The sequence below is a fragment of the Ascaphus truei genome, chromosome 6 (assembly GCF_040206685.1).
Source record: "Ascaphus truei isolate aAscTru1 chromosome 6, aAscTru1.hap1, whole genome shotgun sequence".
NCBI classification, from domain to species: domain Eukaryota; kingdom Metazoa; phylum Chordata; class Amphibia; order Anura; family Ascaphidae; genus Ascaphus; species Ascaphus truei.
Window position 1 is genome coordinate 93,828,804 of NC_134488.1, and position 72,089 is coordinate 93,900,892.

Here is a 72,089-nt window from a genome sequence, read left to right on the forward strand (position 1 = left end):
TGTGACGCAATAGACCAAGCGGAAGTGACGTATCGGAGGAAGCAAGGCGGGACCATCGATCGGTGAGAGAGCTGGAGTCTGAGTCCTCTGCAGCACCTGCATGCACCCAGCTAAGGTAGCAGATTAGCCCACTGAAGAGGGCATTTTTGATGGGACGAGACCAGCGAGACAGCGAACACCAGCGGAGGTGAAAGGTCACTAAGAGCGGTGGTCCATACACAGTCACACCGGAGGAGGCGGGTGAGCCTGGAGCTAACCATTTTCTCTCCTCAATCACTATCAATGTGATACATGCCTTAACCAATTGTTTTTATTGTAAGTGTTTATTTTTACCCTATAAAGTCGAGTTTTTTATTGTTACTGGTCTGCACTATGGTACTATTTCTTTTACATATACACTGTTGCTGAGCTGAGAGTTGGAGATCCCTACACCTGGTTAAGAAATCTTCCTAGCAGAGACCATTGTGTGTCAAAACCGCTCGTTTTTGACTTACATCTTGTAAGTAGGCAACACATAAGAGCCGAGACAACACAAATGTATACACCCCTTCAAAAAACTGTCTGCACTTAGATTGTTTTTTTGTTTTTTGTTCTATTTCCCTTTATGCTCCCCCTGGATTGCAGTTGGAAAGTCTTTTTTGTACCCATGTAATATTGTTTATGATAATTTATTTCAAATGAGACCATGTTATGATTACGGTTTCCCAAATGTTCCTGGACTTCAATATTTGTTATTATTACTTCTATATTGTTTAAGCAATAATCCCTGAAGAGCAGGGCATTTATGTCAGCCAGGGCATTATTGGCCAGTAATGCCCTGTTCTGAAGGGATTATTACTATTATAGGCTAAATGTAGGCTTAAAAAAAAAAAAAAAAAATAGATACTTTTGTATAGTTATATAGATTTTTTTTAATTAAAATAAAATTGTAAATACAACACACACACTTGGGTCTGGTATGTGTGTATGGGATGAGTATCCTTTGTCCTGTATTAGCAGTTGTTTCAGTTCAGTCAAGGTCCTTTGCAAAGATAATAGCTCAATAGAATATGTGCAGCTGTTTTGGGTAATTGCTCCCCCATCCTGTCTCTTGTAGCCTTGGAATATTAACCCATCCCTTGCTGGTTCAAATACTAAATAAACCTGCAATAAGAGCTCCGCCTATTAATAAAACAAGTAGTGTACTAATTACCTCTACATAAAATAACAATAGTGCACAAAAATGAATAATAATAAATGTGACTTTGTGAAAATTAAAGGATCACTAACGATCAATATAAAGTGAGAGTGATATAAATCCCAAACAAGTGAGTGAATTATAGGATGGCAGCCTTAGGACAATTTAATTAGTCTATCCAATGACTTGTAATAAAAGGTAAAAACAACAAGAGAACATAAAGTCCTTGGTGCAGTTAATCATAGAGAATACTTGTCCTTGATTGCAAAAGTCCTTGACCACAATATTGATGCCAGTCTTTTACTTCAAAACGCTGGTCTCACATTGGCTCCTCAGAATTGAATGATTCTGTAAACATAGAAGGGAGACAGACAAACCATTGCGCAGAAACTTCTAAAGATTGAACTCGTTCACTCCACAATTAGCTACTTACAGCAAGTGAGGAGCAAAAGGCATTGAAGGGTATCTTTGTCTTTAAACTGCAGAGTTGAATCACTGGTTACCACGGGTTCCCCAAATCCCTGACTTCTATGATCTCTCCAAATCACAGTGCCCAAGGGATGCATAAAATAGACATAGTACGGTACCAATAGAAAATGTGTTATAAAAAACGCAGGAGCACAAGAAATGCACTCACGTTAAGTGGTCTTGGCGTGTGAATTACAACGTGCCGTCCGCTGCATGTGTACTCTGAGCTCAGCGCCAACAGCTAGGGTCGGTTCCACACCTCCCTACTCCTCGCGGCCGCGACTCCGAGTTGGGATCCTCCCCCGATGACATCACCGCCACGCTGTCAGCTCCTTTCCACTGCTGATGGACTCACGTGAAAATAAGCTCCACCCTATGCGTTTCGCGACCGCAATCGTCACTTCGTCAGGGGTGTGGAGCTTGAATCTTCAGATGAACTATTTAAAGCTTCTAAAATGAACCCTATCACTCCAGTTACATATTAATACATGGAGATTAGGGTGGCTAAAACAAGCAACTTGCACTGAGACACCACAAGTGATAATCACGGATGAGACTAATATCCCAGATGTAGAGAAACACCTTGGTGCCTGAGCGCCATACGTTACAAAAAATATATTAAACAAATATATAATTAGAACAACTTATAATAATATTTAAAAAAAAACCTTAATAAAGGAGAATCATAAAAATATTAAAATGGCTATGTGGAAAATCAGGGTAATGATTAAACTCAATTGACAAATGGTAATGGTTTTCAGGGTATAAATCCAGAAGCTTTTGCATCTGGATATAAGGTTGACCCCCTCCCCCCCACACCTCCAATTGGGTTTGGGGCAATCAATACCCTTACACTGTAAGCCCTCTGGATTTTGGTTATGTTTGATTTTAAAATGACATAGTGTCTCCAATCCTCTTTTGATGTTGTATACATGTTCAGCAAGTCTCCTTTTGAGGGGTCTACTTGTTCTCCCTACGTATTGGAGCCTGCAGGGGCAAACTAACAAGACAATATAGCTACTTTTACAATTTAAAAATGACTCTATTTGAAATGTTTTTCCAGTAATATTGGATTTAAAGTCCGTACATTTAGAGCTATACCTGCAGCCTATGCATTTCGAACAGGTATAATAACCATTTAATCCTTTCAACCAAGTGATATTTGTATATTTTGCAGAGCTAATAGGACAACTTGGTGCTAACAGTAATTTAAGATTAGAATGAATTCCATTTACCAGGTGTACTCTTATTTTTTTTCTTACTTTTCAATGAAATAAGCTAATTTCAATCATTCTTCTTTACTGATTCCAATGCTTTGGAAATACTAGTATGACTATAATCTCTTTCAATGAATTTTCTTTTGAGATCTGTTGCTTGCTGATCGAACATCTGTACTTGAGAGCAATTTTGTTTTTTTCTAAGAAACCGACCTTGCGGAATGTTCTTGATCCATCTCGGATAATGATGACTTGAAGCCAAAAGGTAAGTATTGTCATCTACCTCTTTATAAAAGGTCTTAGTTTCTATAGCTCCCTGTTCAATAAAAAAGGTTACATCTAAGAAATCTATTGTACCTCTATTACTATTGATAGTAAATGTTAGATTCCAGTCGTTCGTATTAAGATATGTCACGGTTGTGCTTGCCACAAACCTGGGTCGGACCGCGTAGCTGAGGTGGGGTTGTAAAAGCACCGACCTTAGACCGCGCAGGCTGATCCGGATTGCACAGTTCGTATTCGTACGTAGCAGGGTCAGGACTGGAGAAGGCAGGATCGTCAGTGGACAAGCCAGGGTCAGCACTGGAGACATCAGGGTAAACGTTGTTCAAGCAGGCCTTAGGCTGAGTCCATGGCACTGACCCGTGCTGAGGCGTGCTGACGCTTGTCAGTGAGCCCCTGCAGCCACAATGAGAGCGGCTGTAGCAGGGGCTCGCGCACGCTTCCGCAGGCGTGCGGAGGCGTAGCACTTAAAACATTTTTTGTTTCGGCGCTCACGGGAGTGCAGGGCCGGTCACGTGAGCGGTTCGCCCAATGAGGGCGAACCAGCTCCGTGACGTTACTGGCCCGCCCCCCGACACGCCCCCAGACGGCACGCGAACTAAGGCCAGGGAAAGCACCCGCTTTCCCTCAGCCTCAGCGCATCTCCGCCCGGCTGGAGTCTCTATGGACTCAGCCTTAAATTGTAAGAGTCTCATAGCAGGGACCTGTCATTATGTTTTAAGTTTGTATTTTAGGATTTGTTCTTGCATTTAACCCCACATTGTACTGTGCTGCAGAATATGTTGGTGTCATATACATAAAAGATAATAATAATAAAATGTGTTTATCACCGAGATGACGGTGGGTAGGATTGTACACTTACATTTAAAAGACACGTTTTTTGTTTCCCTGTCACTTTTATCTGGAATCCTTCTAGAAATATTGGTGGCCCAATACAGCCAGGTAATAGTTAAAACGTATGCAGTATGGTAAGCAAGAGGTTTATAAAAGGTCTTCTATATTCTTTATTTTTTCCTAGCAATGCAGATATATGTCATAACATGTTGCTGGTTCATGGATTGAGGGTTAGTTAAACAATTAAGGGAATGCACTATCTTTTTTTTTTTCTCTCAGGAACGAAAAAAACCTGGTTATATTAAACTGGAAGTGGTGGGCAGTTTATGACTCTTAATAATTTCAGGAGGTGTCTAAGGGGAAGATGCTTATCTGGAGGGGAGAGCTTCAAAGCAGCATCATTAACATTCCAGCCCAAGTTGACAAAAATGCCACTATGGGGGATATTCTAGTAGCAGCGAGTTGGCTAAATCTGTGCAGAAAAAGCCCTTTTCCGATCAGATTTGCAGGTTTTGCTGTTCTGTAAGCCCTTCCCGCATGTCCAAATGATGCACAAAAGGCTTCTTTTTTTTTTTAAGCGGTTTCATTTCCGGCTGTGCAAATCCATGTGGAATGACCAGAAAGGCTCAAACTCGCTGAATTCTAGTAGCTCCGTTAAAGGCAAAAGGCAAAACCGCTTCTAATAACTTGCCTTTTTTTCCCCTCGCCTTTTTAAAGAAATGGTGATTTGTAATACAGAATATTAATTTTTGTCTGGTTTTGATCCGCTACTTATGACCATGTAAAACTGTGCAGTTTTACAAGGATAAACTTGCAGCTACTAGAATATCCCCCTATATCTGTATCATTAATAATAATAATTTCATGTAGAAATTTTCTCCCAATGGGACTCAAAGTGCTTCAAAATTATATTTTAAAAGATAATTCATGTTCCGTACCACCCTCGGTTGCATCAGATATAAATATGTAACAGGCATAAATATGCGGCCCTGGACATGTAAAATGTGGGAAGATACAGTGTATATAAATATTAAACATGATTTCACACCCATGGGTATAAAGAGGCTGCCATTTGGGATACGTATGCATTCGTCGCAATCTCCTGAATATAAGGATGTGGGGATTTATCTAGTGATTACGGGAATAGAGTATTGTATACTCTCTGCGTAAATTAGAAATGAAATAATTCTAAAGCAGCTGGGATGCACACCGACATGTTGGTCAGTAAGCTGTCTCTCAGGGGAGAGGGTGACAAAATGGAGGATAGGCCACACCCACCAGGCTTGTCCAACATTTGGGTTATATCTCACAGATGCAAGACATGATTTACTATGAGTTGATATCAGAAATGTACAAATCAGATCTGCTTAGGGATGCACAGTCTGCGAGTTGATCTCATATTTTCTCTTCATGAGCCCAACAGGACCTATGACAAGACTTTGGATGGTAATGTATTGTTTTTCTGTTTTACCCCTTTTTTTTATTATAAACTGCCTGATCCTATACTGTATGTACATTTGTACTTTCAGCACTAATTGAACCTAGCACCTTTTGAAGAGCGTGCCCTCATCTCTGGACACATTTTGCAAAACTTCATTTTTGTGTAATTTGTGACTGTTTCTGGTAAAGAAGTCAGCGACCGAGAAACCCTTAGCGTAAGTCCTTAAATGAATCATAGTGGTGGCAGCAGTATACTCAGTATCAGATTTAAACATCCGCCGTCCATACCTTGGGCACACCTCCTCCTCCTTGCCGCCCTCCTTCAGCGTTGTGGCATCAAATGACACAGTGACTAAGAGTGAGATGCAAGGGATAAATACATGCGAGGCGGGAGGGGGGAGAGTTAGTGAGATGGATAGGAAAGGAATACATGGGTAGATTGTGGGAAATAGAGGTGGCTCGTGAGGTGTGAAATGTTGTGACTGACCCCTGTCGAACCTAATATGTGTCAGCCAGATAGGGGTTCCCCGAGATTTTTCAAAATACTTCAAGGGTTCCTCCAAACAAAAAAGGTTGGAAATCACTGATCCAGATACATTGTAGCTGCTGAGTTACACTGACTGAAGGATTGATTGAAAATGAAAGGCAGCCATTCAGTTAGGGATACAATCAGGATTTTTACAGATTTATTACAGGAGCACCACACGATTGCCAGCTTAGGTAAGAATGTTGAATTATACATTGTCACATGATTTACATATACATTTTTTTTTAAAAATAATTGTAGCCGTGTAATTTTGGGGTTACGTGCCTTTCTCCTCCTGTGCAATAATCCCTGTTAAAGGGCAGGTTTGCCAGGAGTAATCATGGGGTTTGCCCTCACCTCATGTGCTGTGTATTATTCAGTGAAGGAAGTGACATCAGGCTCTGTGTCCACTTACAGTGACACAAGGGTGGTGCCTACTGAATCTATATAATATGCAGCACTTCCCCAATTTAGTCAGTGTGCCTCGCCACCTGAGTGAGGTGAGTCTATCCAGCAACCTGTCGGGGCTCTGGCAGTGTTTGTGGCCCTCCCTCTAGGGAGTGGTGTGGAAGACTGTACCTCTTACTTCATTAGGGAGTAAGGGAAGAGCTAGACCTGCTTTCAGGGCCCTCGCCTGGGAGTGTGTGGTCAGGGACTTCCTTTGGGTTGGCAACCTGAGATGAGTAGCTAGACGACCAGCCACTATGATGGGCGGCTGTCCATGTGTGATGACAATAAAGGATGCCAAAGAAAGATATCGCTTCTGTCATGTGTGTGGTGTCACTTGGGAAGGTGTACATAGAGGTTCTCTTTCAGAGACTCCTCCCTACTAAGCTGGGGGTCTGGAAGAGATGGAGGCGCTGTACCATGAGTGAGTATAACTCAGCATTACCTCATAAACCAGTCCTGATGCTATTCCCCATAATATCATCAAGTGGGAGACTCAGGAGTCCTGTAAGCCAGCAGGTGCACCACACTATAGCCATGTGTAACCAGAGTAGTATTTCCCTAGGGGACCCTATCTGCGATTGGGGGGAGGGGGGGAAACCCGTTACATGAATAAAAGGGGGGCAGTAGTACTACTAAAGATGTAGTATTGCTGCTTTTACTTCGTTTATAATGGTTTGAATGATGGTTTAATAAATTGTGTTGGGGCCCTACCACCTTTATGTATGATGTAAATTGTTTCCAATTCAGCTAAGTTTACTTTAAAGGGGAAGCCGCAACATCATCCCTTGTGACTTCCTATTGGCCCACGTGACGTGGGAGCTTTAAACTGTGCATATATAGCGGTATCACGGAAGCAGGGGGTCCCCAAAGCTGAAATGAATGTGGTTCAGCTGCGGGGAACAGTGACGTCATTACGTCAAGGGGGCGGGACCAACGCTCGTGATTGGAGCGCGTCCTGACCCACACTAGCTCCCTTAGTGAGTTAGAAAGAAGCATTTAGCTTGCTACTAGTTCATTAGGGCAGAAATCGTGGTGATATTCGATACACCAAGCATTAGCAGATGTGTGTATAGCTACGTAGCAGCACCACGGTTCCTGTCATTTTTATTCTACCAGCCTCTCATGCTGTTTTTATTGTTTCTGAGTGTAAGTAGACACTACTTGTGTACTACGATTTTTTCTACCTACTGGGGTTGCAGTCATCTGTCTGTCTGTTTAGAGTAGATACACCCCATAGGGTATCTGCGTTAGGGTATAGTTTAGTGAGTGTGTGTGAGTGATCCAACACTGATATGGTGCCTTGATACAGCAGCACCATCCAGGGACCATAGCAGCGACCTGCTTATCTGGATTACCTTATTATTGGTGATTGATGATTGTCCCTGTGAAAATCTACCACAGTGGTTACTTACCTGATATACTTACCTGTATATACCCTATGAACTGGTATATATAACACCACTCACTACTACCTATAACCAAGACATTTGACCGTTAACAGGTGGCTGTACCTGTGACTAGTTACTATCAGACACAAACCCCAGTGGGTGTCTATTACATCTGGCTTTACCCTGCACATATCATCAAGGGTAGTAGCCTACACTCTACACTTGAGATCTGGTATATTTTACTTTCGCTGCGCTTTTTTGGCTCATTTGATTCTCAACTACTCTGGTACTTAACGTCCTATTTATTTTAAATTCAGTTATGACTATAATAAATGGTTTTTAATTAATTCACTCCACTTACTACTGCACATACTTCCTCCCCTGTCTACTGTACATTGTGCATCTGTTTGAGTGCTCTCCATTGGGGTTCTTTCTCTTCACCAGTACTAGTTTATATCCACCCAGATAGTAGCACCACAGACTCTACTTCTTAGCAGTTGCGAGGGTACCTCCCTTCCCTTCCCCTCTCCCCTGCCTTTCCCTAGAGTTCGTTGTCAGCTGCGGAGAACCCCTGCTTCAAACCTATAAAAAACAACAAAAAACAAGGTGTCGCTAGGAGTACTCCTTTAAAACGTTAACGGTTCTAAGCTTGTTGATTCAGTTATCCACACTCTTGGAAATGTTGTTCCCATTTATTTATTTATAAAAATGTTTTACCAGGAAGTAATACATTGAGAGTTACCTCTCGTTTCCAAGTATGTCGTGGGCACAGAGTTATAAAAAAATACATGGTTACATTAAAGAACAGGGGTTATACAGTCAGATCATTGACAGAGTTGGAAAAATGGGTACAAGGGATAAAAGGATTGTGAGTTTTAGATTTAAATATTGAAATTATCCTGCTCTCTTGCCTTGCTTTTCTCTACAACAGTCTCCTCTCACTCAATGCTCTTCTCACCTACCCCTCTTTATAATCCTTGTTCTCATTTCAATCTTCTTGCTTTTCTGAAAGCTGACCTCTCTGTCCCACACATCTCGACTGCTCTGTCCTCCATGAATACTTCCTCTTTGTCCACTCAGTATCTAGACCCATTTTGAAGGCCATCTTAAAAAGTCACCTCTTCACTAAAATGTATTTTGGTAACAAATCTACCTGAAGGGACCATTAGATAGACAGGGAGCAAGTCACATTAGTTTTCAATACCGTTAGCTTAATCAATAGTGGTTTCGATCAATATGGTATTTTTCCCTTAGACTTATGTGAGCTCGTTGAGCCATCTGCCTTACTCACTAATAAATATTGCTGGTATTAGATATGTCACAAAAACACACAAAGCACAAGAACTCCCCTCGGTCGTGATGGGTGATGATCAAACAAGGAATCAGGTTGAGTATGGCAGGAACTCTCAATGTGGTAAGGAAGAGAGAAAAGAGAAAATATAGTGCAACACAATTTATTAAAACAAATACTCGAGCACAGAGCTCATTCCACTCTACCTTCCAGGCTACCCAAATGCCTCGCGGAATACAACCACTGCCGAATCCTGCCTATTTGTTGCCGAGAACAAGCCATGAGACCGCAGTACCTGCTGCATGCCTGCTTATACCATTGCCGATTCCGTGGGCTCAAGGAGAACCAAGCTTGGATTTCCCATTGGTCGAGAGGGTCCGTGACGTCATCCGCCACTCGAACCCGCAAGCAGACACTGTCGGGGAAAACATTGGTCGGTCTGCTTTCTATTACGGGGCGTTCCAGCACTACAGGACCCAGAGTGGTCAAACCGCCTGTTTTCCTCTTTGAGCATGTGAGTGGAATGAGCTCTGTGCTCTAGTATTTATTTTAATTAATTGTGTTGCACTATATTTTCTCTCTTCCATGCCACATTGAGAATTCCTGCCATACTCAACCTGATTCCTTGTTTGATCATCACCACATCACGACCGAGGGGAGTTCTTGCGCTTTGTGTGTTTTTGTGACGTCCTTTGAGGTGTTGTGAAACTCCTTACGCCAGCTGCATCTCCTCTTGGTGAAACTAATTTGTATTTTTTCACTGGTATTTATTCATTTGATTTGGGTTTGCGCTCAAACTTCCTGTATCACCTTGGTATTAGGTGTACATTGCTTAATTTTATACCCCTGGCTAATTTGCCCCAATATTGCTTAGCAATAATTTACCATCAGAAATACTATTTACAATCTATTCCTTTCTAGGTTTTAACTTTTGGTTCACCTTTTTCACTTGGCACTTTCTGTATTACACCCTTAATGTGTAGGTCTTTCTTAAACCTTCTATTTGACCCTATACCCATATTAAAGGTTAAGTATTAACAGCCGTAGGGTGTGCATCGTTAGTGCATTTCTTGCTAAGTAATCTGTGACACTGGTTTAACAGATTCTTGATTTTGTGTTAACAAAGAAAGCTGAAATATTTACAATACATTACATTCTATTATGTCTGGATTTACAGATGCCAATGAGTGTGTGTTGCAGGGTACATGCAACCACACGTGGGTTTCTTGATAAGGCTTTTTATTGAGCCTCCAAATATGGCACACAAAAATAACAAGAGCTTTTCTTCAGCATATATAAAGTAAAGCAGTACAAATCCTGAGCAGGGCTTTGCCCTTTCTGTTCAAAGTCCACAGAAACAGTTCGGTATCAAACAAAATGTCCCAGAAACACACACCTTAAATCAAGCTGTTCTCCCTCCTGAGTTCCAGTGTATCTCCATGGTTCAGACAGCCTGCATGTGTGCAATCTGGGGTTTTAAAGCTCCTTGATGAGGTTGCTGGGATCAGACTAATTAACCAGACCTCCGAGCTGAATGTTAACCACGTCACTGCTGCACTGCAGACCTAACCATAGGTCTGCCAGGTATAGGGCTGGTGACGTTCATTCACCCTATCACAGTGTGGTACATAAAGTAACATGGAAATGCAAAAAAACAAATGTAAATTGGTCAGGAATTAAGGTAAGGGTGAGAGGTGTCTGAGCAGATGGTTAGTGCAACATTTGCTTAATCTTTGCCCATGGAAACTAATACAACTCCCCTGTACACAAACAAGTTATGGTGAGTATGTAGCACTTTTGCTAGAAAGTAGACATCCCTGCATGTCAGCCCTGGTAGTTGCAGGCAGTGTAGGGTTTAAATCCGTGCTGGGCCTCAGTTAGTTAGAACAGTGTCTATAATATTTCTTTTTAAAGGGTAGAGTTAGCTTGCCTTAGTTCTAGAAACTGCCATATAAGTCAAATGTATATGGTGTGACTCTTCTGCAACTATTATATCTACTGTATTCTGCACAGTTACCGGGATAGATTATTGTTCACACCCACTGGGTATAAAAGGTGGAGAACCACCATTTTGTAGACAGACCAGACCCCAGGGAGGATCCCCTAACATCAGGGAATACCCTATTTACCATCAGGAGATCCTGTTACACCCAAAAGGACTTCAGAGAGGTCTCCAGGTTCTTCTAACCTATAAAGGACATCTTTTATTTCTGTTTTAGCATAGGGATAGTATCCCAGCATTAGGGGCTCCAATGAAAAGGAACCAAAGTAATTACACTACATGTAGGATTGCCAGGTGGCTTGTCCAAAAATACTGGACACAATGGTGAAAGCTGCAACGCACGAGAATCGTTGGTGGGGAAGAATGTTATATATAAAGGACCTGACTGTTACATCATTTTTTTCTAAATTTCACTCCAAGTATTCACCAATTTGCACCAATTTATATTCTGTTTCGTAAAAAATCTGGGAAGGAGTCTTGGGAGGGAGCGCCCTTCCGAGGATTTTTTTTAGGAAATAGAATATGAAATCGTGCAAATTAATGCAAATTGGTGCATGCTTGGAGTGAAATTTAGAACAAATGTTATAAATAACTGACCTACAGTCATGCAGTACATGGCGAGCAATACTGATCTTAATGCTCCTCCCACAAATTCCAACATTGTTGCACCCCTCCTCAGGATGAAAGAAGCTGCCCTGCCCCCTAGCAGCAGCCCTGCTCTCTTGCCGCTGGCGATTCCTGGACTATAGGAGTCAGACGCAATTACCAAAACGCCCTCCTACTGTCTCTGTACGTTCTACCTTCCAATTAGATTATAAGCTCTTCGGAGCAGGGACTCCTCTTCCTAAATGCTACTTTTATGTCTGAAGCAGTTATTCCCATGATCTGTTATTTGTATTATTTGTTATTTATATGATTGTCATGTGTATTACTACTGTGAAGCGCTATGTACATTAATGGCGCTATATAAATAAAGACATACATAAATAGTGGTTCTGTGGTGCTAGGAGCTGAATGAACCTTTCTATTGTACTAAAACCTGCCCTATTCTTAAGAGTTAATAAAGCAGTTGAAAAGTTCCTTGTGTCCTCTTTTATTCCATCATACTCCTCATAGAAGCCGGCACAGATCTTCGACATCTACCCTATGTAACCAGGTATTGCTGAGCACCTACACCTTTATCCAGGTAAAAAAAACAGGTTTAAAGTGAGAGAGTCTATTTAATACCCTCCATTTTTACTGTACACCCAGTCCCTCTTGCCCGGGGGTGTTACAAGTAGAAAAAGTGACAAATTCTCTCCATCGTACAGTCATCATAAAAAATGCTTATGAGCATATTACATATAGCAGGCAGGCCCCTAAAACTCCCTTAGGCTGGGGCCATAGAGGGGTGAGGAGTTCGGAGCCGCGCTGAGGCTCGCCTGCTGAAATCTGCGCGATTTCATGCCCATGCAGGCGAGCCAGCGGGCGCGATCGGAGGCGGGGGGAGACTGAGGGAGGTGGGGCAGTGACGTCACTGGGCCAATCGCCCGCGACGCACCGACGTCAACGTCATGGCGCCGTTGCTCCACGCTGATTGGATGTTTTCAGCCGACAGCGCGCTGAAAAACAGCTTGGCTGTCGGCTGAAAAATCCAGCGCCTCCGCACGCCTGCGTGAGCCCCCTCTCAAGGCATCCTCATTGAGGATGCAGGGGCTCAGCGCGGAGCGTCCGCACGGCTCAGCGCGGCCTGTCCTTCTATGGACTCGGCCTTAGGCTGCGGGCAGGGTCAGCGCTTATGTGCTGACCCGCGCTCACGCTTGGCAGTGAGCCCCTGCAGCCGCAATGAGAGCGGCTTTAGCAGGGGCTCGCGCATGCTTCCGCAGGCGTGCAGAAGCGTGCTGACTTTCAGCCGACATTCAGATTTTAGTTTGAGCGCTGAGTCCGCTCACGTGACGCCACAGCAGCCAATGAGAAGACGAGGTGAGTTGAATGCCCTCCGACGCCGTGACGTTGACGTCAGCGCCATATAAGCGCACTGACTCGACGTCAGCGCCGCGTGAGTACCGCCTCTCGCCCGCCTCGCAAGTGCGCTCCGTCTCGCCGGCCAGGCAAAAGCTCCTGCTGACGCTGGGGACGGCATAGCGTGAGCGCGCCTCAGCACGCGAGGCTACAGTATGGACGCAGCCTTAGGCTGAGTCCCCGCTGGCGCTGACCGCGCTCATGCTTGAGCGGTGACGTCACCAACTCTCTAAGCATGGGCGCCGGGTGTCCTGCCTATTTTGCAAGCGCAGACGGGGGGCATTGTGGGCAAGTTGAGCGCGCTTCAAAGTCAGGTTTTTTTGTCTGCTCAAGCGCCAACCTTGTGTGAGCGTGCATGCCCGTGCGCACTGCGTCAGCGGGGACTTCCACATAAAGACTGCAATAAGTAAAAGCGGCAAGCACCAAGTGCACAGCACGGTCAGCGGGGACACAGCCTTATCCCATAATCACACAGCATGCTGTGATTCAGGGATTGTGGGAAATGACATGCAAAATGAACACACATAGTGCATCACTTCTTCCTACTAATCCACTATTCTTCCTACTAATCCACTATGAACATTGATAACTTTATGCTTATTGCTGACACTGACGAAAACTGTAGCCCGGTGTTTGCCTTCACAAGATGAACATCTCTGCCCACAGGCAGCACGTGGCGCCCTAACACCGAGGACGCCGAACACAGAGGGGCAGAGACCACGCCCCCACACATGACGCCAACGCGTTCGGGCCCGCACGCTGTTTTTTCTTTTCTTTAAACATTGCTTGCTGCGCTGTTGAAGGGGGTTGGTGTTTATTACGCGAGACGCCGCAGCTGCGTGGAGTGTCATTAGGGGGAGAGCCAGGCGGTACGCGCGCGCGAGAGTGTGAGAGCTAGAGCGGGGAGCGCGAGGCAGCTAACGGGCGCGAGAACAATAAGAGGCCGTTATCGGAGGCGGGAAAATCAGTCCCCAGCTGGGAAAATGTCCGTGCCCTTGCCCCGCGAGAAACGCAGCAGCAACACCAATAACAGCAGCAGCGGAGACGCCGTAGCCGAGAGCCAGGAGGTGCTGGAAAACTGCGGCGTGTGCAAGAGCCGGTTGGAGGCCGACAGGGAGCCTCAGCTGCTGCCATGCTTGCACTCCGTGTGCCAGGCGTGCCTCATCCCGGAGGCTCCAGCCTTAGAGGCCTCGAAAAGCGTGGATCCTGCTTCAGGTAAGCGGGCAGAATGTATGCGGTCTCCGAGTCCTGGTCGAGGCCCTTGTGTATGCACAGTCCTAGGCGGCGGGAAAATCAACTTGCGTTTGATCTACCCCCATTTGGGGATTTAAATGGCCGATATAGGATATATCTGTACAGGTTTTACCCCGCCCACGACTGTTCAACATGGCTTTGCGGCAACCGAGGGAGGAGGGCTTCCTCTGTGTTTCCGGCCTCTCCTCCACCAGACGGGGCCTACATCCTTGGCCCACGAGGTCCTACTGTAGAACAAAGGGTTGTGTTTGTGCCGGGCTAATCACCTCTCCCCCACACAGGGGGTTCCTGTGAGGCAGTCATGTCAAATGTAAACCAGGACCTCCGGTACTAATGCTGTCTATTATGGCGGCGCCTTCAGTTGGTGAAGCTGCTGATCTGCTTTTACCCTGTCCCATTGGGTGCAGTTTTGTTCCATTTCAGGCGCACAACGTTTGTTACCTGTGGTGTACATGTAAAATCTCTAACATAAGAAATATATCTCAATCCAGAGGGAGGGCTCCTGTCCGCCCCCCCCCCCCCCCCAAAAAAAAAATCCAGGCCCCATTCCTACAGGTATTATAATTGGGTTACATACGTTATACTAGTCCACTGTACTGTGCAGGGGGAAAACTAGTATCATTACTGGAAAGATTCCCAGTGGCTGCTCTTGTCAGAATCGGTGAACTGTAGATATTCAGGTCTTAATTACAAACGGGGTTGTTGAACTGAATTGATCAATCTGCTTACACCGTTTTGCAGCAGGTTATGAAATGTTGATTTAAATATCGATGCAAGAAAGACAATCTCAAAACATGAAAAAATATGAATTGCCCCCCAATACATGATACACAAGCTTACTGGAGTGCATACAAAGAACCTTATGGGGAATACTATTTTAAGTCATTTATCACACCAGACATTTGGATTATAATTTTTAAACTTGATGTTTGTCGTTCCCATGTACTGTTTATTTTTTCATTAAAGTTGGGTTAATGGGGGTTCAGGTGAACCCTTGAAAAATGGTTGTGAAAGGTGCAGTGGCTGCCTTGTTTATTTACTCTTGTTGAATTGTTCACAATTTCACTTTTGCCACTTTCTCAATGGACCTATAAAACATGCGACGTGTGAAGCACTTATGTGTTGGCAAACACAAACCACAAGTACTTAAGTATTAATTTGACTACCATAAACATATAGAAAGTAAAGCTTGATAGTTTCAAACAAAAATGGCAGTTGCTAAAACAAATGATGGGGTAAAGAAATATACAATACTCCAAAAGAAAGCCCTATAATGCCTTCTATTAAGAACTTTTAATGTTGGTCTCCTAGCAGGTATCACAAACAACAACAAACAACTTGGTATTTGATTATCTAGTTCAAATTATAAACAAAGTAATGTAGAAGTGATACCTTTTTGTAATAGCTAACTCATGGTTAAAAATCATGCTAACTTTACCTTTTGCCTGTCCATTCTACGTGTTAACACCTATTTAGGTCAAATCATGATTCTTATTGTCAAAAGAGAAGTAAAACAAAAAACATCAGACAGTGCATGGTTTGTGAATTACACATAAATATAGGCTGAAACGATTTGTTAAAAATAAATAACTCCAGTTTTTCATGTGGGCTTGGAATCATTGTTTAATACGCTGTCAAGAATTGGTAAATATGACCAATGTTAACGCACTAAAGGATTGATTGTTTCCTTATACTTTAAAACTATGCCCCCTGCCCCCCAATAGTTTTATTTTTTTGTGACCTAATGCTATCTGGGGAGGGCAATGGAGCACAACAGTGATGCTCTCAGCATCAGCAAAACTATTTTTTGCCATGTACAAGGTGAGTCCGACAGACGTTTCTCAAAGGGTTAATAGTACAGCTATGCCCCCAGTGATAAGGACATGCATCCCTGGTCTATACAAAGAATCTCTCTAAGCTCCAGTATAAATGCTTGCAAAAAGCATTAACCCTACATCATTCACAACTCATTCTACACATGCGTATTTTCTCAATCTGGCTTTATCTTCTGTGATACATTTCCCCATACATTTTCTTCTGCATTCCTTTGGTATACGTGTAGGGGGGGGGGGGGGGGGGGTTGTTGTTTTTTGTATTCAGTATCTACAGCCAGTACCCAGGTCCATGTATTTGACATGGAATAACAGACAGTTTAGATAAGTTTTGCTTCTCAAGATTTACTTCCATTCAGGTTTTCTTAGGCTAGGTCCCTAGTGTCAGCTGCAGTGTGCGCTGCGCAACAAGATCCGCCACTCAATGGGGCCGGGCCCAGTACCTGCCTGCGCGTGTAGAGTTCTCGATTAGCCACCACATTTTGTAAAGACAAGTATCTTGTCTTTACTAGTGGCGATGGAGCGCTGGCCACACCACGGCCAATGAGGGCGAACCAGTTGTGTGACGACATGGATGCGTCCACACCGCTCCCCTCCCCCTTGTCGCGGTCTTTTCCTCACAGACCACGGTTCGCAGCTTGACAAGGTGCACGTGCCGCTTGGGGCCACTTCCTTAGGCCTTCTTGGCCTCTGTCTGCTTTGGCCTAGCTTCATACTAAACATTAACCTTTTTGTCCAAGAATGCAACCGACCAGGTTATACTCTTGTTATTGGGGTTCCAAAGTTCAACACCAGAGAATTATTTCATTTATTCGGGAAACTATAAATTTTCGCCAGCTCATTTGACGAAGTGATCACAAATATAAAGCTATGCTGTTTATCTTCTAATGATGATGTGGCTTTTTATTGGCCATTGAAGCAAGATTGACCCTGGTGTCATTCTCTCATTCATATTTTTTTTTTTAAACCTCAGGAGCAGTATTGATTGTTTGGCAGATTTTAAATGGCTGTCCAATAGGAATTGACCAGAGACATGGCAGACATTTTGTTTCCTCTGGAGGGAATTTTAAACCTGTTAAGAATACCAGGAACCATAGGGTGTCTGCAGCTGAATAGTGTTTTCTCCTCCCCCTCCAAACCAATGCTGTGAAAGTAAGACAGCTGATTGAACAAATCTAAAATAACAAAGTAGCCATGAGAATTGTTGCAACACTATCTTAAAGCAGCAAATTGTGAAATCTTAGGGGTTTGTTTTTTTTTGTTTAAATTAGTTCTGTTGTATTGGAAAATAGTACTTCTTTTTAAATTAAACTCTTAATGCCATTTTTTTGAGTTTTAAAGCACCCTTTGGTCTCATTAGCAGGTTTTAACCAAGATATTTGCAACACTTTTATATTTGTGATAATCTGTTGCTAATATTCCCACCAGTTTAAGCTGTAAACTGTAACAATAGATAATGTTAGTAATATGAGGATACATTGTAGCTGCTGAGTTACTGACCGCAGCCGTTATGCTAGACACATAATCGGGGTTTATAACAGGAGCACCAAACGATTGTCATCTTGGGTAAGAATGTAGAATTATCAAATGTCATATGCTTTACTTGTAAAAAAAGAAAATAAAAAAAGGGGGGGGCATTGCTGCTGTAATAGGCAGACTGCCTCTGTCTGAGCAACTTGGTGGGTTTCAATTGTTGCATTTTATGTGCACTGGATTAATTCATTAACCAGTCTTTTAGCCCTATATCAGAGCAGGGACAGACTGCAGGAAATTTGTAAGGTGCACAAGCGGTGACTGAGCCCTCGTGGCCGCTGCTGCACGCCATGTCGTAGCGGGAACAAGATCTCGCTCCTCTATGGTGCCGGGGCCTGTAGCTGCCTGCACGTGCATGTAGAGATTGCAAAGCACGACCACATTTTGTAAAATACAAGGATTTTGTCTTTTCTTGTGGCTATGGAGCGCTGGCCACGGCGGTAGTTCAACCAAAGAGGGCAAACCAGCCACGCGATGTGGCCGTACCCATGCCCCCCGGTCGCGATGATCTGCTCTTCTCCTGCAGATCGCGACTTTCACCCGTGCATGCGCCGGGCGCGCGTGCAGCTTGAACATTGGGGCCGTAGCCCTCTATGGGACAGGCCCCAGTCGGCGTGTGTGCGCGACCGCCTTTGCCAAAAGGCAAGATTTTTGGAGCGGCTGCCGAGCATTGGCCAGGTCACTGCAGCGGTTCAGCCAATAAAGGCAAAGCAGCCGCGTGATGCCATAGCTGCGCCCCCACCACGCCTCCCTGTCGCGAGTTGCCTGGAATCAATGAGGTCGCGCTGATGCAGGGAACGAGCGCCGCTAGGCACCCCGTTGTGTGGGAGATGCGCACATGGTGACCGTAGCCCAAAGCAGAGGTGCGTGGTATTTTTATATTTTTTTTTCTGCCGCCCGCTTCCTCTCTCCAGGGGTCAAATGACGCAGTGTCACATCAGTTGATGCGCGTTACCATGTCGACGCATCACGAGTAGATGAAAAACTGGGGCGCTAATTCACGAGAGATACAATTATAATCAATAGAGGTGAAAACAAAATAAATGCACAATACTACCTTCCGGGTGACCCCAACGGTCACTGCCACTTAGGGCAACTCGTGGGGTATCAAAATCATGCTGCTCACCCAGTACGATCTAACCTTGATCCTTAAAGTCAATGTATACAAAGAGGGGAGTGCTGGTAAACCAACAAGGACTGAATAACAACCTATACAAAATATATTAAAAAATCCTTTAAGAAATACTTTAAAATGGCTCAAAATATGATGAATGAATATCAAATGGAACAGAATAACAGTACTCACACGGCCATGTCTTTTGGGTTCAAGGTATATACCCTCCTCAGATTGGACCTTGAACCCAAAAGACAGTGTTGATGTGAAGGAGATCCATCTGTGGCCGTCTCTGTCCCTGGGCCTTTTTTTCAGACTTGGGAGGACACTGGGCTGAGGACCCCAGAAAGAAACCTTTACTATATGTGTGCTCGCACATGGCTGTGTGAGTAGTGTTATTCTGTTCCAGTTGATATTCATTCATCATATTTTGAGCCATTTTAAAGTATTAAAGGATTTTTTAAAATATTTTGTATAGGTTGTTAGTCAGTTCTTGTTGTTTTACCAGCGCTCCCCTCTTTGTATACGACGCATCACATTACCCCGCAGCGTCATTTGCCGTTTCGTTGTCATGGTGATGTGGCCAGAAGCCGGCTGTAAGTTGAGGTTGGAGAGGCCTCACGCGGACCCCAAGGCATTTAATTTAAATGCCTTGGAGAAGAGTGCAGGGCCTCTGCAACTGCCCACGCCCCCCCAGTTTGCGCACCCCTGGCCTAAGGATCTGGCTACTGCACTGCTACTTTTTACTAAATTTCTGAGACTGATGCTCAGTCAGGATATATTATCCTGAAGGAGCAGGCTGCCTTTGTTATCCTGTCTCTTGGATACATGGACCGTATTATTTAATCCGCGTTTCCCAATATAGTGATCCTTGTCGCATGCTTCTTAACCAGTTACCAATTCTTCTGCAACAACATTTCCCCCAGTATTTGTACCCTTTTCACCATTTACTTCCTGTATTCTTGCACAGTTACAAATTCTAGTTTGAGTTGCAAATAGCCTGTTTTTAAGGTCGCCTCTGTGTAGATAATGCATGTGCATTTAGACTGGACCTTAAAAAAAAAAAAAAAAAAAAGTTGAGAGCAGGCTTTTGTTTTTCTCTTTGTATAATTTAGGTTTATTTCAAGACTTTTCAGCTGAAATGACTTATGACCAAAGAGGCTGCTTGAAATGTACAAACAAGCTTGTAGGTTTGCTTTATTTTATGCTGGAAAATTGAGACTTTTTGTTCAGAAAATAGCTTCAGAGATCTAGGCAACGTTCAGAATTCGATATAGTGTATAACAACCTGGATACATGCAAATGTAGATCCTTTCTGTCAGTTTTAAATGAAGTAACCTAGATAAAAGTTTCTTAGCAGTTCCTAATCTTTAATTTGTAGAGAAAAACTTCACACATACAGGCAGGTTATACAGTTAGGACCGGAAATAATTGGACACTGATACAAGTTTTGTTATTTCGGCTGTGTACCAAAAAAAATTCATGTTACAGTTAAATTATGAATATGGGCTCAAAGTGCAGTCTATCCGCTTTAATTTGAGGGTTTTCACATCCAAATTGTAGGAAGGGTTTAGGAATTACATCTCTAATATGTAGCCCCCTCTTTTTCAAGGGACCAAAAGTAATTGGACAATTGACTAAAAAGCTGTTTCATGGACAGGTGTGAGCTATTCCTTTATTTCATCATCAATTAAGCAGGTAAAAAGTCTGGAGTTGATTCCAGGTGTGGCATTAGCATTTGGAAGCTGTTGCTGTGAACCCACAACATGCGGTCAAATGAGCTCTCAATGCAAGGGAAAAAGGGCATCCTTAGGCTGCAAAAAAAAGAAAATCCATCAGAGATAGCAGGAACATTAGGAGTGGCCAAATCAACAGTTTGGTACGTTCTGAGAAAAAAAGAACGCACTGGTGAGCTCTGCAACACACAAGGCCTGGACGTCCACGGAAGACAACAGTGGTGAATGATCGTAGGATCCTTTCCATGGTAAAGAAAAACCCTTTCTCAACATCCTGCCAAGTGAGGAACACTCTCCAGGAGGTAGGCATATCATTATCCAAGTCTACCATAAAGAGAAGACTTCACGAGAGCAAATACAGAGGGTTCACCACAAGGTGCAAACCATTCATAAGCCTCAAGAATAGAAAGGCCAGATTAGACTTTGCCAAACAATATCTAAAAAAGCCAGCACAGTTCTGGAACAGCATTCTTTGGATACATGAAACTAAGATCAACCTGTGCCAGAATGATGGGAATAAAAAAGTATGGAGAAGGCTTGGAACGGCTCATGATCCGAAGCATACCACATCTGTAAATCACGGTGGAGGCAGTGTGATGGCATGGGCATGCATGGCTTACAATGGCAATGGGTCACTAGTGTTTATTGATGATGTGACAGAAGACAGAAGCAGCCGGATGAATTCTGAAGTGTATAGGGATATGTTGTCTGCTCAGATTTGGCGAAGTTGATTGGACGACGCTTCACTTTACAGATGGACAATGATCCAAAACATACTGCGAAAGCAACCCAGGAGTTTTTTAAGGCAAAGAAGTGGAATATTCTGCAATGGCCGAGTTAATCATCTGATCTCAACAAGATCGAGCATGCATTTCAATTGCTAACTGTAGAAAGGATGGGAGTCTCACACCCCCTAGCGGCGCTTCTCAATGCAGGCCAAGTATGATGATGTATCGGTAACAAAATCCTGAACTGCTTTTTAAACAGCCATCAGCGTCACATATAGAGTATCCACATAGCCATAGAATAACAGTGTTACAGTCCCCCCCCCAATAGCCTCTGGTGTGAGGAAAGTCTTGTATGGGTTGTGGGACCAAATGAATAAAGTACTCACTGTTTGGATAATGAGACGCTGTCTGCTCCGGTGTGCTCCTGCTAGATGAGTAGCAAAGAATCCAAAAAGAACGAAGCGGTGCAACTCCCATGCAGTAAGGACTCAGTCCAGGACAGTGTCACTCAAGTGTAGGCTTTATTGACACCCGACAGCCACCAGAACCTCTGACGCGTTTCGCACGGTACACCGTGCTTTGTCAAAGAGAACAACAACTGAAGACAGCCGCAGTAAAGGCCTGGCAAAGCATCACAAAGGAGGAAGCCCAGCGTTTGATGTCCATGCTTTCCAGATTTCAAGCAGTCATTGCCTGCAAAGGATTCTCGACAAAGTTTTAAAAATGAACATTTTATTTATGATTGTGTTAATTTGTCCAATTACATTTGAGCCCCTGAAATAAGGGGACGGTGCATGAAAATGGTTGCAATTCCTAAACGTTTCATACAATATTTTTGTTCAACCCCTTGAATTAAAGCTGAAAGTCTGCACTTCTATTGCATCTCGGTTGTTTCATTACAAATCCATTGTGGTGGCGTACAGTCAAAATTATGAAAATTGTGTCGGTGTCCAATTATTTCCGGACCTAACTATATGGAGAATAAATGCACACATCTTGGTCCATTCCATAGTTCTACTGTCTAAACTTGTAGGCAAAGACTATATAGAAAATCTCTGGCTACCGGCCAAACAATTACTAACTGCTAATAATAAATAATAATTAACCGAAATGCATGTTTTCATCTTTAAATGTAATTACCAGAAGTCTAGGCATAATGCCTATATTCTTATTGTGATTCTTGAGTAGTACTGTTTTGTACCACTGATATGCCTCCATCTTGCTCTCACATTCTACACCTTCAGCAGTTTTCTAAAATCCTATCAAGCTGCGAATTTCTACTCAAGGGGGAATCTAGTAAGATAAAATGGAGTCTGAATCACATGATTCATCTATAAAATCCCCCTCAGTGCCTTTGACACTCTTTAGCAGAGTCTTGTCAGAAGAGTTTTCTGGGGCACGTGTTTCAGAAATCAGATTACTGGTAGTATCTGTGCTCTGTGAATACTGAGGAGCCACCTCAGTCTTTAGGATGTTAATGTAACATGCCCGTGCTATCTAAACTCGTGCAAACAAGGTGCATAGCCCCTCTGAAACTGTGTGTGGTCTGTGCCAAACTGAGTGTCGCATAGACTTCAGGTAGTTTATACCCTCTTAGTCTCAAACTTCTAATAGTTGTATGCATTGGGGGTCACCGCACTCTGCTCAAGGCTGGGAGCTGGTCGCACTCTGTAACATCAGAATAACCTGACACGTGTTTTGTCCTAGCAACACTTCAGGGGACAGCTCTTGAGTGCATCAATAGGGATATTGTGTGTGTGTGTGTGTGTGTGTGTGTGTTCAGATATATTCACTGACAATACCCCTCTTGTTCTCATCTTCACTAGGTATGTTTGTGCAGGTATTTTTCTTTATATTCCATTATTGGTAGTGCCTACAAATGATTTCAACTTGCAATAAAGTATAATAAAAAACCCTTGGCAGTGTTAATACAATGATGAACATTATAAAGAGTGTGGGGAATATGGGTAGTAGGAAATAATGTGCAGCTTCTTTTTCTATTTCCCATAACCGATAAACTTAAGATATTTTTAAAGTGTATATTTTATGGAACAGTGTGTTTTAAAACACATCTGTTTGTGCACAGAGATGAGCTGGGGCTTTCAGAGCTAGTGTTCTGAGTGAGCCAGTGGGCTACCAACTTAGGTGCCACTGTGTCTACTTATACGGTGGAGTTGAAAGCCACAGAGGATGTCGGGCGTCCAGACCATTTGGACAGGAGGGAAGGACAAGTATCCACGTCCTGAGATCAATGGACTCTATTTGCATGTCCATTTGCCCCATCAGACTGGCAGGAGCCTGTCTCCGCGGGTGGCATTGAGGGAATCTGGGTCAGTGGTGCCAAATTGCCCACGCCTCTTGGTTCATTCAGATTTCCAGGTAGCCCTGTTATCTACCAGCTTGTCTCTGATTGGCGGTGGAGCAATTTCTCACGCTTTTTATTGGGCCATCTACGGCCTGGGACATAGTGGTTGTATCCGGGCGGAGGCGCGCTGATGCTCAGGGAAAGCGGTGCTTTCCCTGGCCTTACACAGCGTTCCGTCCGTGGGCGGGCCTGGGGGCGGGCCAGTGATGTCACGGAGCAGGTTCGCCCTCATTGGGCGAACCGCTCACGTGACCAGCCCTGCGCTCCGGCGAGCGCCAAATTTGAAACCATCTTGAGACCCACGCTTCCCCAAGCGTGCGTGCGCGAGCCCCTGCTAAAGCCGCTCTCATTGCGGCTGCAGGGGCTCAGTGCCGAGTGTGAGCACGGCTCAGCCTTGCTCACACCATTATGTCCAGGCCTAAGTCAGAGGTATTATAACCCCTTGCGCCCATTCGTGTTTTCCAGTGTTCCCCAAGGTCTCTCAAAGTTTTCTAAGATTCTAAGCACCAAGTGAATTCCAGCCCTTTGGAAAGGGAGGGGAGCTGTGTCGTTTGGAACTGTAGGTTGATTTCAGTTCCAAGACACTTTAGGGTAAGCTTTGGATTGATAAGAGCCTACACCTAGAAAAGTATAGTTTTTCAACCCCAATTCCGAAGTAAGTGTCTCTTTGCTGTAGTTTGTATAACATTGTGTTTGCCATTTCCTGTGAATAAATGTACAATTTCATTAACTTGCTTTGCTCAATGCATGATCCTGGTAAAAAGGTGTAAATGGCCTGGTCTCCCATGACAGGCTATATTTACTGGTGGCAACGTGTGGTATCATTTGAGCTTTGTTTTAAAATCCGGAGGGGTCTTCTAACATAAAAAGAAACTCGTAGATTGCGAGCTCTCAAAACAAGTAGTGACTTGCACATGTTACACAAAGCAGAAAAAAGCACAGGTTCTCTCTGTCACTTAGTTTAGTGCCACAGGTGGAAGATGGACAGCAGGTCAGGTCGGTACCGGTCATGGGACCGCACCAGAATTGTTGCCCGATGTGAGAGTTAAGGATTGCCTACTGACGGACAGTCAAAGCCAATGCTTGAGGACTTGGAAAATCATGAAGTCAGTATTTCTTCACCTGCAGTTGCAGTGGTCACAAGTCCAGCCAGGGTGCAGGTCCTTCCAGCCCTGGTGGAAGGACAAGGGGAGGAAGCGGGCAACAACATGGACATTGTTGGGGGGCCAGTTTATAGGTTTAACGCTGTTATCTGGCGCTGCCTTGGAGACTCCAGGCTATCCCTGCTGCGGATGGCAATGATTACAGACAAGTTAAAGCCTTGTTAATCACACAGTATGCCTTCACCCCAGAAGCTTACAGAGGCCTGTTTAGGACAGAGGAGAAACACCACTGGGAATCTTACATTCGGTTTGCGTCCCGCCTGGTATTGCATGGAACACAGTGGGTGGAGGGATGTAGTGCCACCAAGTACCACACTTTGCTGGACTTATTTTTCAAAGAGCAGTTTATGCAGCAATGTCCACTGGACATAAGGGAATGGGTCTTTGACTGCAAACCAAAGACTTATGTGGATGCTGCTAACCTGGCAGATGAATTTTTCACCAGTCTGGCACTGAATCGCAAGAAAGGGGCTGCCTCAGATGCGGCCACTCCGGCCAAGGGAGCCAAAAGCGCACCTCAGTGGAAACCTAAAGCTGCTGCAGATGGAAGTGCACCTAAGGGCTGTTCTAGTGTGTGTGTGTGTGTGTGTGTGTGTGTGTGTGTGTGTGCGCGCTTGCTGCGCCGTGCGCTCGGCATTTATAGATGTCTGAGGATAGTCAGCCATTCTTTAATAGGACCGCGCACGGCTGTGTGCGTGGAACCGGACGACAAGGGGGAAGGTGTGTCTGTGTCTTATAGTAATTATTCAATCACACAATCTATACACCACACACTACCTTCCCAGCATGTCGCTCCCGGCAGCACGGACTCTGTACACACACACAGTGTGCAGCGCGCGCACGGCCGCACAGTATATTACGAGCCTACACCTGCAGAGTTTAACCACGAGAGGAGGTGCTACCAGTGCAACAAGACTGGTCACATAAAGCCAGGCTGTCCAGACCGTGCAAAGTCCGAACAGTCAGGTGACCATGCCACATGGCGTACCGCGGTCCATCCAGGTTGCCCAGGTCTTTCTTGATTGTGGTGCCGGACATAGCATGAGGGAGGTGGGGTATTGACCTGGTTAGATACTAAGGTTCTCCTTGGTATTGACCTGGGACATGTTACTTGTGTTTTTACGGTGGAATTGGCTCCTGTTGCAGCGATAACCAGGAGCCAGAGCAAAGGAATTGCATCTGTTTTTGCCGTCCCCGTGCATTTGTGACCAACAGTTACAGGGGTCTCCCAGGAGACCAGGACGGTAAGCCAGACTGAGTCGCGACAAGGTTCTGACTTATATTCCCCTTTAACGGTTCTGTTTCTCCCCCCCCCCCCCCTTATCTGTTCCCGTTCCCCCCGACTTAGACTAAGGGTGTGTGGCCAGAATTAGGGACAGTTTTAGGAAAGCGGTGAGGGCTGGTCCCAGCTTGGAGGGCATGAGACTCCGGGCGTCCAAGTCTGCCTCGGACAGTGGGTCAGACCGGTTCTTAAGGCACCGCGGGCTCTTCTACAGAGAGCAGGTTCTACCACACCAGATAGGGTGTAGACAGTGCTACCGAAGGAGTAAAGGCAACAGTTGTTACAGGTAGCCCATTCCATACCCCTAGCGGGGCATCGGGGTCACTCGGACGAGAGCCCGGCTGTTGCAGCGTTACTACTGGCCGGTGGCATCCGGGGTAGTGGCAGATTTGTGCCGGTCCTGTGATGCCTGCCAGCGAGTAGGTAAGGCGAGTGATTGTGTGAAGGCACCCCTGAACCCACTACTGGTAATAGGGGAACCCTTCCAGAGAGTAGCCATGGACATAGTGGGACCTCTCATGATCCCCAGTTGGTCTGGCAAGCGTTACATACTCACGGTGGTGGACTTAGCCTCGGGGTACCTGGTAGCAGTAGTGCTCGCCACAATCGACGCTTGGGCAGTATCCAAGGCATTGATAGTCCTATTCACTAGAGTAGGTTTCCCTAGTGAAATTCTGACTTATCAAGCGTCACAATTCATGTCAGAATTGTTAGTGTCTCTGGGATTCGTGCGCACAACCCCTTACGACCCCCACACAAACGGTCCATGTGAGAGGTTCAATGGGACCCTCAAGCGAATGCTTTGAGCTTTTATAGAGTCTGAAGGAAAATATTGGGAGATTCATTTGCAGCACTTACTGTTTTGCATACCGCAAGAATCTACCGGGTTAGCTCCCTTTGAGCTTCTATATGGTCGCAGGGTCCCGGGACCTCTTGACTTATTCCGTGAGAGATGGGAAGTGGAGACTACCAATATGGATGCATCTGTGCTTCAGTATGTGGTAGATCTCAGGGACTGGTTGGAAATGCTTATGGGGTCGGCGCAGGCTAATCTCGAGGAAGCTCAGACCAAGCAGAAGACTTGGTATGATCAGAATGCTCGTAGCATAGAATTCATCCATGGGAAGCAAGTGCTTGTTCTGAAGCCCGCTCATCAGAACAAACTAATGGCTGCCTGGTCTGGACTGTAGACAGTATTCCGCAGGGTGAATGAGTGCAACTATGTTGTGCAGGTAGGTGGAGAGACAGGCTGAAATAGTACTTGTATTAATATGCTTAAGGAATATTCTCAACAGTGTGGCATCAGTGATGGCTATCTGTAGCCCACCGATTGGGGACCCGGCGAGCAATGCTCTGCCTGACCACCTAGGGGAATCTAGGCAGGGAGGCACAGTAGAACAGGTTGAGATAGTGTCTCAGCTCAGTGCACAGCAGAAAGTGCAGGCAAAGGCTATGTTAGAGCAGCATAGGGTCCTGTTCATGGATAAGCCGGACAGGACACACATTACTGACTATCCAGCAGAGATAAAGGGCAGTATAGAGAGGGGAGTGGAGGAGATGGTGGCCCTAGTGGTAATTGTACCGTCCCAGAGCCATTGGGCTTGTCCGGTAGTCCTGGTACCCAAGAAGGACGGAACCACTCGGTTGTGTGTGGACTACCGGCAGCTCTATGCTCAGACGGTGTCAGATGCTTATCCCATGTCCCGCATGGATGAGCTCTTAGATGAGCTTGCGAGGGCAAAGTATCTGACCACTATGGATTTGTCAAAAGGTTACTGGCAAATCCCTCTGACCCAGGAGGCTAGGGAAAAGTCTGCATTTATCATTCAAAGTGGCCTCTCTGAATTTTTAGTGATGCCATTTGGTATGAAAAATGCCCCTGCTACCTTCCAACGCCTGGTCAATAAGTTACTGGAAGGGATCCAGGGTTAGGCAAGGGCATACCTGGATATTGCTGTTTAGCAATACATAGAAGACTCACTTGATTCATGTAGCAGCAGTGCTAAGTAGGATCAGGGAAGCAGGACTGACACTGAAGCCTACGAACTGTCTAGTGGGTATGGCAGAAGTGTTATACTAAAGGCACAGAGTGGGTGGAGGGAATCTGAAGCCAGAACCAGCTAAAGTAAGAGCTATAGTTCAGTGGCCCATTCCTAGGACCAAAAAGCAGGTCATGGCTTTTTTAGGCACCGCTGGCTACTACAGAAAGTTTCCTCAGTTCCTCAGTATAGTGACATTGCATTGCCCCTGACAGACTTGACACAGAAACAACTCCCGGTTCTGGTAGTCTTGCCTCCTGCCTGTGGAAAAGCTTTTCAGGCACTGAAGAGAGCACTGGCTAGTGCTCCTATTCTGGCTGCACCAGACTACACTTAGAAGTTTCTTGTGCAGACCGACAATGCCTCAGACTATAGTACTCCGCCAGGTGGGCAAGGACGGGGGTGAACACCCCATTGTGTACCTGAGTAGAAAGCTCCTACCCAGGGAAGTGGCTTATACCACAATTGAGAGCGAATGCCTGGCCATAGTATGGGCTTTAAAGAAATAGCGCTGCAATCTGTATGGCAGGGAAATATGTCTAGTAAGAAATAACGTGCAGCTACTTATTCCATTTTCCATAACCAATAGACTTAGGATATTTTTAAAGTGTGTATTTTATGGAACAGTGTGTTCACATACAGATAAGTTTTAAAACAGAGATGAGCTGCGGCTTTCAGAACCAGTGTTCTGAGTGAGCCAGTGGGCTGCCAACTTGAGTGCCACTGTGTCTACACATACAGTCAAGATGAAAGCCACAGAGGATGTCAGGTGTCAAGACCATTTGGAAAGGAGGGAAAGGACCAGTATCCACGTCCTGAGATCAATGGACACTATTTGCATGTTCATTTGCCCCACCATTAGCCCTGTTGTCTACCAGCTTGTCTCTGATTGGCAGTGGAGAAATTTCTCATGCTTTGGATTGGGTATAGTATTTATTTATTTTTTGTAAGTCAGAGGTATTATAACCCCTTGCGCCCGTTAGTGTGTTCCTGTGTTCTCCAGGGTCTCTCAAAGTTTTTCTCTCAGATTCTAAGCACCAAGTGAATTCCAGCCCTTTGGAGAGAGAGGGGAGCTGTGGTGTTTGGAATTGCATGTTGATTTCAATTCCAAGACTTTTTAGGGTAAGCTTTGGATTGATAAGCTCCTACACCTAGGAAAGTATAGTTTTTCAACCCAATTCCCTAGTGTGTCTTTTTGCTGTAGTTTGTGTCACATTGTATGTTTGCCTTTTCCTGTGAATAAATTTCACACTGGTGCCGGAAGTTGGGCCCGCCGGGATGTCAGGCCCAACTTCCATGTTCATCCTCCGGGCCCCAGCTCCCATCTACTTGGGGACCCGAGGCAGCCTCCCAAGGTAAGATTCTTGGCCCTGGATATCGTGGGTGCGCGTGCGACGGAGCGCATGGTGTCGTGCGCCTGTCGGCCAAGTGATCTGTGTGCTGAGATCCACAGTGATGGGGAGGAGTGTGACATCACAAGACTGGTGCGCCCTCATTGGCTGAACTGCTCTCGTGACCTGGCCGACGCGCGACAAACACATTCTCGTCTCCTGAAAGAGCTCGTGACGGCGTTATGGCCTGCCTTATAGACATGCGGCTTGCCACGCTATCGCTCACAGTATGGAGGGGGCGGGGAAGAAATTGAGTGAGTAGCGGCGGGAGTGGGAGGAAGATGGAACTGTTGCCCACCAACAAATTGTACCCATTTATTTGCACCCCTGGTCTAGGCTATGCCTGTTTCTCATACCCACACAACCTTCTCCAGTGATAGATTACTAGTTGGTTTATGCCATACTAATTTTATGGTGGGTAAGAAAGTGGTAAAAAAAACTCCACCTTACAGTGTACAGCAAATAAAAATATCACTTATGAGCACATTTATGTGTCTGACAGGTCTGCAACCCTGCTTTTCACCATTCTCTTTAGTCTAGGTTTAAATCTCCTTTAAGTATATTTTGAAAACCAGGAGCAATTATCATTTATTATGCACAGAGTTGGAGGACGAAAACAATAAAATATGTACACACACGTATATGTATACACGCGTAGACGCACGCACGGGATACGGTTGATGTTTCAGATGGCTGCTTGTTAATCGAAGGAGAGTAGGTGTTGGGGTCTTGTTCACGTGATTCTTTCTCCCTTTTGTGCTCCAATTATAATTTAAATGGTTCTGTTTCTGAAAGTTTTAAAAGTACACTTTAGTGTTTTCAAGGTGTCTGTTTCCTATATTACAGCTGTGGTTCATTGTCCTGTGTGCAAGCATCAGTGTGTTCAGAAGGATATTGTTGAGAATTACTTCCTTAAAGAAAACAACTCCTCTGACCAAGTAAAAGAAATAACAATCCAGGTAAGGCTAGAACCATTTCACAATTTGGAAAGTTTACAAATCTAACCAGTTTATTTATAAAATGTTTTACCTGGAAGCAATACATCGAGTTACCTCTCGTTTTCAAGTACAGCTCAACCCCATTATAACGCGATGCAAGCGTGGCTCCCAATTTTTGTATTTATGAATACTTTACAACACGATTATTGGTATCTTAAATACTTTATTGTACAATGCATACAATTGTACATTTTTTTTCTAACGCGATCCGCTTATAGCGCGATGTGACCCCAAGCCCAGTTATAAGGGTGCTGAGATGTATGTCCTGGGCACAGAGTTATGATGACATACATGGTTACAAATACATGTAGTTGCATTGGAGAACAAAACGGCATATTGAATTGTAGAGGGTATCAAATTTGCTACGGTATATTTGGGGTGCCGAGTTGTATACTATGTCCCCATAGTTGATGATTGGCATTGGCATCTGCTGTGCGATTCGCTTTCTGACCAGCAGATTTAGGGAGGATTTGTTCCTATAAAGTACACCTAGTTTGGCATAGGTTTTGGATGTCGGGGTATCAATGTGCATCCCAAATGTTAAATGGGAGTCAAACCATATGCCCAAGTATTTAAAACTAGTAACAGGAGTTAGGGTGGTGCTAGCGTTGGTTCTGATCTGGAGCTCAGTCATTGGAAGCTTTAAAACTGTAGCCTTGGTCCCAAATACCATTATCCAGGAAATATGTACGTATTGCCAAACTTTTATATATCAAATTTCAGTCAATGTTTAGAATTGAAAAATGTCTGCTTTATTAATGAAATATTGAGTCAAAAGATCAACAATATGATTTTTGTATTCCTATTTCCCCTTCACTTCAAAGCACTTTATTTTTATTTCTTGCTTTGTTCTATTGCATGTGATTATCTCCATTGATTTCCTGCCCATTGTTAACACGTTTCCCTCATATTTTTGTCTTTAAAATCCAGAGGTGCACCAGTTGTGAGGACAATGCTGTGGCCAATAGTTACTGTATTGAGTGCACAGAGTGGCTATGTGAGACCTGTGTGGAGGCCCATCAACGAGTGAAATATACAAAGGATCACACAGTCAAAGTTACAGGTAATTCTAGGTCCAATCAAGTGTAACTGGCAATTATTCCTGATTTTCATTTTGCTGGTCTTTCAGGAATACATTTCTGCATTTTAGTTGTAAAGGCATTTTGCACAACTGAGACAAATCCTGTTTTTATACTTGCACCTTATTTTTTGCCTTTCAGTAATACGATATTAAATATGCAATTTGATTTCAATAAAAGCAAAATAAATGGTTTGCTATATAGATGTAGCCTGGCTCCACTTATCCAGAGTGGACCATGGGTGTTGCTGGCATGTATATATAGTACAGTAGGCACACCTGTAGTAAACATTAACCTGTGCACGTATCATTAATGACATAGTTCTACATTAGGTCGCGCTTATAGTCCTGTCGACGTGACTTTATCATCGCCGTTGTAGCAGCAATTTTTGCTTATAGTGTTAAACGAGACGGCGACCAGGGGGCGTGGCCATGAGCGGTTCGCCCTCATTGGCTGAACCGCTCACGTGGCTGCTGACGTCACGCAGTCGCTGAAATCAATTTTCATTGACTTCCAGCGAAGCAACCAATTTGTCGCTCCACTATAGACACACATAACGGATTCAATACAATTGCTTTGACGCGATGTCGTGTCGCCGGGGCTATAAGCGTGGCCCTACCCTGACCCAAGGCTGGTCCTGATAACATGACTGAAAGTTTGGATTTTTGTTTCAATACGTGTGGTTTTTTTCTTCCACTTACGTGTGATGTTCTGCCTCTTTATTTACTCTGAACATTGGGTCAGGGTAATGCATACCTTTAAAATTTTATATATTTTTGGTGAAAGTTTTATACTTTATTTTTTTTTCCTGCAGAGGATATATTGGCCGATTTTTGTTATTTTTTTTTATTTTCTTAACACTTAAAACAATTTCTTTACTGATAAAATGTGTGCCACGTATGATTTTGCTTTGTTTAGAATAGATTGAGAATCACATTACGGTATTGGATTAATTTATAATTGCATTTTTGTTCATGTTAACCATGTAATGAATACATGTAGTTTTTTATTTCTTTTTATAGGTGGATCGACCTCAAAGGATGCAGAGCGTGCGGTTTACTGTCCCTTGCATAAACACGAGCCACTAATGCTCTTCTGTGACACATGTGATACCTTGACCTGCCGAGACTGCCAGTTACAAGAACACAAGGATCACCAGTAATACATTTATTATTTTCCTGTATCTTTTAGTCCTTATGTTTAGAATAGATGGTTTAAGAGACACTTGAAATATGCAGCATGTTAATTTTAGTTTTTGGTTTGTAATGCTGGTTTGACAAGCAAGGAACACATAATTAGTTCTTTCTGAACTTGTGATACTTTTTACACTGAATTTTTCAGGAATCATTTTACAAGCGGCATTCTCAATTTTAAAATTTTCAGGTATCAGTTTTTGGATGATGCAGTAAAAAATCAGAGGAAGATACTTTCAGCTCTGGTCAAACGGCTTGGAGAAAAACATACTAATCTACAAAAATCTACTAAGGAAGTTCGATCTTCGTAAGTATAAATTACTCTTGGGCATCACTATGTCAGAGTAGTGACTTAGTTTATTCTTAAACCTGTAACTTTTGACTTCATGGATCCAGTCTATTTACATTATGAAATTGTTTGCTTGAACTTGTCTGCCTACCTGACCCTTCATCGTGGACTACTTGGCAAGTAATACATACATGCAGCCTACATTGCTAATATGTAAATTGGCCTCTTGACAAACCGCATATTTTGAACTGACACTTGAAAATGTAATGAGCTCAGAATGGGATTTTGCCTACACTAAAGACTGTATAATTACTGTTCAATAGATCAAACATTTTATTGAGGTTCATTCTATATTACAGGATTCGTCAGGTGACTGATGTACAGAAAAGACTGCAAGTAGATGTGAAAATGGCAATCTTACAAATAATGAAGGAGCTGAACAAACGTGGTAAACTACTAGTGAATGATATGCAGGTATGTCCTTTCCTGTTTGGACGTTGTTTTTTTTGGGGGGGGAGGGTGGAGAGGGTCAACTAGCAAGAATGGGTGGATGTGATGCATGTTGGTGCTTTTGAGGTACTTGCTGGGAATGATCAGGGTTTATCTATTATTTATTATATAAAGCTCAACCCTGTTATAGCGCCATCCGCTTATAACGTAGGTTTTTTTTTTACACACAATCTATTCAATGCTTTATTGCTAACGGAGACGCACACAACATACACCCCCCCTCTGTATCAGAGAAGCATTCTTGAAGAGGCAGCGCATTAATTTACATGCAGTAAAACAGACAAAGTAACTCAAATGCATTCAGAATCGTTTCCCCATTCAGAAGCAAGATAGTGATGCTTCAATTAAAATTTACTGTACATTAACTGTATCATCATTGATTAGTGGCATTTATATTGAATAGTGACCTTTATATCTGCAGTTTAATCACTGTAAAGTGTTTGAGACATTGGTGTATCCTTGGAGAACTTGTGTAAAACATGGAATCTGGAGTATCATTTGCCTTTACATTAGTAGAAAAGCCAAAAGTAGCTATTAAATCACTGACTTAATGTAGCTGCTCATTCTGAACCCTTTATGTAAAAACAAGTAAACATATACAGAACAATAAAAGCTTCTGTACGCCGATAGAACAATCACATGCACTGTCTGGGGGATATTTAGCATTCTTTTACGTAGATATTTAGCCTCTGGTACATAGCAAGCTGCTGTGCAGGGTGATAAGTGGCCGGGGAGATGAGTAAAATGGGCATGAAGAGGGGAGGCTCCAGCCCTGAACCGCGCACGCTCCCCTAACTACTAGCAGTGCCTGCAGCTCTTTGACTGCTGGAGACACTGGGGAGGGTGGAGAGACACAGGGACAGCAGGAGGTAGGTGTAGCACAGAGCTGTCCCAGCTCTCCCCCTCGACGGACACGAAACTCTGGTTGCGGCGGCCATATTTTTTTTTGCCATCCCGTTTATAGCGTGGTTTCATGTGGACCCAAGCACCGCGTTATAACGGGGTTCAGCTGTATGTGTATATGTATGTAGCGATAGTATTACCAGGAAGTAATAATACAGTTGTCTTAATTTGAACAAAGTACATCAGTCCGAACTAGTTTTTGTATATATTTTTCCTATCCCGATCAGACATTTAATCGGTCCCCCACTGCTGTTGAACATTGTAATGTTTGCGATTTGGGTGGAGTATTACAGAATATGTGGAAGTGGTCAAAATGTGTCGTGGTACTCCTTCGCAAAAGTATCAAAAGGACCCCTGTTAATGAAAACAGCCATTTTATAATTTAATTATGATTTGATAATTTTGGGGGAAAGTGTTAAATGGCTGATTTACAATGTCTTATTTTAGAGCATTTCCAGAAGTTTGATTATGGCCAGTATGACTTTGAGCATGTCACTTTCTCTGCACTAGTTGTGAGTGTTTTTTCAGGGATTGATTTGGTTGTAGAAAACATTTTATTATGGCAAGTTGTAAAGGGGAAGTTACAAGTTCACAGCAAAAAATTAGGCTTTTGCTAACTGTATGCTTTATCTTTAGAAAGTTACAGAAGGACAGCAGGAAAAGTTGGAAAAGCAACACTGGGCAATGACCAAACTTCAGAAGCATCAAGAGCACATTCTCCGTTTTTCTACTTGGGCCCTGGAAACCGACAATAATACAGCATTGCTGCTGTCAAAGAAATTGGTATTAATGTTTCTTATGCTTTCTGTATATATTGCATGTATTGTTCCTTCACTTTTATGTAAAACCGTTGCAAATGTCTATCACAGATCTATTTTCAACTTCACCGGGCTCTAAAAATGATCGTAGACCCGGTTGAGCCTTTGGAAGACCTAAAGTTTCAGTGGGATTCGGACACCTGGACAAAGCATGCAGAGTTCTTTGGTAAGTGGGGGGAAAATCCCTCTTCATGTGTCCCCATTAACCTACACTTAACAGCACTATCCTTTTCTGACATACTGCCGCATTCTATATACAACATTTTGTAAAGTGTGAATTAGTTTGAGTCCCATTGTGAGACAAGTGCTGTATAAAGTATTGACAATCAAACCGTTGCCCTTAAATGTAACTATATGTAGAGCAAATATTTGACTTTAATTACGTTGAAATTAAGTTGTTTTGGGGGGATCTTGAATGGGAGAGTGTCAATCAATGTAGCGAGAGCAAGTCAAACCCCCTCCAAGTCTTTACAAACTAACTTAAATAAAATTATTGAGCATCAATTATCCAGATGTTTTTAACCTTTTAACACAGGCCTGCCCAACTCTTAAAGTGAGAAGGGCCGAACTGCTCCAAGGAAAAAAAATTGGGCCGCACGGGTTAAATCATCATCATCATCTCTCCTCCAGCACCTCTCCATCATCATCATCCTCATCTATCTCTCATACCCCCATCTCTCCCCCTCACCCACACAATACCACCCTCCACATCAAAAACACAATACTCCCTCCACATCCCCCCAGCCCATTCCATGTCAGCAGCCCCCCCCCCCAAGTCAGCATCCCATGTCAGCATCCCCCCCATGTCTCTCTTCCCTCAATATAACACTCTCTCCCCCTCCCCTAAATAACACCCTCTCCCCCTCCTCTCAATTACATTCTCCCCCTCCCCTGAATGACACACTCTCCCCCTCCCCTCAATATGACACTCTCTCTCTCTCCCTCCCCTCAATATGACAGTCTCTCTCCCTCCCCTCAATATGACACTCTCTCCCTCCCCTCAATATGACACACTCCCCCTCCCCTAAATGACACGCATTCCCCCTCCCCTCAATATGACACTCTCTCTCCCTCCCCTCAATATGACACTCTCTCTCTCTCCCTCCCCTCAATATGACACTCTCTCTCTCTCCCTCCCCTCAATATGACACTCTCCCCCTCCCCTAAATGACACTCTCCCCTCTCAATGACACTCTTTCCCTCTCTCCTCAATATGACACTCTCTCCCCCCCTGCAACTCACATCATACACCCCCTGCACCTCACATCACTTCCCCCCCCTGCACCTCGCATGTCAGCAGCCCCCCCTCACATGCCAGCAGCCCACCCACCCCTCACATGCCAGCAGCCCCCCCTCACATGTAAGCAGCCCACCCCCCCTCACATGTCAGCAGCCCCCTCCCCTCACATGTCAGCAGCCCACCCCCCCTCACATGTCAGCAGCCCACCCCCCACCCCCCACCAGCCCGTTTTTCTCTCACACACACACACACACACACACACACACACACACACACACACACACACACACACACACACACACACACACACACACACACACACACACACACACACACACACACACACACACACACACCTCTACCTCTACCTCTACCTCTTGTAGATCAGCACATCCTCTCTCCCCGGAACTAAGCCCCGCCCCCAGCATGCTCTGACCTCCCCGGCATCCTGCATCCTCCTCATGCTGCTTCTGCCCCCGCGCACTGCAAAACCCCGGGGGGGGGGTAGGGGGGAGCGCTGGAGGAGGGGAGGGGGATGAATGGCCGCCATTTTTTTAAACTTTAAAAAAAAAAAAAAAAATTTTTATTTAATTAATTGACTGGCGCCCGGCCGGAGTCACCGTGGGCCACACAGAGAGGCCAGGGGGGCCGCATGCGGCCCGCGGGCCGTATGTTGTGCAGCCCTGTTTTAACAGGTCACTACCAGTAATACACATTTGTCCTTGAAAAGGCATGGTACAATGACACTGCTACACTTCGCTTCAATGTGATTCTTATTAAAAAAAAATTTTTTTTTAAAGTTTTTAATTTATACTTTGATTTTCTCACAGGTAAAATAGTATCGGACAAATCGGTTGTGCTACAGTCATCTGGATCTGTGGCCTCACAATCTGCTTTGGCTGTAAATTCCACTCATGCATCCACAAAGTCATCTGCATCTCAAGTCTTGACACCACTTACCAACTTCAACCCAATGGTTCAAAATCGACCAAGGCCCAGTGCTTCCCAGAATCAAGCTTCACCAGCGAGAGCTGTTCTAGAAGGCCCTGGAAACTTCATCCAGCCCATGCAGGTGCAGTTGGTTCAATAGGGTGGCATTTTACAGATGAACCATCAGCCCTAGATGAATAGGACACAGGCATGTTTTATTACATTTTCTGGGCCATGTCCTGGTGTGGGCAATGTTTGTGCATTCTTCATACATAGACCCAGTTAATTATCTTGGAAGGCTCCGTGAGGTAAAGGCAATTTGCTGAAGCAGATGGACTTCTAGACATTAACTTCAGATAACATTTATGTATGCCTTTATATAGCACCCACGATGTACTCTGCAGTTTCCAAAGACAATACAGTACAGAGAATTATAATACAGTAATCACAACAAAATCAGACCCTAGGAAAGGATATCCGTGCCCCGGAAAGCTTACAATCTAAACTGACATGTTGGCAAATTTTAAGCAGGTGTGGGAATAAGTGCAGTAGATGGCAGTTCTTGGTCACAATGGTTGGTAGGAATCACTGGGGGATAATAGCCAAATGTCCAGGCTATTTGGATGCTTCATTTAAGAAATAGATTTTCAGGTTTGTCTTGAAGGTGGGGAGAGACGGTGCTTGGCGTATACTGATTTCCACAGATAAGGTGCGGTGGGGGAAGGGGATGGAAAGAAGACCATTCTGGGTAGAGTGCAGGGGCATAGCGAGAGATCAAAGCTGATATGTAGCCAAGAGCAGATGTAAGGAGCAGAACTTTGTAGGTGATTCAAAATGTTATGGGAAGCCAGGAGCGGGATTTAAGGTGATGAGCAGAGGCTGTTTTGGGGAGAAAGTGAAATTATTCGAGCAGTTGAATTTTGTATTGATTGGGAGAAAGTTGTGAGGCAGGAAGGCATTTTGGCAGTATGTTGAAATGATTCAGACGAGGGCGAGGTCATGTATTCGTTTTAGCAGTATATTGACAGAGGGAAGGGTGGGCCGTGGCAATATTATGGAGGAAAAAACGACAAATTTAGTTTCTTGCCGTGAGTGGGAAGGAGAAGAGTCAAGTGTCACTCCCAGGCAATGTGTTTTTGCGACCGGGTGGATGGTAGTACCATTTACGCTGATGGAAAAGGTGGGTGTTAGGCCAGATTTAGGGGGAAATAAGAGGAGCTCAGTTTTAGACATATTAACTGGCGAAGTACCATCCATTAGGATATAGCCAGGAAGCAACCCGAGACTTGGGACTCAATGCAGGAGTGAGGGTAGGGTTGAATAGATATCTGCGTATCACCTGCATAGAGATGATACCCAAGGCCAAAAGAGTTAATGAGGTCACCAAGTGACCGTGTGGAGAGCGAAAAGGAGAGGTTCCAGACCAGCCCTGAGGTACACAGATCGACAGAAGAAAAGTTAGCAACAGATAGAAAATGTGAGATGGGAATGGTACGATGAGAACCAGGATAGGGCTTTGTTGCGGATACCAAGAGAGATGAGAATATGCTGGAGAAGAGTGATTGACCGTATCAAAAGCAGCAGATAGGGAAAAATGACCTTGGTATTTGGCTTCATGCAGAGTTGTGGCTATTTTAGTTAGCACAGTCTGAGTGAGCTGTACGAAAGCCAGACCCTGTAAAGGGTCGAGGGCATGGGAATTATAGTTGATTAAGCATGTATTTGAATGCAAGTTTTCCTTTCATGACAACGCTTCTTGTCTTGAATTTTGCCTCTTGTGTACCTTAATTAAATTCATGGTCAGTTCAACTTTTTGTTTTTGTTTCAATCAAGCTGCGCTCGCTAAACTTTCAAGCCGCAGTTTTATTTATTTTTATTCCTGAGCAGGGGGTCCCTGGATGTGGTCCCCAAACAACATCAAGGGATCCGCTTATTCCTAAAATATGTGGAACAAAACGACATTGTAGTGTAATCACAAACAAAGTTGCAATATCTCACTATCTTTGTAGCTTTCTAGCTATATTGTATCCACTAGACAAATTCTTGCCCAATGGAAAATCTAGTTAGACCTTTGGAACCTGGGGGGTACTTAAAGGTAGGTCTGGGGACCGTAGATCGTCTCCACAAACTGGAAGGTTTCCATTTAGTTTGAAGGTTTTTTTCCCCCCTCTTTTTTTTTTTTCTGACCACTTGTCTTTTATTTTCAGCCCCTCGAAGGTCTTGAGGGATCAGCTGCAGGTATGTTTACTATGTATAGTCCAATTAATGAGATTTATGGAGTGTGGTCCCATTTTAGACTGCACTAATGATGGTAATATGGTTAATAGTTCAAACGACAATAACAATTGACATTTAAGTCTAAAAGTTAGTTTAATTTTTAATGGGGACTGTGAATCGTTGTTGGAGAAATGATTGTCAAGAGGGTAGGGCAGGGGTGTGCAAACTCGGGGCGTGAGATCATGAGGGGGTGGGGAGGGCACAATGCTTGGAGGCCCTGTGCATGCTCTTGCACAAAGCATTTAAATGAAATGCCGGGGATCGCTCGTTTCCTTACCTTGTCTCCGGCTTCTGATGATGGGGCATCAAATGACTCCACAGGGGTCACATGACGTTGCACTGCCATAACAATGTGTCACATGATGATGTGACCTCAGAATGCCGGAGACAAGGGTGTGTTGTGCAGGGGGAAAAGTTTGCGCACCACTGACTTTAGGTGATAAAGGACCAAACCCACAGACATACCCAACACCCCCCTCCCTCCCATAATGTGGTATGCTTGCTAAGACTGATGTATTTGTATTTCTTTATTTTTTCCCCCTCTCCTGTTCCCTATACATCAGGAGAACCGTCTGGTCTAGAGATGACTGGCCAGAAAAGGTATGAGTGTATTTGATTTATTTTTAATTCTATTCTAACATGGTCAGATCTAAGATATCTAATATATTGTATTTTTTTTTTTTTTTTTTTATAGAGGGCGTAGCTCAGATGGTGATGTGAATGATCTTCTGAAGAAAGTTCCACGTGTTAGTTTAGAGCGCTTGGATGTTGACCTTAATCCGGATACCCAGCCACCAGTTTTCAAAGTTTTTCCAGGAAACACCAATGAAGATTATAATTTAATTGTAATTGAGAGAGGAAACCTGCCTGGAGACGCTGTTGTAAAAGTAAGCCTTCGCATGTGGTCTTCGCTCTTATTTCCTAAATATGACACTGTTTTAATTGGCAGTCATGTTTAAAACCTAATGGAGTCATGATGGTGAATCCACTTGGCAAGTTATGGAATGGTTACCTAGTTATTGGTATTGCACGTGTGATTGTTTAAATAACATGGTTAAGAAATCGGCTAATTAAAGATGACTGGCTCCTATTCTCCTTTTTATTAGGAGGAAGCAATGGAAACTGGAATCGGTATTCCCACAGATGAGCCTAGCGAAGAGAAGCCCTGCATTGCTCGCACAGATGGTTTGTCAGAAGGTTTACAACCTGCTATCCGTCCTCCGAGTGTTGCTAGTGATAGTGCTTCCTCTGATTTTCAAGACTCGAGTATTAGTGGTTTTTCAGAATCTGGCAATGCTGTACATTGTAAAGTCTGCCAGAAAGACGGGGTTCTACTGACCTGTAACCAGTGTAGATCCTGCTACCACAGAGACTGCCACCTGCCATCACTCCAGGAAACTCCAAGGTACCTTTTGACTTACAGCAGTCACCTGTCATAAAAAGATTAAAAACAAAATGTTGACGATAGATTTTACCGGATTGCTTTTAGAAATGGTTGCTATTCTAAAACAAAAACACCCCACAAACTAATGTGTAACTGTACAGGCAATATTTTAATTATCGCCAAATGTACTGCAGACATAAAAGGCATTAGTTCAACCAATTTATACTAGTCATTGCAGTCTGCATTGCACTATTCTCCTTATTTGCTGGCAATTAAGTTATCACTTTGATTTAAACCATTCCAAGATCACTTTGGATATAAGATCTCCCCAGAGGGAGCCTTATTTTAGTGATTTTAAAGGGGCTATCTCTCCTAGGAAAGAAGGGAATGAATTCCAGTGGCATGCTTAAGGGGTCTGTCTCATTTGGGTAACTTATACTTTGGTTTAAACCGCCCCACAAACTGTCACCTATAAGTATTTTTAAAAGTTGGAATTTGGAGGGTGTCTGATTTCCTCTGGCTACTTTTGTGTGGTGTCTGTTTTCAATAAGTGCTTGTACAGCTTGATTCCCGCCTCACCTTAACTTTACTGGTTCTCTGATAAGGACAGGCTGGGAGATGGGTAAAGAAAATACTTGCGTGAAAAATACTTCCCCATTCAGAGGCCCCTAAAAGTCAACACTTACTATGTGGGATTGCACCTTTTAAGCATTTGCCATTACTCTATTTCTAATTAAGTACTTTTATTATCATGTTTGCTATAGTGCTTTGTTTCGGTGAAGGGGGTTCCCAATTTGAAAACTTTTTAAGCGCTTCACTGTCAAAATAAGAGGTTCCTGTAGAGAACACGTGTTACAATTGGGGTATGCTATGCAACTATATGTATATTTATGTATAAATTCTTAAACTAAGTTATTGACTCATTACTTGATGGTTTTCTTTTTAGTGGAGAGTGGCAATGCATGCTTTGCCAAGACCTGACTATTAAGAACGACCAAGGTATTGGTGTCATTTCACCAGTAGACCTAGACACCAATAGGTTATCACCAACTGATCAGAAGGTTTGTAAAGTTCTGTTTTTATATATTTTATATTCCATCGCAGGAAACTGTCTTTGCTTGTCAGATTTTTCTTATAACGGGTCACATCATCCTCGGTGACAGGATTTACGTATTTACATTAAAAGTAATTCAAACAAGACTTGGTACAAAATGTATGCGCATAGTTTTGTAATACAAACTTGTATTTCCAACTATACCTCATGTGCTTTTCATAAGATAATTCTGCTCTTTAGTGCAAATAAGTTCAAAGATTTGTGTATGATGTGACTTTTCAATCAAATATCAAATTGCTCAAGTAAATCTTTGGATGTACCGATTTGTGATAATCTTACTCTTAGGTTTACTGTACGAGTTAATTGTGATTTTTAATGAGCACATTTTTATCAAACTACAACTTTGTATAATACTGAAATTTCCGCAACCCAGAAACTCAATACTTTGTGTGGCTTTGTGTTTTAAGTCCTTTAAGCCTTTTCTTGTTCCTTAAGTCAACAAACTTCTTGTTTTTTATATACATGTAGCCAATAATCTCCTTATATTGCTTTATCTTGTCAGAAATGTGAGCGTCTGTTGTTGGAGCTGCTTTGCCATGAACCTTGCCGACCATTCCACAGGCTGAACACTGGAGTAGTAAGTTGTTTTTCACATTAAGACTTTAAACATTACATGGTTTCTTTTCCACTTTTTTTTTTTCTTCTTCCTCCCCCTTACCGACATGTTTGTTAATCTTACAATGTTTGTTAATTATGAGCAGTTAATTTGGGGCTCTGTACTACATGTTTTAAAATTCTAACTGGTTAGTTAATGTGAAAGATAATTATAAAATACATGGACTTGTCCAGCTTTCCTGTTTTAAAATTCTATATTTTAAGCCCACATAACAAATCAAAATATTCACCAATGTGAAACAGAACGAATATCAAGAAAAGATCTATAGTCTGAAGTGGAATAGTCACAAAATGGAATATGCCAGCCCCCAATTCTTTGTAGTCCTTTTTGGAATGAATTCCACCAAGATATATTTTCTGCATCGTATTCCTTTCGTATGTGTAAATTCTTTGGTGTTGTTCCAGAACTGCCCTTCCCTATCCTAGTTCTTATTTCCCTTGTTGATCACTTCCTTAAGATTGTCGACCTCTGTCAACCACTGGTACATCTCTTCTCCAAATACTACATGTCCCCCCCAACCCTGGGGTTTGTAGTACTCAAGAGTGTGTGTACAATTCTGTATTATTGGAGCTCGGATAATACCATAACTTTCCTTCATGATAGTTTAATTCAATGTACACCACAAGCCCTTATCGATCCACTTTATCATAGAACAGTTTTGTATCGATCGCCTGTGGTCCGAATTCTTCCTGGTTTCAACAACTTTCCTGCTCCTAAATACCACATAGAATTTTAATGGAGGTTTTGTAACTTTGACTACATTATCTTTCTGCCAACACATAATGTTTCTAAATCTATTCCAATCAGATATATTTACATACCAGGTAGGATCCAAATCTTCCATAGCCAAAGTACCTGGTCTATATCTGCATGTATCTGATGGGGATTGTCTGTTTTATTGACTTACACATTCTTAAGACACAGTTGCATATATCTATTCAGGCGAAAATATGGTGGGTCACATTTATATCGATCTTTCCAAATAGATTCCACCATCTTGATCTTGACATGTCCGTAGCAATTTATTTTTATCCTGCAACATGTTCCCATAAAAATATACAAATCATGATATACAGTTTTTGTATCTTGCTTCCTCTTCCGGTCTGGTCTTCCATCTTTGGTTCTGGAAGTGGTCACTGTTCATCTGATTGATCCGTGTCCTTTGTTTAGTTCTGGTTTAGAAAATGGTCTGTGTTCTATAGCCATGTCTGGTTCCAAAAAGTTTCAGAAACCATGGACCTGTTAACGTAATACGCTCGGGGAAAGAAAATCCCAGCTTCTCCGGTACTTTGTGTCCAAACGGGACTCTCTTCCAGGTTTCCAAATCCATCTTTGACATGGGAAGAAAGTCTGTCAAGTACAGTATCGGGTGCTTGGCAGTGACATCTGTTCATTTTCACCTGCCGTTCCTTTGTATAATTTACATCAATATCTCTGTATATACAGTTTATAGTTAAAATCTCAGATTCTGATAACTTTTTACAGTAACAATAGTGTTGTTACATTTCCTTTAACATTTCAAAAGAACCTTTTCTGAATATTTTTATAATTACCAATCATAAGTAATATGCACTATATACTATATTCCACCTACCTACCTCCCCCCCCCCCCATCCCCCTTTAGGGTAGATTGCTCCATTAAAGTATGTGGTCATATCATTCTATTCATTTACAAATGCCTGTAAATATTTTTAAAAAAATGCATTTCTTTGTTTAAAAAAAAAAAAAAAACCCCCAGGGATGGAGACAATATACAGAAGAAAAAAAATGGTGCAGAGCTGTCAATCGCTACTCTTCATCCTGAAGCCATGCTCCGCAATATCTCGAATAGCCCTACCCATGGCTTTGTGGGATGTGACTTCTGAAATCAGAGCGTGTATTGACCGTTGTACCACTAATACTGTTTGTACACTTTCTAGGATGATACTTTAATTGACCTGACCCTCATCCGAGCCAAGCTTCAACAGAAAATATCTCCATCGTATTGCGTTCCTGAGGATTTTGTTCGAGATGTGTGGATGATGTTCAGAAACTTCAGCAAATTTGCAGAGGTCAGAAAGCCCACATTTGTGAAATATATATAATTTTATTGTGATGTGCCTTTCCTTCTGTCATGTTCTCTCATACAACTGTTTTACGACCATTGAGATATATCTATCAAATAAAAAGATCACTTGAGAGGAAATTCACATGTCTGACACATGTCTGACACAGGTCTGCAACCCTACCTTTCACCATTATCAACTAGCTTACAGTGCTTCCACTGTGGCAAGGGATTCTGGGAAATTACATGCAAATGAGAACACGTGTCGCCTTTTTGCCTGAAATACATTTTACATGGAACCCCCTATAAACTAATGCTAGCTGTTCACATAGCTTTTAAGCACAGCATGTGATTAGATGCAAAGCCAGTGAAATCACACAGACAGCTGTTTTTACCTTTTCTCATCAGCTGATTGTACTGGCTGCAATTTTCAAGGCTTGGTAAGTTTACCATACTGTATATAAGTTATGAGGGGTGAAAAAGGTGACACAAAACCTCCACCGTGTAGCCTATAGCAAATAAAAAGATCACTTGTGGGCACATTCACATAATGGCATGTTCTTGTACAGCGCTGCTAGTTTTACGTAGCGCTTTACAGAGATTTTGCAGGCACAGGTCCCTGCCCCGTGCAGCTTACAATCTATGTTTTTTGGTACCTGAGGCACAGGGAGATGGTGACTAGCCCAAGGTCAAAAGGAGTTGGCATTGGGAATTGAACCAGGCTCCCCTGCATCAAACTCTGTGCCAGTCAGCGTCTTTATTCACTGAGCCACTCCCCTCTCTCTTAGGCCCGGCCATGGTGCCTTCGCCCCCGCGCAGAGGCTGTGGGAAAGCGGGTGCTTTCCCTGGCCATGGTCGAAGGGGCGTTCCTAGGGGCGGCACGGAGCTGGGCGAACAGCTCACGTGACCTGTGTGGCGCACCAAGAAATCAGTTTCCACTGATTTTATTGCACAACGCGTGCCTCTGCCTGCGTGCGCCATCAATGCCTTAAGGCAATCTGAACGCGCCCTATGCGGACGCCTCCGCGCGGTTTCCCACACCATGGACTCTGCCTTAGGCTGCGCTTATAGTGCCCGGCACCAACGTTGCACCAAAACAAATACATTGAATCCGTCGCATGCGCTTATAGTAAGCACGATGTAGCAACCAAAATTTTTTAAGTCAGTAGAATTTGATTTTGGGAGAGACAGTCACGTGACTGTCTACACCAATCACAAAGCGCCTATTGCAGTCTGCCATCCCCCTTCGTGACATCACTGGCCTTGTCGCCAGCGATGTCGCTCAAAGTTAAAGTGCAACTTTTGCCAATGGCGACGGGTGACGTCATCGGTCGCGTCGCCGGCACTATAAACTCGGCCTTAGACAGGTCTGCAACCCTGCCTTTCACAATTATCACCTAGCATACAGTGCTTCCACTGCGGCCAGAGATTCTGGCAAATGACATGCAAATGACATGCAGTGGAAGCACTGTATGCTAGGTGATAATGGTGAAAGGCAGGGTTGCAATTTTGGTTTTTATTCTCTACATGTCTTCTAAATTACTTCAAGATGTAATATTTTAAAACTGGTGCTTCACTAAATTCTACGAACAATGTGCATGTGCACAGGCAGTGCTTATATAGTAAGATTATTTGTGGAACGTTTTTTTAAGATCTAATATTGAACTTGTTTTTCAATATTGGTCATGTTGCATGTATGGGACGTTTCTTCTACAAACACAAATTTCTACGCTATTCGTTTTTTAATTTTTTTTGCAAATAGTGCAACATTCATGTTTTAGTATTGTATTTATGCTTCATACTTTGCACAAAGGAATGTATGGCGAAAGCTGGAAGTGACTAGGCCTGATCCTTGCAGGCCAGTGTACTTGGGTATTAGAAAGGTAGATGGGATTGAGTCATAAATCTGTAATGTAAGGCTGGTCTTTTCAAAACATTGCTCAGCTAGAGCTTCACAAATTAAAGATTGCACTGGTAGAGAGTGATCGATTGGAAAATGGTTGTATATTTATATAATACATTTGGTTGTAGTTGAAAAGTTATAGAAACGCAAACCATTTGTATTTAGTAAAACTTTGTGGATCTTTTTCAACTAGGGTCTTATCTATGCACTTTATACAGGTCTAAGTAAGTTATATAAAAAATAGTTTTGCATTTTACAATCTTGCTTTGTCTTCTGCATTCTGTTAGGACAAAGCTGTGGTGCAATCAATCATTGAGCTTCAGTCTTTCTTTGAGGCCAAACTCAACCATCTGTTTGGTGACCGCAAGTTCTCATGTCTCCTTGGGGAGACGGTGTGTGAAGAGGAGCAGCAAAGTGAAAGCCTTACTCGAAGTTCACCAGTGAGCACAACTAGTGAGAGTGTATTATCTACCAAGAACAGCATCGAACAAGATTAAGCCTGGATGGATCTGTCCTAATCTTCTCAAAGTGGAGATGCGCATGTCTTATGTCTCATTGTCACCCCTGTGCAAAGAATTGGAGAATTGAAGTTCCAATTATTTTTGGGTCATTTACGTTAGTTTTTTCCTTTTTGTTTAGATGATCAGTAGGCTGCCATTGGAAGTTAAATGTATTTTTGCCTAAAGCAATAAGGACATTTGGGAAGAAGCAAATATTGGCATATACTGTGGCAATGTTTGCTTGATCTCATTTGTTGCGCTCGGCCCCCCCCCCCCTCCCGTTCAACTACTCATACTTCCTGTCTCATACATTTGTGTTTTGAGGCTCCCTTTCTTACATGTCATGTTTCAATGATGTGGCGTAAATAATATGGTATATCATTAACTCCAGTGGTTAGGCTTTACATCATGGTTAAAAAGCTCGTGCTGCAGCACTGCAATCACAGGACTGTCTCTTCAGAGGCAACTGTTGTGTACTGATAACTATTTTTTTTTTTTTTTAATCTCGTTTCTCTTCTATCCGATTTTTATTTGCTTCTGGAAAAACTGCATCGAGTGTGGCATGACCCAATGCTCTATACCCATAGAAATAGATCCTTTATTCTGTGGTATGTTACATGCTGCTTCCATTAGCCATGCCATGCTCTGGTTAGAATAATAGAGACCCACGGTAACGAGGCAGTCTACCCCAGGACCGAAATTGGTGTGTTTTTGATTCCAATACTCTTCATTGGCATTTTGTCAAACATATTAGCAGTAATTTATAAACACACTGAACTTACTTCACTCCTCAGATGGGGAAGGGCTCAAAATAAATTTCAAAACAAAATTGCGTGGGAAAATAAATGTAAATAAAGCCTTTATAAAGATATTAAAAAAAAAAAAGTTTTTTTTAATTCACAAAGCAGCCCATAATTCATATTATGCCCTATATTGTGGTTATTTTGATTTAAAGTCGTAATTCCCTCTGTGCCACCCCTGTTGGTTTTTTTTTTTGTTTGTTTGTTTGTTTTTTATATATGTAACGAAAGCATGGGATATATCTGGAGCTGAACTGCGATTTTGATTTCTGGGAACAAAGTGGTTCCAGAGATACTTGCCGAAGTAGGTCCTGCCAGTAATTCAGACGTTTAAAAACCCCATGTTACGTGGGCCAATGGGAAGCGGTAAGATTGCCGCTTCCTATTGTCCTGCTTGTGGTGGGAGATTTAAACCTCCTTTTTTGTCCTCTGGAGGGGACATTGCTGGAGCACCTTCCTGTGTTAATCTCGAACCGGAGCTGAAATCAACACTGTGCAGTTCCAGAGATGACCTGTTTCATATGCATGTGTAAAAAAAAAAAATAGGAATGGCACCTTTTTTAAAAGGCACAATGTTTTTCGATATTTTTGAAGACTCTAAATATCCCTTTTCCTGTAACTCATTCAAACTGCGATATAAATAGTACTTGTGCTAGTTGCATATGAGCTTGTTAGATATAATAAAGTATTAGTTTTAAATATTTTATTTTCTATGCAGGCAAGTTAAAAAAAAAATCTCGTGTGCATTTGAGTCTGTACTATTAACACAGGTGAAAAGTTTGAACACTAGTCTGCAAATTTGTGCTGTTTGTAAAAGAATTTGAAAACTGCACTTGTGAACAGTTTGACAGGCTAAAACCAATATCTGTTAATAGCATTGGCTATTTAATCTTCTATTTTTTTGTGTGCGAAATTGTCCTTCGAGTTACTACTTGAAATCGCATTGTACCTATTATCTTTGCTAGTTCCAATCGGTGATGTGATTTTAAGTTGAAATGTAAGTTCACCAGAAGTACAGTGCACACAACGCTGGCTAACTACATAGATCTGGTTTTACAGTTTCCATTAAGGGGATTTCTTTGCTCTAATTTAAGTGTAGAGCTTTTTACACGTATTATACAATTGGGTCTTCTGTCTTTAGTGACCAGAATGCTGTAAATAGCCACTTCATTTACATATTGATTTTTCACTCTAAGCTCTGTAGTTTAATTATACCTACTACTTGGTCTTTCTTGGTTTTCATTGAAATACATGTGATAAGCCACAACTTATGTGCTTCCTTTATTTGTGATCACCACTGTTTCAGCTATCCCTACATATATTGAGGTCAAGTGTTCTGCTTTTGCTCCTCAGTTGAGTTGTTGGTTTATTCCATGTGTCGTTTTCTAGAGTGCAAACTTTGTAAACATCACTGCAATTTTGAATGATACTCTACAACACCAGTTTGAGACATTAACCTTCAGAAAACAAATTAAAATTAACATAAGTTGAAAGTCATGAAATACTTTTTGTTCCTGCAGCTTATCAGAATGAAAATTACTGCTCAACCCTGAATTGTGTTGGAACTAAATTGCCTTTAATAATACTGTTTAAGGCTGAAATTAAAATGGGTTCCCCTCTTACTCTGTAGCCATTTAAAGTGTATACTCATTAGCTGATGTACTGTTCTGTTTGCCTAGCTATCGACTATGATATCTGGTGATCTCTTTGTAAGAGCAGTGAACATTTGTTGGGAAGCTAACTTTTTCGTTTTTGTATTAAAATAAAGGAACACTTTCAAATTCCTGTATCAGTAAAAATGGTTTTTGTTTCTTTTCACTAAAGTGGTATTTGTTTTTAGGAAGTTTCCTTTACCAAAAATAAGTTTATCTCCTGATACAAAATGCTTGTATATTTTAGAATGCTTTCATGTGGAATAAATTGTTGAAACTTGTGTGTAACAGTTTCCTTAGGAATAAGAGCTGGTTTCCAGTACATTTCATTGAATATGTTCAGAGAACAATTCCTAGATATCGACTTAAATTTAAATTAGCAAACTATCAACCACTCAATTCTTCCAAATAAAACAAAATTGTCTGTAAAACAGACACTCAAGTTATAGCAGAAACTACATCCGAAGTGAATTTTGAATGCTTGTTAGGAGTTTCTTCTGGTTGAAAGTAGAAGTTCTGGAAACATGTTTCAAAGCATATATGCTTAACAAAACTGAAAGCCGGAATATAATAAACTGAAAGACGGAATATAATAAACAAGTGCATACAAAATGGCATTGATTTTACAAGTAAACTCTGCAAAACCATGAGATTGCCATGCGTTCATTAAAGTAGCAATACTTTCTCATTTGAATATGTAAAGCATGTCTTAATTCTAGTTTTACTGGCAATAGTTTGGTGCTCTTATAAAAAACTGTGCCAAATGAAAAATTACAAAAAAAACAAAAACCCCTAATGAAACTACTGCCTTCTAACTGTATGCTGCAGTTGATACGTAACATATTATGAAATGTCATGTATAGCACACGTGACCTGCATACGGGCAAAGGTTAATGCACAGCTCTCAAGCTGGCCCACTTTTCACCTTTGCAAAGGTCACTCAAATGACCAAGATCTCCCCTCAATCTGTCCCCATATGCCATCTGTCATGAATGGCACACAAGTGGGTTTGTGACTTAGGCCACGCCTATAGTGACGGCGACACATGTCGCCGCTAGCGAAAGTTGTATTTCGCTTTGTGGCGGCGCAGGCGACCCGGGCATTTATTGGTTCAGGGGCTGTCACATGAGGCGACAGCCCCTGAAAAATCAAATATTCCCGGCTTCCGAAAATCACGTCGCTTTGTCGCCATCGCGCTTACTATAAGCGCACGCTGCGGTGACAATGCATTTGTTTTCGGGCTGCGCCGCTGGCACTAATAAGCACGGCCTTAGATAAGCAACCAGGGTTGATACACATGGCTACTATCCAACTCATCTTTCTCCTGCGCAAGGTACTTTCAATTGGTTAATATTAACCCCCTTACTCAATAGCTATGACTGCAATCTGTTGCCACCACACGAGAACTATGCAAAATATGTACTTAATATATCTGCCAGGGTCTCAGGAGCCCTGTTTGTTATAGAAAAGAAAAACTAACTGCACTTAACACATCTATTGCAAAGTGTCTGAAAATGTAAATACGCTCTACAAAGCATTACTTATTAAAGAATTGTTCAATTGATTTAAAAAAAAAATACAGTGCTTTGATTAGAGAAAAAGGATTAGAATAAGATAAAGGTACAATAAGTGCAAAACAATGTCTTACAATAACAGGATAAAATGAATTCCAATACATTACGTGACTGTCATAGGTTTTCCCCCCAGAGAGGTGGCTGGCGTAGAAATATGAAAGTTCACGTGTGTTCCCACACCCCTCTTGAATTCTAAGTTCATACCTCCATGGCAAGAACTATATACTTTTTTTTTTCCCCATTAAAACCTACATAAGCCCACACCTGTCGTAAATCAGGTGCTTGGCTGACTGTTTTTCAGAGTTTGAATAAACCCTGCTCTAAAAAGATGTTTTTAAAAGCCTGCCAATCTTGAAACAGTGGGCTACAGAAGTGTCTGAGATTGGTGCTCCCAAATGATTATCAGTGAATAGAAATGCACTATATAATATAAAGTATGTATGTCTTTATATAGCGCCATTAATGTACATAGCGCTTCACAGCAGTAATATACGTGACAATCCTGTAAATAACACACAAAGGGGAGAAGTGCTTCAGACATAAATGTAACAACTAGGAAAAGGAGTCCCTGCTCAGAAGAGCTTACAATCTAATTAGTTGGTAGGAAGAACGTACAGAGACAGGAGGGTGTTCTGGTAAGAGCGTCTGCAAGGGGCCATGGTTAATACATGAGGTGTTCATTATCGGCCATGAAGCTACTCGTGCTTCCTTAAGCAGGTGTGTTTAAAGGTGGCTAGAGAGGGTGCTAGTCGGATATTGAGGGAAAGGGCATTCCAGAGGTGTGGGGCTGTCAGTGAAAAGGGTTTAAGGCGGGAGAGGGCTTTAGTTACAGAAGGGGTAGAGAGAAGACATCCTTGAGCAGAATGGAAGAGTTGGGATGGTGTACAGCGAGAAATTAGGGTTGAGATGTAAGGAGGAGCAGAAGACTAAAGCTTTAAAAGTGAGGAGAATTGAGTGTGATACAAGATTTAATAGGAAGCCAGGAGAGGGATTACAGCAGGGGAGATGCTGAGACAGATTTCAGAAAGAGCAGAGTGATTCTGGCAGCAGCATCTAGGATAGACTAGGGGAGGCAGGAAGGCCAGACAGCATTTATTTATTTATAAAATATTTTACCAGGAAGTAATACATTGAGAGTTACCTCTCGTTTTCAAGCATGTCCTGGGCACAGAGTTAAGACAAATAATACATGGTTACAAATACAGTTACATAAATGAACAGGGTATACATTATATACAAGACATTGCATGCACAGTTAAAGAAAATATATATTATGGGCGTATGAAACAGTTACAGACCAGATTAAAATGTGTGACAGCCTTAGATTTGAAAGAACTTAAACTGGTGGTGGATGTGAGAGTCTCTGGTAGGTTGTTCCAGTTTTGGGGTGCACGGTAAAAGGAGGAACGGCCGGATACTTTGTTGAGCCTTGGGACCACGAACAGTCTTTTGGAGTCTGATCTCAGGTGATAGGTACTGCATGTGGTAGGGGTGAGGAGCTTGTTCAGATAGTTGGGTAGCTTGCCCATAAAGACTTTAAAGGCAAGACAGGAAAGGTGAACTTTGCGCCTAGACACTAGTGATGACCAATCTAGTTCTTTGAGCATTTCACAGTGATGTGTGTTGTAGTTGCATTGGAGAACAAAACGACAAATTGAATTGTAGAGGGTGTCAAGTTTGCTAAGGTGGGTTTGAGGTGCTGAGCCATATACTATGTCTCCGTAGTCAATAATTGGCATTAGCTTCTGCTGTGCGATACGCTTTCTGACCAGGAGACTTAGGGAGGATTTGTTCCTGTAAATTACCCCTAGTTTGGCATAGGTCTTGCTTGTCAGGGTATCAATGTGCATTCCGAATGTTAAGTGGGAGTCAAACCATAAACCCAGGTATTTAAAACTAGTGACAGGGGTTAGGGTGGTGTTAGCGTTGGTTCTAATCAGGAGCTCAAGTCGCTGGAAGCTTTAAAAATTTAGTCTTGGTCCCAAATACCATTGTTACAGTCTTGTCAGTGTTTTAAAAACAGTTTGTTTTGGGAAATCCAGTTTTCGAGTCTCAAAAAGTCAGACTGAAGTATGTGTTGAAGGTCAGAGAGGCTATGGCTGTGTGCATATAGGATTGTGTCATCTGCATACATGTGTATTGAGGCTTCCTTACAAGCTGTGGGAAGATCATTAATGAACACTGAGAAGAGTAGGGGCCCCAGAACAGAGCCTTGTGGGACACCACAGGGGATATCCAGGGGGTTGGAGTTAGAGCCTGAGATGGACACATGTTGGGATCTTCCTGATAGGTAGGACTGAAACCAGTTTAAAGCATGCTTCCCTATTCCAGAGCTCTGGAGTTTAAGCAGGATAGCATGATCAACTGTATCCAAAATCTAGGAATAGTGCACCAGTGAGTTGTCGCCGTTCCATTCCACACTGGATTTCATTGCAAACTTTTAGCAGGGTAGCTACGGTGGAGTGTTTGGGACGAAAGCCAGATTGGAATTGGCTAAGGAAATTTGTCTTGGTATAGTAATCGCTTAATTGGCAGTGGACACATTTTTCCATGACTTTGGATAGAATTGGGAGAAGTGAGATTGGCCTGTAGTTTGAGACAGTGTTTTTATCCCCACTTGAAGATTGGGACAACTCTGGCAGTTTTCCAGGTCTTAGGGATATGGCCTGCAGACAGGATAGAGTTGACTATGGACGCAATTGGTTTGGCAATGGCTGGGGCACCAAGTCGTAAGAACCTAGATTGTAGTAAGTCAGGTCCGCATTGGCTGCTTAGTTTTAGTTTGAGGAGCGCTTTTGTAATTTCTTCAGATACTGGGCCAAATTGAAAATTGTGGGCAGTGTTGGGAGTGGGTGGGGCTATGTGGGTACTTCCAGGATGAGATTCAGGATTGTGATTTGGGCGGCGTTTCGCTAATAAGTTAGTGGCACACCGCACAAAGTAATCATTGAATGCATTTACAATGTCAGTGTGGTTTGTCAGAGTAATATCCCCCTTAGTGATATTATTTGGTTGTTAATGGTTAGGAGGCTGGAATATATTGTTGATAACCTTCCAGAAGTTAGCTGGGTTTGATGTATTTTGGTGGAGATTGTCAGAGTAATATTGTGCTTTTGCGTGCCTTGTTTGCCATGTGCACATATTCCGCAGGCATCTGTAGTGATTGAGATCCTTGGTGCCAGTTACTTTGTAGCTTTTCCACAAGCAGGCGGTTATATTATTCGAGATGGGAGAAAATGAGTTTTTGTAGTCGAGCAACAGAGGAAAGGATGTATCTGGGTAATATTGTGGAGGAAAAACAGGTTTTTTTTTTTTATATACTTTTTGAATGTGAGGAGTCGAGGTGAGATGGAGGAAGAACAGGCAGCAGAGTGGTCTGAGTAAGGAGTCAAAGACAGAAGAGTCGGCGTGGATTAGACTTGTGTGTGTTGATAGTGAAGAAAAGTATGTTTGTTTAGCCTGAGAGAGGGCAGAGCTGAAACAGGATAGCATAAATTTGTAGTGAAGGAAGGCTGTGAGAATGTGAGATTTCTTCCAGAGGCATTCAGAGGAACAAGTGCAGGAACGCAGCATGCACACGTGGGAATTGGGCGAGAACGGCAGAGAGAAAGCGGGGCATGTAGATCAAGAGGAGGATAGGGCAGAGTTGTAGTTCCTGACAAGGTTGTCAGGGTCTGGTGCAGAGCTGAGAGGAAAGGGAGGAGCTTAAAGTGGAATTAAAAGCTGGTAGGTTAATAGAGCGCAGGTCTCTGCAGAAGCGAGGTGGAGAAGTGAGAGAGAAAATTAGATGAGGTGATGGTCAGAGAGAGGAAAGGGGGAAATGGAGAAATCAGAGAGAAAAGTTTTTAGTGAAAACCAGGTCTAGGTAGTGGCTATCCTTGTGGGTGCTGGCTGCAGTCCAATGCCGAAGGCCAAAAGAAGAGGTTAGAGAGACAAAGCGGGAAGCCCAAGGGAGAGAAGGGTCATCAATATGGCAGTTGAAGTCCCCAAGGAGAAGAACAGGGAAATCTGAGGAGAGAAAGTGATTATAAGTAGTGTGCAGTGCTGGAAAAAAAAATGGTGAAAAGCCATAAAATTTTAAAGACCATAAATCGAGATGTATATTGTAATGAATATAAAAACACAAATAAAGTGACAGTGTGATAACTGAATATACATACTCAAACCACCAAAAGGAACTAATTCCAAAGTTCCTGGCTGTAGACAAGATTCTTCCAAAGTATCAAGGGAGCTTAGGGTTAAAATATAATATATATATATATATATATACAGTGCTTGACAAATCACCCAAAAATCTACTCGCCGAACCAAAAAATCTACTCGCCACCTAGTCCCGCCCCAACCCCGCCTCTAGTCCCACCCCCAACCCCGCCTCTAATCCCGCCCCCAGACCTGCATTTAAAAAAACCATAAATGAAATAAATTGAATAAATTCCTAGTAAGAACATTCGTTTTTGACATAAGTTTATTTATTGTATTACATTATACTACAATTAGTCCTTGTGTGTGTGTGTATAAATGTCGAATCTAGAAAAAAAAGCCAGATGTGAAGGACTAGTTTCCTGCACCCCTTAACTAGTGCCTGGATGCCCGCGCTTTACAATATTTAAAGCAGCAATCCCGCCTGGGATCTTACCTGATCCGCAGACCCTCAATGTCCAGGTACCTCATTCCCGCAATGTTATACATTGGAGGGGAGGTGTTCCCTACCTGTCTTCTGGGTTACGGGGAATTCCGATGTCTTCTGTGTGAAGCTCGAGAGTTAGATCTGGAAGAAAGCAGTATAGGTTATTTCGGTGTTGTATAGGGCAGTTAAGATATACAGGGTAAATAAAATATCCAGATCCAGATTGTGAGAGAGTGAGACAGAGAGAGGGTGAGACAGAGAGAGGGTGAGACAGAGAGAGGATGAGAGAGACGGAGAGAGAGGGTGAGAGAGACGGAGAGAGAGGGTGAGAGAGACGGAGAGAGAGGGTGAGAGAGACGGAGAGAGAGGGTGAGAGAGACGGAGAGAGAGGGTGAGAGAGACGGAGAGAGAGGGTGAGAGAGTGTGAGACGGAGAGAGTGTGAGACGGAGAGAGAGTGTGAGACGGAGAGAGAGTGTGAGACGGAGAGAGAGTGTGAGACGGAGAGTGTGTGTGAGATGGAGAGAGGGTGAGAGACGGAGAGAGGGTGAGAGAGGGTGAGAGGCGGAGAGAGTGTGAGAGACGGAGAGAGGGTGAGAGACGGAGAGAGGGTGAGAGACGGAGAGAGGGTGACTGTGGGGGGATGGGTTGACTGGGTGGGGTGATTGGGGGTGTGGGGTGACTCGGTGGGGTGATTGGGGGGGTGGGGTGACTGACTGGTTGATTGGGTGGGGTGACGGGGTGTCTGACTGGGTGGGGATTACTGACTGTCTGACTGGGTGGGGTGACTGGGTGACTTGGCGACTGGGCAGGGGGTGGGATGACTGACATTTTACTGACTGGGTGGGGGGGTATGACTGACTGGGTGGGGGGGGGTATGACTGACTGGGTGGGGGGGGTATGACTGACTGGGTGTGGGGGGGGGTATGACTGACTGGGTGGGGGGGTATTACTGACTTTATGACTGACTGGGTGGGGGGGTGACTTACTGACTGAGTGGATGGGTGACTGAGTGGGTGGGTGACTGACTGGGTGGGTAGGTGACTGACTGGGTGGGTGACTGACTGGGTGGGTGGTGGGTGACTGACTGGGTGGGTGGTGGGTGGGTGACTGACTGGGTGGGTGGTTAGGTGACTGACTGACTGGGTGGGTGGGTAGGTGACTGACTGACTTTGGTAGGTGACTGACTGGGTGGGTAGGTGACTGACTGACTGGGTGGGTGGGTAGGTAGGTGGGTAGGTGACTAACTGACTGGGTGGGTGGGTAGGTGACTGACTCTGGTAGGTGACTGGGTGGGTAGGTGACTGACTGACTGGATGGGTGACTGACTGGGTAGGTAGGTGACTGACTGGGTGGGCGACTGACTGCCTGGGAGCATTTAGCCCCCCCCCCCCCCCCAGCCTGTCTCTCTCTTCTCCCCCCCCCAGTCTCTCTCTCAGTCCTCTCCCCACTCCAGCCTGTCTCTCTCTCTGCTCTCTCCCCAGTCCAGCCTGTCTCCCCCTTGCATCTCTATTCACCCCCCCCTTACCTCCGTTCACCCCCCCTCTTACCTCCGTTCACCCCCCCCCCCCCTCTTACCTCCGTTCACCCCCCCCCCCTTACCTCCGTTCACACCCCCCCCTTACCTCCGTTCACTCCACCCTTGCATCACCTCTCCTGCACATCGCCCGCCCCGCGCGGCCTAAACGGGAGGCCGCAGCAAGAGCGGAGCGAGGCGCCTGCTGCAGGGGGGAATAGATCTGGGACCCGGCAGCCCGACATGGCGCTGGTGGCACCGGGTGTAAGTGTGCGTCCCCTCCCCCCCGGTACCTGCTCGGGCCTGGCCCACTGCAGCTTCCCGGTCCGGCAGAGGGTGGTGTGCGTCCGGCAGAGGGTGGTGTGCCTGCTCGGTCCCGGCACACTGCAGCCTCCCGGAATAGCCGCCGCAGCTCTGCAGGGGATGGTGTAAGTGTGCGTCCCCTCTTCCCCCGGTACCTGATCGGGCCCGGCACACCGCAGCCTCCCGTGATATAGCAGCCCCAGCTCTCACACACACACCACACACACCACACACACACACACACACACACACACACAACAAGAAACGGAGCCGGGAGTCCCACTCACCAGAGGTATGTGGGTATCTGGGCCTGCGGGCGACATCGAGGTCTGCGGGTGACATCTGGGGGCATTGGGGGGGAAATTTAGTATGTGGGGGCATGCGGGGGACATCCGCATGGGAAACGTGGCCGGACGGGGACGCGCTGGATCCAGCAGTCAACTTTGCTTGCGCGCGCTGGGGACGGAAGTGAGAGCCCCTGGCAGCAAGCGGGGATCGTGGGCAGGGGAGGGGGGAGAGAGAGGCTGACCCAGAGCTGCCAGCCGGTCCTCTTCCCCACGTCAGACCAATCAGGGAGAGGATTTTTTTATTTATTTAAAAAAAAAAATTTTGAAAATTTTGGCGCGAGCAGGGGAATTAATAGAGCCGCAGCACGGATCGCCAGCGGCCTAAATCCACTCGCAACGGGCGAGTTGTTATCATTATTTGTCGAGCACTGTATATATATATATATGTATATATATATATATATAATGTGTGTTCGACAAACCTATACATTTGCTCGCCCCGGGCGAGTAAATATTGGCCCAAGCAGCACACGTTTGGTACTAGGTGGCGAGTAGATTTTTTCGTTTTATATATATATATATGTGTGTGTGTGTGTAAAAAAAAATGTTTAGCAACAGGAGCCAGAAAATCTTATGGAAAGACTACTCACATTTTACAAAAATATAAACAGGCATTTTCACACACATGGCCATGAATCATTGATTATCCAGGTGAAAGAAGATCTCAGGAGAAACACAATAGTGTAGATTGCAATGCAACATTTTATGTGACTAAGTAAAATAGAAAATTTACACTTACAAATCGTGCATTTTTTTAACGCAATAGTAATGGGTCAGGAGTCAGTTCTGAAAAGGAGACTTTTCCGGCCTCACCACCTCCATGGAAATCGTGCCAGCATCTCTAGTACAGCTCAGCAGTGCAGAGTCTCCACGTCTCATAAGCAGGCAAAGTTCTCTGCTACTTCCGGTATCGGCCATCCGTTAACAGGAGTGCATCTCTACATCTAACTACGCGTTACGCTGATGGTTTAGCTTCCTCGGGAGTCAATGCTCCGTCTATGTCCCGTGTGGTCGAGCACCCTAGTCAATGTCCCTTGCTGCTGTTGTCACTCCAATGCGCCATCTTTAAATGTCCCTCCACTGCACATTGACGAGGATATGCAGGACTCCAACATTTAAAGATGACACTGGGTCGGAGCACGTGTGTGGTAAAAAGTTACGAATGTTGCACTTACCTTTTTTGACGCCTCCTTTAGTGTCCCGTGGCATTGCGTTTCCATGACAATGGGACGCCATGTGGCGTCACATGACGCTGCAGTAGGAGAGGCAGCAAATATTTGGCCTGCCCAGGGCGTGCTACTCTTGGTCCAGCATTAGGTGCTAACATCCTGCATCTATACCGCTGAATGCATACAACTACAAAGAAAAACATACTGGGTCAGCACTGAAAAAATATATAAGAGAAAATTATAGACTTGCGGTTTCCTTTTGGTCTCACCAAGTTTGTTTTAATGTGTAGGCCAGGAGGCCTTGAAACATTGCTCTATTTTGCATGTTTAATAGTGTGTGCCTGCTAACTTTCCTTGTGTGTTCTGATTTTTTTTGTGTATTTTTTATTATTATTATACATTAAAGAAGAAAATTGGTGAGACCAAAATGAATATTTTCAAATGAGCCCTATAAATTGTAATAAACATAACAGTATCCAAGAAATTGCAGTTGAGATGAGTGCAACACATCATTGAGGGTTTTTAGCGGTCTTAACTCTATTGTAACCAGCAGAAATAACTATATGAATACCCCTTCTGTATGTCTATTTCTGTTACTACTCAAATGAGCGTTAAAAAAACCACCTTGTTTTATCAAGTGCAATAGCAGCAACTGGCATAACCGCACAGAAAGCCCCATTTACTTTAATTAAACTTTCTGTGCAGTGGTTTCAAATCGGTGCTATTCAGGTTTCCCAGATACTTTCTGATCTAGTTACCAGTGTTCCTGTTACCTCCGGAGAAAACAAAATGGCCATCAAATCTTGCGTTTTTGCCGGTCAATAGGCAGAGCTGCTGACAGAGAAGAGTCAAGACAATCATCCTGGGCCTATCAGTCTTGACTCCTTTTCCCCTGCTTGGCTCTGCTGCCCACAGTAAATGGATCTGGACAACTTACATCCCATCAAAGCTCAGAAGGACAATGATCAGGAGCTAGCCACCCTTAAAAAAACTGACAGAGCGTCAGGAGGACTCAGAAAACCGAAGCCGCCGCAATAATTTACGGATCCGTGGAATCCATGAGGCAGTAATTGATGTGGAAGACTGGGTGGGAAAATGGATGTCCTCCATTCTGCCCGCCAAAACAAGTGCAGAATTAGCAATGGACAGATGCCACAGAGCACTGCGCTCGAAATCACTGCCAAATAATCCCCCAAGGGATGTGATAATTTGCCTACAGTATTTTAGAACAAAAGAGGAAATAGCTCAAATTGCAAGAGCCTCTCCCACAACTTCATTTGAAGGGATTAAAATATTAGTCTTTCAGGACATATCCCCAGTCACACTAGGGAAAAGAAAGGCCCTCCACCCTATAACAAAAACCCTCAGGGATAAGGGAATTAAATATAGATGGGTTTTCCCATTCACTCTTTTGGCATTATAAAATGGTAGGGCACATACCATAAAGGACATCTCAGGTGCTGCAAAGTTCCTAAAAGGCCTAGGAATAACTGAAGAACCTACTCACCAGGAGGAACAGAGATCCTCCCCTGAAGAGAGCTGGAGGAAAGTGGGCAGCCCTGGTAACCAATAAAACTCTTAAAGGAGCATATTCACATTTTTGTTATTCATAATCTAAGGCTCTACAAAGGACTGTGCCAACTTACAATGACCCTCTGGAAAGAAGCCATTTAAAATTCCGGTCCGGCTCTTACAGAGCATCTGCGGGGAAGAAGGAGGAAACCGCCGAAAAGAAGAAACTGGGAGGAAAACAGCAATAAAGGACTTACAATGATGGAGGCTTCCACGTGCCGGATCGGCGGGAAGACAGAGGAAGAGAAGCGGTAACCCAGGTCCAAAGGTCGAGGATGATGCTGATGTAGGATCTGGGAAGGAGGGAACAGCGGAACGTACTGACAGCGCAGCTGCTCCCACTGGACTGTGTGAGTGAAGATGACTGCGCGCGAGTGCGAAGGTATGAGAGGGTGAGTGTGAATGGTTGGAAGGAAGGGTGCGTTGGCGGGGACTGTGGGCAAATACGGACCACCGAACATAGGGGAAAGGGAGGGGAGGGAAATAGCGTCACGGAGTCTCGGAAAGATCAGGGACTTACTGTGGGGATCGCGGGTGGGAGGGAGTGGGGAGACATGGAGAAAGAAGAGAGCCTGGGGACTGGAGGCACATGAGTCCCCGAACAGAAGAACAGAATGTTGAAAAAGACATCTCCTGGACCCTGTGGAGGTACGCGCATTCCTCTGCAGGATCGGGAGAGAGGGGGAAAGGGGGAGGTCACGGGTAAGGGCCTGTATGTGTAGTTGAATTAGAGGGCAGAGGTAGGTGGCGAAAGGAGGGAGCAGGAGAGAAGTGAGAGGGATCTGGCTCAAAATAAGGAGGCGGGGGGACATGTGAGAGAGGCAGGGGACAGGAGATTGAGGGTAGCCGACCAGGAGGAGAAAAGTTAAGCTCAAAGGGAAGGGGAAAGAAAGCAAAGACAGTAGGGATCACTGGGGAGCGCAGAGTCAGGGACATAGAAAGTTAAGATCAGCTATAATATGCAGGGAAGAGGGAGAGCCAAAAGTAGGCACACAGGATGATGGGTTACTACTATTAGCTACACTAGAAAATGGAACAAGAAGAGCTGCGAATAAATACTGGAGGGTAGGGGGTCGGAATGGGGGGTACAGAGAAGAATAGAGAAAGTAAGGTCTTGCTGTTAAAGCCCCGGGGAGTTCTGGGCTCACTTGTAGCCCATGCCTCGAGGCCCAATATTCCATGGGTCTGGAGAATCCTGATATCCCTCGGGCAATGGTGCCTTGGACCAACATAGGCACTTGGAGTTTTGTATGTTGTATGTCTGTCCTTTTCCCCGTGTCCAACCTTGTGTGTGTTTCCTGTTCCATCCCATGTCCTGACCGAGGGGGCGAGAAGGTTGAGGTGAGCGGAGTCAAGAAGAAAACGTTCTGGAGCTCCAGGTGGCACGGATGGATGAGTGTCAATTGGGCTATAGGGTCATATAGGAGCCACAAATGGCAGTGAATTTCATTTCACATAATGTTAAGGGCTTTAATAGCCAACAAAAGCGAAGAGTAGCTTTCACGGAATACAAGAAAAAGAGAGCTGACATCTTGTTCCTACAAGAGACACACTTCAGCAAATCAAGCTCTCCTAAATTTCTAGATAAAAACTTCAGACACTTTCACCTGTCATCAGCAAAGGAAAAGAAGAGAGGGGTGGCCATACTGATACATAATAAGATACCCTTTAAATTGAACAGAATCAGAAGGGACAAAGTAGATGTTCAATATTAATGGGTACACTACAAGGAGGTTGCCTCGCTCTGGCAAATGCATATGCCCCGTGCGAGAACGACCCGCAAATTTTCAACACTTTTTTTCTCCACACTAAACAAAATAGCGGAGGGCAACATTGTACTGGCAGGGGATTTCAACAAGTCCATAGACCCATCTTTGGATACATCATCACAGGAAAAAAGGAGCAAAGGCGAGGGGAAGGTAGCGCTTCTCACCGGGTTACATGACAGGCAGTTGGTTGATATTTGGTGGGAGCAACACCCTGGGGAGAGAGGGTTTACATTCTATTCGCACCCGCATGACAGCTACAGCAGAATTGATTACTTCTTTGTGTCCAATAGACTGGTCCCTCAGATCTGCTACTCAGGGATACATGATATTTCATGGTCAGATCATGCACCTATAGAGCTACGGTGCTCTCAACTTAGACTGGCTAGCCCGGGAGCAGACTGGAAACGTAATGAATCCATAACAAAGATCCCAGATATAGCACAAAAGATCGAGGATTGCGAAGTTTTTTGTAATCAATAAAGGCAGTGTGGATTCCCACACAACGCTGTGGGAGGATCACAAGGCCACGCTTAGAGGGACCCTGATAAATATAGTGGCGGGCAGGGAAAAAAAAGAGAGGCAAAGTTAAATCAGTTAAAAAGGGAAGCTTCATGAACTCTCTATTCTCCATAACAGAACAGGCAGAGGGGAACATTGCAGGCGTTAAAGGACGTAAGAATTTAACTTAACCTGCTCCTCACCTCCCAGGCAGAGAGAACGCTGCGTTGGACAAAGAGGACATTTTTTGAAAAAGCACACAAGTCCGATACCATGCTCGCAAATAAAATCTGCAAAAAACAGCTAAATTATAATATACACTCGATTAGGACTCAACAGGGATGAGTAACTGTCATTATCAGGGTATGAGGGGTTAATGGGATCTGTGTATATGTTGATCTGCATCCCCCTGCTTCCGCAGAATTGTCCCAGGTCTTAGATTTATTTCCCATGCAATCTGTGTTATATTCCTGTATGTGTATAAATCATGTCGGGGGGGAAAGGGTTAACCATATTGTGTATATGTGGATCTGCATTTCCCCGCTTCAGCAGAATTAATTGCTATGTTATGTATTAACATGGAGGGAGGGGGAGAATTGTATTGTATTCCTGACAATGGATAAAGTGTAAAAAATTATAACTTTTGCTATATACATGCTACGCAGGGGAAATGTGGATATGTTTTCTTATGCAAATAACACAGGCCGCATACATATCGTTAATCTGATTTATGACATGTGAAATATAGTTATGAGTTATCGCTGTTTTTACTATAACTTTGGACATAGGACAAAAAGCTTGCCAGATGACAGCTTTGATATGTAATTGAACAATCAACGGAAGATACTTGAAAGGTCCCCTGTGGAGAAGTTAGAGGTGAGAAAAGACCTGGACATCAATGGAGGTGACTCGCCTCATTGAATATGCAGCCAGCTCTCACAGATGGATACTAACCATGGTGACCTTTTAAATATAACACCCTTTCAGGAACGGTCTCTGCCCAATAAGCATTTTGCTAGACAGAATGGCACCCAGGCCTGTGGCCATATTTTTTTATAAATGGGCTGGCCAAATAGGAACAGGGGAGGGGTGTATTAATGAGGGGCTGGGTAAACCCTTCTTCTCGCATTACCTGTCAACCTGTGATTGGGCCAAGGTAATTGTTCACCGATAACTGAACTGCCATGTTATGAATGGGGGCCTGCATCTATATAGTTGCTTGCACCCCTTATTCCTGTGCTTGTCGTGATTGTAACAACTTAAGGAGCTGCTATTCGGCTGAATATCTCCTTATCCAGCCCCAGTAAGTGTAAATATTTCTGTAATGTTATTTGCTTGATGTATTGTCTGTTCTACTCATAGGAAATAAACTCATTCAGTTTACTATATCCTAATCTTGTTCAATCTGGCCCGGTTATTCTATATATTGTCTGTTCTCTCGTGACAGTAACGTCCAACCCAAAGCATATAGTTGAAGAGTTCCAGCGGATATTATAGATATGCAATCCCAAATTTTTAAATTTATTTGTGTAGCCAGGTCACCCCTCGTTGCTTTGCGACCCCCCCCCCTTGCCTCCGTGGCCGGGATCGTTGGTGGGTGCTGCCGGAGCCAAGCGGCAGACCCGACGGCCTATCTGGAGGGTGGGGGCTGAGCAGGGAGCGCTCCGGCGGCTCTCGTGCGGGGCGCCGTCATGTCGTAATGTGGAAAGTGGCTAAAGCGCTCAAATGCAGGTGCAATGAATAAAATAAGCCAAACCACTAAAACAGAGTACTAATAAGAATATAGTACTTAATGTGCAATAGTATGGGTACTATCCTCCTGAAGACAGGTGGTAGATGGTACAAGCCCACTCACCCTCAGTCTCATCGGCAAGTTCCCCTGAAAATAAGCACTACTCACCTTATGCCTTGCCGCAGCCACAGGATGTGAATAAAGTAAAAAACAAGGAATTTTATATCAACAGTTTCATAAATTGTAAAAGTCAATTTGTTGTTTATCTCATAACATGTGGTTGCGGCAAAAGATATGTGGGTAGAACGATTAGAGCTCTTAAGATCAGGATGTTAGAGCATTTAAGGCTCATAAGATTGAAAGACACTAATCATCCTGTTTCCAAACACTTCAAGAATGTGGTCAGGGAGGAACAAGTATTTTTTCCTTCCTGGGAATTGAATTAGTTGATTGTAAATCTAGAGGAGGTGATCATGTCAACCTTCTGAACCGTAGGGAGGCGTATTGGATTTTCACTCTCCAAACGCGCTTCCCTATGGGTCTGAATATTGACTGGCAGTTAACCCATTTTTTGTAATATGCTAATTTTCATGAGTTAATTACACTTCAAGTCAATTTTGCTTAAACGACAAATGGATTGATCAAATTAGCCCTTTAAGTTTCATAAAGTTTCATATAGTATATAATACACTTGTTTTTGATGTATTGTGTTGATGATAGCTTTATTATACAATGTTTTATATGTACTATATGTGGACATATTTCCCTGGTTCCTAGGTTCTAGATATACATTATATGTTATGCAGTATTCATGTATTACATATTTTTCAAGTTATTTAGATGTTTTAAATTACTCTACTTTTCGTAAATTTGTGGCTATATGTCTTATATACCCTTATTTTCCCTTTATGTGTTAGCATAAGATGTAAGTTATTATTATTATTTTTACATTTTCCCTTATGAATAGAATGCTTTTCTTCTTTTTTCTATTTTTCTTAAACTTTTGATTTTAGCTTTGTTGATGTCTGCATCGCCGCAATGCGCATGCGCAGTGATTAACACTGCATGTATGCGTCATAGGGATGTTTATTGTATTAGTGGGGCAGTGATTCTCTATGACTTGCCCTTAACCAAGATGGCCACACTGCCAGTGGGACTTGCTTTGTCCTTAGAACGGCACTGGGTCGCTCCGCGCATGCGCGATGACGCGCGTAGCGTCGACGTCATCAGGTTCCGTTTTTTGGCGCGAAACGGCCCACAGGTAAGAGGGTATTTAATGGATGTTATTACATTGTGTTTTATCCTTGAAAAAGAACGCAGTGACGTTCGAAACGCGTTGGATGGGTCTCTTGTCACATTAAAGTGCCCTTTTAATTATTTTTTCGTTTTGGGTCCTTCCTGCTCCGTTTTTGCTGGTGCGCTTTTTGGTCTCCCTTTTCCCGCCGCCATGTTGTGCAAGTTTGCGCATGCGCAGTGAGTCCCCGGCGGCCCTGAATAGTGGCGCATGCGCAGTTGCAGCGCGCGAACGCTAGCCTACCAGGGAAGGCTCTTGGAAGGGACTATAAGTCCCATGAGCCTCAGCCGTGCCCCATGTGACACCAGGGAGCCAATAGGGCTTAGGATTGCCCTGCAGCAGGGTTTTTGATACATTTCACGCGCTGAGCCCACGCTAGTCAGTCAAGACCGGGAAGAGCTAGGGGAAGGAGGTGAGTGCAGGGGTCAGTGACCCACTGCATTAGGCCAGTAACCCCCTAGGCCCCAGATAGGTCTTGAACTCCCCAGCTTGTGGTGCTACAGGGACAGGCCCTAGGTTAGGGACCCTGTCACAGTAGTACTAGTGTTAGATAGGGACACAGCGGACGCTGCATTCCCCGAGAAGAGACTTGGGCTCAAGTCTGTGCCCAAAGAGACAGAGACTATCGCCAGGGTGGGATCGCCCCTGGGGGACCCCCGTGCGAGGAAACACCGGATCAGACGGGATCACCATGCGGCAGATCCTTTTCGAAGTTGCTTGCAGGCCCGAGTGCAGGAGCGCTCGGCAGGTACCTTCCTAAGTGCTCCAACGTATCCTATACATATTATCATTACACATAGTGGCAGCGCTGGCCACGGGACAAAGGGGTTAGTCTGTGGACACGGTGTGGGGGTACACGGTGGTGGGTAGGTACACTCCTAGTGGAGTGAAGGACACTTGGGACTGAGTATATTGTGGAGTTACCCTCTAGGGGAAGTATTAGTATTATAAGTGTGTGATTATTCTGCGTTACAGTAAAGTGGTTATATACATTTCTGTGTATGTGGTTATTGTATATGCGGGTCCTGTGTAGGCAACCTTCTACATCCCTAGAACCCTACACAGGTGGAGGCGCTGAAACCAAGAACGCTCCAGAGGATTCACCCCAGGCTCTCACTGGCGGAGGCTCAGACCTCCTGTGAGCCTGACAGGTATACTGCACCACACCTGGTAACACATAGGTTTCCACCCACACACAGTATCTGTGATTGGGATAGAGGGAATACCCGTTACATTTGGAAAAATAAAAAAGCATGAATCAAAGCAAAAATCTTACAAAGATCCAAGGAACATGGTGGGCTGGCGGTACCTTGCTTGCTCTCATATTATAGAGTGGCCCAATTAAGTCAAATTGTCCAATGGCATATAGAGCCGGAGATGCGAAGATGGGTGGTACTAGAGAGCGAACTATGTGCCCCTTTAGAAATTCGCAACCTAATTTGGTACCCTAAATCTAGGTTAAAAGCATTAAATAAACCGCTGTCCTCGATGCTCAACTCACTCGCAGTTTGGGAGTTTACCAAATTTAGATGTTCATTGACTTCAAGGCATTCCCTGATGACCCCATTGTACGGTAATCCAGATTTTGCTCCAGGGCTAGAGAGAGGGAATTCAAAAGGTGGAAACAGGGTGGGATTGGGAGGTTGATGGATCTGGAGGGCAGAAACACCATCAAAACATTTGAGCAAATTAAGTCAGAAAAAGACATTCCCAACACTGAATAATTTAGATATCTCCAGATTCGGGCATTTTACACCAACTACACAATACGTCCTCCGTTGACGAATTTTGAAACGCTCTGCGTGTGGGTAAATGACACGTGGGGACTAACCTCTAGATTATACAAGGAGATGATCGGTTCTGGTAAAGACTATAGACAGAAACTAAGCTTCATGACTCAATGGGAAACAGACATGGGCAGGACGCTAGAAGACGAAGACTGGACAAAGATATTTGACACAGCAGCCAAAAGCTCCATCTGCACGACATTAAAGGAGAATTCATATAAGGTATTAATGAGGTGGTACCTCACACCAGTCAAACTATCTAAATTTGTACCCGGTTACTCCCTCTTGTGCCCTAGACAATGCGGAGAGCCGGGTGACTTGTTGCATATGCTGCGGTCTTGTCCCAGATTGGCCCCAATTTGGGAACAAATTCGGAATTGGTTACAGAGGATATTGGGCCTCGAAATTCAGCTAGACCCCTGGCTGTTTTTGCTAAACAAACCACTGCAAGGAATAGCCAGAGCAGGGAATAAATTAATTGCGCATGTTGTAACTGCTATGAGGTGCAAGACCGCAGCATTATGGAACCAGAACACAATTCCATCTATTGAAAAGATTCGGAATAGAATTTGGTTCGTCTGCCAGATGGAAAAGTTGACGAGTTTGGTTAACGACTCTGGCCCAAATTTCTAAGAGGTCTGGCTGCCTTGGCTGGCGCAGACAGATATCCCAGGGGTGAGCAATGCCACCGCCTGGCTATGATAGGATTAAATGGGTTCTCCTCTGATGACTTGTAATTAAAAAAAAGAGACAGAGACAGACAGGACAGGGCGGGGCTACCTGGGGAGTCAAATAAGGGAAGTGTACACAAAGATGGATTTAACCATAGAGTCAGCAGGCGACGCCGAAGCATCCATTCATTGGAAGGAAACAAAAAGAAACACAACCAGCAGAAAATAATTCAGCGACCCTCTTCCTCTGCCCCCCTCGGTTTTCTTTACCTCCAACATTGTCTTATATGTTTGTATGTCAATCGGTTTGGCTGTGGCAGTTAAAAAAGATAACGCGGGTCATACTATGTAAAGATGCCTGCTATGCCTTTTGAAGAAAAATTAATAAAATACAATGTTGAAAAAAAAAATGAATACATTGTTGTATTGTTGACAACATTGAGTATGTACCCATAAGTACATATATTTACCCAAAAATGTCAACAGACTCTTTATAAGATCTAAATGCATATATATTGAGATCAATAATCGTAATACACACATAAATGTAGATTGCAAGATTAATGAGAAAGAACCTTAAACAATATGTCGATAATTTGCTTTAGTATGTAGAGTATCGATAGATATAGAGAGGCATGCATAGAAGAGAAATATGCAAAAGAAGTATGCTCAATACAAAGACACATCGATGTTAGGTCAAAATGGGTAAAGGCAATGTACATTTGGAAAGGAAGTTCTAGTTGAGAAAGTGTTTTAATTCTGGGCCAGTGTATTTAACATCATGATCCAGAACATCTCTTTCTGATTTAGGATATTCTAACGATCACCTTTCCTGATAGGTAAAAGAACCTGTTCTAGACCACTGAAGGTGAAAGAGCTAATATCACCATTGTGACATTCAAAAAAATGTCTGGATACGGGAAAGTGAATGTCTTGTTTCTTAATTGTCCTAAGGTGCTCCATAACTCTCACCTTCAGCGGTCTAATGGTCCTGCCTATATCATCTTTGCCACATCCACAAGTTAGTCTATAAATGACAAAGTTGCTATTGCAAGCAAGACATTTTTTTATTTTCATTTGTCTTTATTTACTTTAGATTGGATTGTGCGAATTGGTTTGGCGTATCGACAGATATTACAGAAACCACATTTGTGGAAGCCCAAGGGGGCATAAAATGCTTAGTCTGTGTTACCGGTGAGGTGTAAAGGCTGGGTGAGAAATGGGTAGCCAATGGTCTTGTTCGTTTGTGTGTTTTGTGGGTGTAAAGGGGGCAGCAGAGTCTGTTTTGTTGGTGTGTGTCTGCTGTGTGTGTTTTGTGGGTGTAGAGGGGGGGGGGCTGCAGTGTGTGTCTTCAGTGTGTGTTTTGTGGGTGGAGGAAGGGTGCAGAGTGTTTTGTGTGTGTGTCTGCAGTGTGTGGGTTTACAGGGGGCTGCAGTGGGTGTAGAGGGGGGAAGGCTTCTGGTGTGTGTTTTGTGGATGGAGAGGGGGCAGCAGTCTGTTTTGTTGGTGTGTGTCTGCAGTGTGTTTTGTGGGTGTAGAGGGGGGCTGCAGTGTGTGTGTGTGTGTGTGTGTGTGTGTGTGTGTGTGTGTGTGTGTGTGTGTGTGTGTGTGTGTGTGTGTGTGTGTGTTTATAGATGGTGGAGGGCTGCAGAGTGTTTTTGTGTGTGTCTGCAGATTTGTGGGTTTGTAGGGGCCTGTAGTGTATTTCTGTGTTTGTGGGTGTAGAGGGGGTGGGAGTGTTTGTGTTGTGTATGTGTGTAGAGAGTGGAGGAGGGCTGCAGTGTGTTTTGTGGGTGTAGAGGGGGGCTGCACATTGTGTAGGGAGACTGCAGTGTGTTTGCGTATATAGAGGGGGGGTTGCAGAGTGTGTTTGTGTGTATAAAGGGGGGCTGCAGTGTGTGTGTGAGTGTGTGTGTAGAGGGCGCTGTGTGTATGTACAATTTCCTTTTAAAATAAACTTGCAGTAAAAGCATAAGAATGTAGACAATCATGCTGATAAAACTCAATGACTACAAAAGTGTATCTTTTTTATGAATAATTAAAAATAAGCCTACATTTAGCCTATAATAGTAATAATCCCCTCAGAACAGGGCATTACTGGCCAATAATGCCCTGGCTAGGTTAAAGTGCCTCGGCTTCGCTTCGGGCCTTCAACTCTTCCAGCCAGGGCATTATTGGCGAGTAATGCCCTGTTCTTCGGGGATTATTACTTAAACAATAACAACCTTATTGATTTAATATCCTAACATTCACCACAGAAGTTGAAGGATATAGTCCAGCGTCGTTGTCTCATCATGTATATATTTTAATGGTTCATCTAAAAAAGTTATTTTGAATAATATCATTATACACCCACTCGGGAAAGAGTGACCACAACTGGGTTTACTTTTCTTCATACAGTATATAGTATTATAAACTGCCTGGAAGTCACCCCCAAAGACCTAGATCCCAATAGCAGCTAAAAGGGCCAGCGATGAGAAGCTTGGAGTCAGACATTCCCTCCAAGCAAAATAAAAACCCTTAATTTCGAAAATTGAACTACAGCAGCCACCATAACTCCGAGGTGGTGACGTCAGGAGACGAAAGCGTTCGAACGCTGCAGAGGCTTCCGATTCCTCGGCACTGGCCAATCAGAGATAAGAAAAGAGGCCGCTTCCACTTCCGGGATTTTTTTTTTGTGTGTGTGAGCGTAGTGCTCCGAAGATCCCCGAGCTTGGCGCTGCGTCCTGACAGGTGACGTATGTGTGAGCCGACTCTCCCCGAGTGTTCCCGAAGCTGCGCAGCGACTTCACCCGAGGAGTGGGGCGCCCAGTGTTTCCGATCCCTGCCGGACTCAGGGAAGAGGCAGCAGTTTCAGAGCTAATTACCGATCCACGGATCCCACCGCGCACAGCCGAGACCAGGACCGCAGGCCCAGCGGTCAGTGAAGAGGAGTCGAGTCCCCCCGGCTGCGGCCTGCTCCCTCCCCCCCGCCCCTGGCCTGTGAGTGCGAGAGAGAGTAAGGGGACGGAGGGAGGGAGGGCCGGGAGCTTCCCCTGCTGCGGGACACAGGGAGACAAGGTGCGGGGGAGGCGCGGTTCCGCCGGGGACATCCAGCAAGATGATCAAACTCTTCTCGCTGAAGCAGCAGAAGAAAGAGGAGGAATCGGCCGGCGGCACCAAGGGGAGCAGCAAAAAGGCGTCAGCCGCACAGCTCCGTATTCAGAAAGGTAAGCGCACTGTGTGCTCGTGAGCTCGGCAGCACGCCCGGCGGAGATGTGGGCCACACTTCCCTGGCGATGGTGGGGTTGGGGGGGTCCTGTGGGGAGGTGGGGGAGTCACACTTCCCTGGCGGAGGGATTGGGGGGCTCGTAGTCTCCTGTGGGGAGGTTGGGGAATAACACTTCCTTGGGGAGGAGGGGGTATGTCTCACCATTGGGACCTTCCTCGATATGGGTTATAAAATAGCCTTAATACTGTATCTCCCACC

At 44.0% G+C, this 72,089-nt stretch overlaps 2 protein-coding genes across 2 annotated transcripts in view; both read left to right on the forward strand.

Annotated features, from left to right (window-relative positions):
• The first annotated feature begins 13,847 nt into the window (after nucleotides 1-13,847).
• Nucleotides 13,848-50,044, forward strand: TRIM28 (tripartite motif containing 28). The gene is made up of 17 exons (XM_075605178.1): nucleotides 13,848-14,291; nucleotides 30,360-30,472; nucleotides 31,442-31,574; nucleotides 32,613-32,748; nucleotides 32,974-33,090; nucleotides 33,432-33,546; nucleotides 35,122-35,268; nucleotides 35,355-35,469; nucleotides 37,374-37,615; nucleotides 39,681-39,711; nucleotides 40,314-40,350; nucleotides 40,445-40,637; nucleotides 40,857-41,155; nucleotides 42,081-42,195; nucleotides 42,751-42,825; nucleotides 44,784-44,915; nucleotides 47,099-50,044. Exons 1-17 carry the CDS (start codon nucleotides 14,060-14,062, stop codon nucleotides 47,306-47,308), a joined length of 2,442 nt encoding a protein of 813 aa, XP_075461293.1. The 5' UTR covers nucleotides 13,848-14,059; the 3' UTR covers nucleotides 47,309-50,044.
• Nucleotides 50,045-71,296: 21,252 nt separating this feature from the next.
• The window catches only part of UBE2M (ubiquitin conjugating enzyme E2 M), a 15,828-nt gene continuing 15,035 nt past the window's right edge, over nucleotides 71,297-72,089 (forward strand). The window contains exon 1 of the mRNA XM_075605179.1: nucleotides 71,297-71,829. Coding sequence (XP_075461294.1) covers nucleotides 71,721-71,829 — 109 coding nt within the window. The 5' untranslated portion in view covers nucleotides 71,297-71,720. The remainder of the gene's footprint in view (nucleotides 71,830-72,089) is intronic.

Coding starts and splice junctions, on each gene's coding strand:
- TRIM28 (XM_075605178.1), top strand. CDS start 14,060: ATGTCCGTGCCCTTGCCCCGCGAGAAACGCAGCAGCAACACCAATAAC. Junction 14,292..30,359: donor AAGCGTGGATCCTGCTTCAG/GTAAGCGGGCAG, acceptor CCTATATTACAG/CTGTGGTTCATTGTCCTGTG. Junction 42,196..42,750: donor TATCACCAACTGATCAGAAG/GTTTGTAAAGTT, acceptor TTATCTTGTCAG/AAATGTGAGCGTCTGTTGTT.